General features: G+C 39.7%; 1 protein-coding gene across 1 annotated transcript; it reads left to right on the forward strand.

Annotated features, from left to right (window-relative positions):
* Positions 1 to 1676: 1676 nt before the first annotated feature.
* LOC100340206 (vomeronasal type-2 receptor 116-like) lies at positions 1677 to 42851 on the forward strand. The gene is made up of 9 exons (XM_070067596.1): positions 1677 to 1962; positions 2776 to 2839; positions 30208 to 30289; positions 30455 to 30618; positions 33717 to 34002; positions 34370 to 35176; positions 36245 to 36472; positions 36818 to 36941; positions 41234 to 42851. The coding sequence occupies exons 1-9, from the start codon at positions 1677 to 1679 to the stop codon at positions 42166 to 42168; spliced, it is 2976 nt and encodes a 991-aa protein (XP_069923697.1). The 3' UTR covers positions 42169 to 42851.
* The last annotated feature ends 29238 nt before the right edge of the window (positions 42852 to 72089 follow it).

The raw sequence follows: 72089 nt of genomic DNA on the forward strand, positions 1-72089 counted from the left end.
CTGCATCTCCCTCACCTCAACATGCAGAGCTAGCTGTAGTGGCTAAGTTATTAAATATGGTTGAGGGTCCTCTTAATATCATTTCTGATAGCTTATATGTTGTTAATGCTGTTAAGAGGCTAGGCTCCCCTTCGTTAATATCCAAAAGATCTACAGTGTTTCCTTAATTTGAGCTTGTTCAGCACGCTTTATTTAGGAGATCAGATCCCATTTTTATCACCCATATTAGAGCACATACCTCCCTGCCAGGTCCTCTCACCACGGGAAACACCCTTGCCGATCAACATTCCCGCTTCCTTTTAGCTTGCACTGCCATGGAACAGGAAACAGAATATCACAAACTTTGGCATGTTAATAGTAAGACCTTAAGTATGAGGTTTAATATCCCTATTCATAAAGCTAAATCTATTGTCCAAAATTGCAAAAAATGTGTTATTCATCAGCCTGTTACTATGCCCACTGGAGCTAATCCCTGGGGCCTTTATCCATGTCACATTTGGCAAATGGATGTAACGCATATCCCTGCCTTTGGCAAGCTATCCTGTGTCTGTGTTACGGTGGATACTTACTCAGGAGTAGTTATGGCTACCACCGCCGCCAAAGAGTCCACCTCCCCTGTAATGCAACATATGTTACAATGTTTTGCTTCTTGGGGAATTCCTAATATAATAAAAACTGATAATGGACCTGCTTATACTTCTAAGGCTTTTGCTGAGTTTTTAGCAACTTTTCATATCTCTCATTTAACCGGCATCCCATATAACCCTACTGGACAAGCTGTTGTGGAACGCACTAATCTGTATCTGAAAAACTTTGTATTAAAACAAAAAGGGGGAATAGGGGCACTATCCCATTCCCCTAAAGACATTCTCAACCTCGCCTTACTTACCATAAATTTTTTAAATAAAAAAGCTGATGGTCTCACCCCGGCAGAACGTCATGTAATCTTGGAACAGACCCCCAATAGTAATAAACCCCGTGAACTGACAGAAGCTCAGCCACACGTTAGAAAAATGATTATGTGGAAAGACCCACAAGATAACAAATGGAAAGGCCCATACCCATTAATAAGAAGGGTACGAGGCGCTGTTTGTTTTCTCCCACAGGAAGAAAAAAATCCAATCTGGATTCCAGAAAGACGGACAAGAACAATAGAGTGGCAAGATGATCGTGATCCTACTCCTACTAATAATGATACCACTGTCACCGACAATGGCCAAACTGGATGAGTATTGGGGTCTCTTGAGAGCCCTACCTCTCCCTCTCCCTGTTTCTAACTCTTCTAACCTTCATAACTCTACCATAGGTGAAAGATTCGGAGTGCCTTACAACAGTCTTGTCAATTCTTCCCATCAGGGCCAGGTTAACTTATCCACCCACCTTTCGGGAGCGCTATGCTTCCATAAGCCTAAGTTTGGTGCAGATCTTTGTGGTTATAATTATACCGGCTTTCCTACGCCATGTATTAATTTGGCCACTTATTCCATGGGAGATGTTATCAACTGGAATGACTCAGGTAGTTCTTACACAGCCAATATTACAGGGAAACTTATAGCCTTTCGATCTGAGTCGCTACCTCTCAGGTGCCAGGAGTGTCACAGACCACTTGTTCCTTACCCTCCTACCAATCCACTTCCTTCTTGCACTCCCCAGGCACCCCCAATTCTCCAGCAGTCATGATTTGCCTTTTCGTCACCCAACGATCATCCCCTGTTTTTCTTCAGCCTCCCTTCTTTTGGTATCGCTGTAATGCTACTAATAATACTTGCACTACAGGAGTTATTTCCTCATGTGTTAAAGGAAAATTAAGTGAAGCAGAAACACTGGTGGTTGTGCGGATTCCTATTTGGGTTCCTGTACCAGTTGTGGTGTCTGAGAAGGACTTCTCTATGGCTGTTCGACACAGGAGAGACTTTGGAGTCACCGTGGTCGTCGTTGCAGTAATTGCGGCATTATCAGCTGGTTAGGCCGCTATTGGCTTGGCCATGAGCCAAACCTCCACACTGTCCACACTTGATAGCATCACAAGATCTACCGCCCAGGCACTTGATGATATACTGCTATTCAGCTGTTAATGAACGGATTTATTGTAAGATTAGGCCTGGTTGGCATACCCTGTGTTATTCAATCTACTGCAGTTTGTGTTACCACCTACCCCTACAACCACTTTTCATTTGCCGCTAATCAGTCCCGTCTTTTGGGTAGCATGTTAAATGGTAGTTGGAATCCAATTAAACAATGGGCCGCTATTATAGGGTTGGCTCTTATTGTGCTTACAACAGGATCAATTATTGTTCGGATCTTGCAAGGGCTGTTAATACGCAAATGGTGGTTAAACAAGCCAGCTAGCATTCAATAACCAGTACCCCATGCAAAATGGACAGATTTAGGTGTGGCTGAATCTGCTGGAATGGTAGTCAAAGATGGGTAAGTTCTGAGAGGTCTTCAAGGCAACCTAAGACAGGGCATGAACGCTCCCTCCACACCTCATGTTCATGTGCCAATGATGGGTAAACCCGATAGATGCTTTTGGTCACCTAAGACAGGCACAGTACCACTCCATTTTGCAAAGAAATAAGGGGGAGATGTCGGGTAACGGGACAGCCTGGCCAGCTGTGCCCCTCCTGACAAGAAGTTTAGTGCTGGGCTTTTTCCACCCTGCCCGTAGCTAATTGCAAGATCCTGTTTTGACTTTAAGCATCCTGTTACTGCATGTTTCCCACACTTACTCCTGCTGAGTTGGTAACATGTTTTCCGTGAATCATATATAAACAGGTGGACGGTGGGCAGGAGATATAAGAGGGTTGGAGGAGGCGAAGACGGCGGGCTTTCGCGACATGTAACACGAGTCTGCTGAAAAATAAAGTGGAAGCTGAAAAGCCGATAAACGCGTCTGGTGTCTCCGAGGTCTTGCCGGCGTTAACCTATCCGGAAGGTGTACGCCTGCATTGTGCAACAAAAACAAAGCTGGAGACGAGTACTCAAACAATATATTTCACTTTGTGTTTCTATGGGGGTGAAAACTTGAAATCTTTACTTAATGCATACTAAACTGATCTTCTGTAAAAAAAAAAAAAAGAAAGAAAGAAATTATCAATACCCAACTTGACTCTCACTGGGATTAAACATGACAATAGGTCTGATCTGATTTCATCATCATTTAAAAAAAATCATCTATTATTTTTCACTTTATGTTTCTGTGTGGGAGCAAACTGTTGAAATCCTTACTTAATGTATAGTAAGCTGATCTTCTGTATATTAAGATAATCGAAAATGAATCTTCGTGTGAATGGAAGGGGAGAGGGAGTGGGAAAGGGGAGGGTTGTGGGTGGGAGGGACGGTATGGGGGGGGAAGCCATTGTAATTCATAAGTCATACTTTGGAAATTTATATTCATTAAATAAAAGTTAAAAAAAAAGAAAAAAAGAAAAAAAAGAAAAGAAAGAAAGAAAAAAAATAAAAAATAAAAAACAAAGCTGGAGGCATCACAATACCAGACTTCAGGACATACTACAGGGCAGTTGTAATCAAAACAGCAAGGTACTAGTACAGAAACAGATGGATAGACCAATGGAACAGAATTGAAACACCAGAAATCAATCCAAACATCTACAGCCAACTCATATTTGATCAAGGATCCAAAACCAATCCCTGGAATAAGGACAGTCTATTCAATAAATGGTGCTGGGAAAATTGGATTTCCACGTGCAGAATCATGAATCAAGACCCCTACCTTTCACCATACACAAAAGTTCAACCAAAATATTAAAGATCTAAATCTATGACCCGACACCACCAAATTATTAGAGAGCATTGGAAAAACCCTGCAAGATATAGGTACCGGCAAAGACTTCTTGGAAAATACCCCAGAAGCACAGGCAGTCAAAGCCAAAATTGAAATTTGGGATCGCATCAAATTGAGAAGTTTCTGTACTTCAAAAGAAACAGTCAGGAAAGTGAAGAGGCAACCAACAGAATGGGAAAAAAATATTTGCAAACTATGCAACAGATAAAGGGTTGATAACCAGAATCTACAAAGAAATCAAGAAACTCCATAACACCAAAACAAACAACCACTTAAGAGATGGGCCAAGGACCTCAATAGACATTTTTCAAAAGAGGAAATCCAAATGGCCAACAGACACATGAAAAAATGTTCAAGATCACTAGAAATCAGGGAAATGCAAATCAAAAGCACAATGAGGTTTCACCTCACCCCAGTTAGAATGGCTCACATGCAGAAATCTACCAACAACAGATGCTGGAGAGGATATGGGGAAAAAGGGACACTAACCCACTGTTGGTGGGAATGCAAACTGGTTAAGCCACTATGGAAGTCAGTCTGGAGATTCCTCAGAAACCTGAATATAACTACCATTCAACCCAGCCATCCCACTCCTTGGAATTTACCCAAAGGAAATGAAATTGGCAAAGAAACAAGCTGTCTGCACATTAATGTTTATTGCAGCTCAATTCACAATAGCTAAGACCTGGAACCAACCCAAATGCACATCAACAGTAGACTGGATAAAGAATTTATGGGACATGTACTCTATAGAATAGTATACAGCCATCAAAAACACTGAAACTCGGTCATTTGCAACAAGATGGAGTAATCTGGAAAACATCATGCTGAGTTAACTAAGCCAGTCCCAAAGGACAAATATCATATGTTCTCCCTGATCGGCCACTACTGAGCACCAAAGGGGAAACTTGTTGAAGTGAAAAGGACACTATGAGAAACAGTGACTTGATCAGCTCTTGTCCTGATGGTTGATGTACAATGTAATACTTTATACCTTTTAGTAATTTTTTTGTTCTAGTACTATTGGTTGAACTCTGTAATTAACACACAATTATTCTTAGGTGCTTAAATTTTAACTGAAAAGTGATCCCTATTAGGAATTGGAAAATATTATGCTGAGTGAAATAAGCAAGTCCAAAAGGGACAAATATCATATGTTCTCCCTGATCGGTGACAACTAACTGAGCACCAAAAAGAAAACCTGTTAAAGTGAAATGAACACTATGAGAAATGGTGGCTTGACCAGCCCTTGCCCTAACTATTGATGAACAACTTAATATGTTATCCTTCTTAGTATTTTGTTTGTTTGTTCTACTTAATACTTTTGGTTGAATACTGTAATCAATACACAGTTATTCTTAAGTGTTGAAACGTAACGGAAAAGCGATCACTGTTAAATATAAGAGTGGGAATAAGAGAGGGAAGAGATGTGCAATTTGGGACATGCTCAAGCTGACTTGCCCCAAATGGTAGAGTTAGAAACATACCAGGGGATTCCAATTCAATCCTATCAAGGTGGCATGTACCAATGCCATCTCACTAGTCCCAGTGATCAATTTCTATTCACAATTGATCATAATGAAAGGACTAAGAGCCAAAGGGAGCACATAAACAAGACTAGTGTCTGCAAATACTAGCTGATAGAATAAAAAAGGGAGAGAACGATCCAACATGGGAAGTGGGTTACACAGCAGACCCATAGAATGGCAGATGTCCTAAACAGCACTCTGGCCTCAGAATCAGCCCTTAAGTCACGCGGATCTGGCTGAAAAGCCCATGAGAGTATTTCAGGCATGAAAAGCCAAAACACTCTGGCAAAACAAAACCAAAAAGAACTAAATGAAAGATCTCCGCGAGTGAGATCCCAGTGGAAAGAACAGGTCATCAAAGACGGAGTTACCTTTCTCTGAAGGGAGGAGAGAACCTCCACTCTGACTACAACCTTGCCTAAATATGATCAGAGTCAGTGAACTCAAAAGGCTTCCATAGCCTTGGCAACTCATGACAAGAACCTTGGGTGATTACTGAGGTCATAAACAAGAGTGTCAATTTGTAAAGACAACAACAGGAGTCACTTACTCCTCATGTAGGATCTCTGTCTTTAATGTGCTATACATTGTGATTTAATGCTATAACTAGTACTCAAATAGTATTTTTCACTTTATGTTTCTGTGTGGGAGCAAACTGTTGAAATCTTTACTTAATGTATTCTAAAGTGATCTTCTGTATGTAAAGAGAATTGAAAATGAATCTTGATGTGAATGGAAGGGGAGAGGGAGCGTGAAAGGGGAGGGTTGCAGATGGGAGGGAAGTTATGGGGGGGGAAGCCATTATAATCCATAAGCTGTACTTTGGAAATTTATATTCATTAAATAAAAGTTAAAGAAAAAGAAATTTGTGCAAAACCCTAGAACTCAGTTGTTGTGGAACCTTCACTGTCAGGCAGCTACATACTCATACTGTGTTTCTCTTCATGTGTGTATGCAAATCTGTGTGAGTTTCTGCTGGACTGGAGTGGATATTCTACTGGTCTTCCTTCTGACTCCTTTCTGTCAAGCCTCCTATCCTTTCCTGGAGTTTGGAAGCTTTTCTTCCCTAGGGCTCTGCAGCTGAGGTCTTATGTCCAGGTGAAAAATACAAGATGGAGAACATTTTTATCCCTTCCTTTCCATAGCCAGGTGCCTTGATGTCATCAAAGTTTATGGTTAGCTAGAACCCTGAGGAACTTCTGTTAGATTTGATCCAAAAACTTTGCCATTTGGGATGATGCAATTGGATTGCATCACAGTGTGCAATGGGTGAGAATCTGGAAGGGCCATTCTCAGTCAGGAGTTAGCCAAGAGCCTTCAAGCATCAGACTCCCCAAAGGACAAAAGAGGAAGGGGTAGCCCCACACACCCAGTATCCAGGGCAGCCATCGGACTTTTCCTTGTTTCCCACAAAGATCTCATAGCAATCCTGTGCACACAGACACCCACAGATACATGTTCCCCAAGTACTGTGGAACCAGTCATCACTTTCAATTCAGAGATTACTAATCAATACATGAACTTCAATGTATCTTGATGTACATGTATCTATGTGACACCTTTCCCCAATGTTCTAATATCCACACTAATTCCATGAAGATTTACACCTACAACCATGGGTATTTCTCATTTATGCCCTTATGAGGACATGGGACCTAAGTGAGCAAGTCCCCATTTTCACCTGAAAGCAGAGAAATCAGCTGGAAATCATCTCTATTCTCACCACTACAACTACCAAGGGCAGGAGAACACCCTACAGATATCCATGTTTCTGGAGTGCAAGTGACTTTCAGGACTCCTCTGTAGGATACCATCATGGAGAATACGTATCATTACTTCACTGTCAAAACCTGTGGATTGTGCAACAAAAAAAGCAACCCCAAGGTGAACTCGGAACTTTAGGCAAAGTGATGCGTCCCAAGTGGCTCATCAACTCTTCATTTTATCCTACTATCCTATTATCATGAGTTGTTATCAATGGAGGGTAGCTAAAGGAGTTGGAAACATATAAGACAGTTCTAGTATTCTGCTCATATATTTTGTAAATTTCACCTGTTGTAAAACAGAAAGTCTAATAATTTGAGATTTTTCATCCAGTCACCACTGGTGCTTTGTCTTTATTAAGCATCTGAATTGAGACAGTTCAATTGCCTTTATTAAGCATCTGAATTAAAACAGTTCAATTGTCTAAGTTCCTTCAATTTTCTATGAATGTACTCTGGATATGTTGCATACATAGACTAAAATATCACAGTACTAGTAAGTGTTAGTCATAACTATAAAATAACTTAAGAACCTGGAAACATGTGAATTGATTATCATCTACCGATATCATGGAGGAAATGATTATTCTGTATCTCCATAATGTAATCAAAATGATAATATACATTTACACACACACATACACACATGCACACAATTTTAAAATGCAAGCAATCTTAGACATCAACTGACTTGTATATTAGAAGATGCACACCTGCTAATGGCTACTCATACACAATTGAGTGTGACTCAGCAAGTGTTCCTATGTTCTGAGACAACCACATAAAGTTATGATATCTCCCACCCAAATGCCTCTTAGGCTATAGGAGATGAAGACTCTGTTGGAGGCTTTGGGGAGAAAGAAATAATTCTGTTAGGAACTGTCTACTGTATTGGAGTCAATGGGGACTCGCAAGGCCAAGGCAACTTCAGCTGGCTAAAGAGGTCACAGCAGAAGGTCTGTCTCAGCAAGGCATGAGAATGACAGCTGTGGTCCTCTTGATAGTTTTAGGTTTGTTGGGAATTACACTCTGCATGAGAAAGCTGGAGCTTCCTGGTGTTCCTGCTAATCATTACTGTATTCCTAATTTTAGGGAATAATGCTTAGTCTCATAATCCCCAAAATGTCCTTTGCTTTGTAGAATTTTAATCAAGCAGAATTAGTTAGTGTAGGAGAAGGGGTTAATGCTTTATGCAAAGTTGGTGTGTTTGTGGAAAAGAATTAAAAGGCAATAGGCTCCCCGGCATATACATCCCACTAAATAAAGATAAATGTTATTAAAGCTTTAATTCAATATGTTCTACAAATACAACAATGGTTAGGATGTCAAAACTGTGGAATAGGTCTAAGTGAACCTTTAGGTAAGTACAGTAAAGAATTAAAGTGTTATAGAAAGAACTGCAAAAGAGGGGATACATTTTAAAAAAGGGCCTGCTTTGAACATTTGGAATTCTAGTAAAGATTAGATTAGGAAGGTAATACTCTAGCTTCTGTAATTAATTTCTGCATAGCTTGAAGCACTCAGGCCTTGGCTTCTGTGGGCAGCCCATTTTCTCACATCTGTTTGTAACCTGTGCTCTGAATATGCCCCAGAAAGTCAAAGAAATTGTAACTAGATGTAGACATAGAATCTAGAGGCAGCACAATATGAAAGGTCAATGAACATCAGACTTTTTATTGTAAAAGAAAGAATCATTATGTGACATGATATGAAAATGAAGTCTGGTGCTTGAGAACAAGAGCCATACCATCAGCCTTGCTGTGAGTGTGTCTCTCATTTCTCCCTAGGCTGACACCTTCCACTCCTTCAGGAACCCCTGGACCTTCTAGACCTAGAGTCAGGCAGGGAACATTGGCAATTTGTGGGTGGGAGGGAAGTTATGTGGGGGGGGGGAGACATTGTAATCCATAAGCTGTACTTTGGAAATTTATATTCATTAAATACAAGTTAAAAAAAGATGCTTCAATTGGGGAAATGGCTTTCAAAAAGTGGTTGAAATTAGCCTAATCTTGTGCTTCTCCACTTATCTTTTAAGAATAACAGAAACTGGGGACCAGCACTGTGGCACATTGGATTAAAGCTGTGGCCTGAAGTGCCGGCATCCCATATGGGCACCGGTTCTAGCCCTGGCTGCTCCTCTTCCATTCTAGCTCTTTGCTGTGGCCTGAGATAGCAGTGGAAGATGGCTCAAGTCCTAGGGCCCCTGCACCCATGTGGGAGACCCTGGAGAAGCTCCTGGCTCCTGGATTTGGATTGGCACAGCTCTAGCCATTGCAGCCATCTGGGGAGTGAACCAATGGATGGAAGAGCTCTCTCTCTGGCTCTACCTCTCTCTGTAACTCTGTCTTTCAAATAAATAAAATAAATCTTTAAAAAAAAGAATAATGGAAACTGGAGCTGTGTTGTGGTGTAGTATGTTAAGTTTCCACCTTGAGTGCTGGCAACCCATATATCAATGGATCTAGTCCAGGCTGCTTCACATCTGATCCAGTTCCCTGTAAGAGTGAAAGGAACTCAACAACAAAAATCCAAACATCCAGTTAATTAATGGGAAAGGACTTTGACATGCATTTATTAAAAAGAAACTGAAGTGGCCAAAGACACTTGAAAAAATGCTCAGGACCACTAGCCATCAGGGAAATGAAACCATAATCAGGTCCACCTCATCCGTCAGAATGGCTCTCATACAGAAATCTGCAAACAACCTATGTTGTAGAGGATTTGGGGAAGAAGGTACCCTAATCCACAGATGCTGAGAATGTAAACTGATGCAGCACTGTGGAAGACAGTATAGAAATCTCCAAGAGCTGCAAGTAGATCTGCCATAAGACCCATTCAACTGACTCCTAGGAATTTACCCAAAAAATGAAGTCAGCATGAAAAAGGGTCACCTTTTTCATGTTCATTGAAGCTCAATTCAAAATAGCTACGATATGAAATCAACCCAGACATCCATCTACTGATGACTGGATAAAGAAACCATGCTATATACACTCTAAAAATATTAAGCAGAGGTTTAAAAACAAGAAATCCTTTCTTTAGCAACAACATTGATGCAACTAGAAATCATGATACTTAAAGAAATAAGCCAGTATCAGAAAAGACATGTACCATATGTGTCCCCTTACCTAGCAAGTGCTTACAATGTAATGTATTGGAGTGAAATTGACACTTTGAGAATCCATGTTTTAGTCTTTGTCTCTATTTCTGAGGAATAGTGTTGGTTTCTTCCTACAGTTTGTCGAACACTTTACATACGGTAGGGTTAATCTCATGAGCATAAAGTAAACTAGAAAAGAGTTCTTTAAAAAATTAAGCATGGGAATAGGAGAGGGAGGACGAAAATGCCTGACAGTGTGGACAGGAGGGAGGGTTAGGAGGGGAGTATCACTATCTTCCTAAATCTGTATATATGAAATTTATGAGACTTGTATACCTCAACTAAAATTGGAAATATAAACACATTGACCAACTTACAAACAACAAAATATATGTTTTAAAAAGCAGATTTAACAGCAAAATATAAATAATTCATGAAAAACGGGAATAGGATATGATGAACATTTCTTCACAGGTAAATATATGACTAAGGGCATTACAAAGGATCCTAATCAGCAATAAGTATGGAGAAAACATTCCACACCAGAAGGAGACTCCACATCACATCCACTCCATGGCTACAATAAATTATGAAATTTTTCAAGTGATGGAGATGCCATAGGTAACTTGGAACATTAAAACCATGATAGTGAGAAAGCTACAACACATAATGTATGGAAGACAGTTGTCACCTCCTTAACTAATTCAACATAAAATTCACTTATGACCAAAACATTCCACACCTAATAGTACACACAAAAATCAGAAAATATCAAAAATCTCTTGTACATCAGTGTTTGTCTCCAAACAGCCAAAGATGGAAACAACACACAAGTCAGTATATGGTTAACTGGAGACACAATTATCAGTTTGTCATGAAAAATGTAGACCCTTGCAATAATGTAGATGACCCGTGAAAATGCCATTTAAAATGACAGGTCACCTAAATCCATGAGTCCAATATTTGATTTATATAAACATTCAGGACCGTTAAATCCATGGAAACAGAAACAGATTGGTGCTTGTGTGACCAGCAAGAGAAGGGACTAAGAGTGACCATTAATGGATAAGGAACTTGATTTCAAGTGATTAAAATATTTTAAAATACATAGAGATAATTGTTGCACAATGGTGTGAATGGCCCAAATGCCATTACTGCACTTTAAAATTGTTAATTTTGTTGAATTGTTTTCTGCTCAAGATATAAAAGTCACTTTCTAATGTCTGGAACAAGCAAAAGAAAATCTAAAGTCATATTGATAATAAAGAGAAATGAACAGACGGAAAAGAAGTTTGCAGAATCACTTCTATGTATAATGAAAGCTTGGATATGATTATACCTTTATGAAATGATATATAATTAAGGAGCTTCTGAAAATTGCATTATACAGGTTAAGATGATTTAACATGTCTAATGAGTGCACTGAAAATATTCCTACTATATTATAAAGCTGAAATTAATATAGACTTAATGATGTCCTAAACAGCGCTCTGGCCTCAGAATCAATCCTTAAGGCATTCGGATCTGCCTAAAAAGCTCATGAGAGTATTTCAGGCATGGAAAGCCAAGACACTGTGCTAAAAAATGACCTAAATGAAAGATCTCTGTGAGTGAGATCCCAGTGGAAAGAACAAGCCATCCAAAAGGAGGTACCTTTCTCTGAAGGGAGGAGAGAGCTTCCACATTGACTATGGCCTTGTCTAAATAAAATCGGAGTTGGCGAATGCAAAAGGCTTCCATAGCTTTAGCAACTCATGACAAGAGCCTAGGGTGATTACTGATGCCATAAACAAGAGTGTCAAATTGTTAAGTCAACAACAGGAGTCACTTACTCCTCATGTAGGATCTCTGTCTTTAATGTGCTGTACATTGTGATTTAATGCTATAAGTAGTACTCAAATAGTATTTTTCACTTTATGTTTCTGTGTGGGAGCAAACTGTTGAAATCTTTACTTAATGTATTCTAAAGTGATCTTCTGTATGTAAAGAGAATTGAAAATGAATCTTGATGTGAATGGAAGGGGAGAGGGAGCGGGAGATGGGAGGGTTGCGAGTTGGAGGGAAGTTATGGGGGGGAAGCCATTGTAATCCAAAAGCTGTACTTTGGAAATTTATATTTATTAAATAAAAGTTAAAAAATGAATGAAAAAAGTCAACAAATGTGTAACTCTTTTATTAAAATATGAATATTACAAGGTTGATGAGTTGAAAATGAAAATACAGAAATGAAAAATTTAAGGAGAGCATTTATCTTAGATGGATTTCTGTTTGTGAGCATAAAACCCAGGCTAAGCAATTTGTACACAGTATTATTTTGAAAAGAGGACTCTTGGGGCCAGTGTGGGGGTACAGTGGATATAACCACCACCTGAAACCCCAACATCCCATGTGGGTGCCATTTCCTGTTATGGTTTCTCTATTTGCAGATCACCTCCAGGTTACTGACCCAGAAAAAGCAGGGGAAGATGGCCTATTCTTTCCATCCCTGACACTGACATGGACACTTGAGTTAAGCTCCTTGCATTGGCATGAAACAGTGCTGGAACACTGCAGATATCCTCAGAGTCTCTCACCAGATGGAAGGTTTCTCTGATTATCCCTTCCTTTTCTGTGAATTGGTTCTCCAGAAAAACAACATTTTAAGAGAAGTATAAATTGTTCATGAGGAGGTTACATTGTGCAAGTTGTTTTATAACATCAGAATGCAAAATCGGTTTCATAAATCTTACTCTCCATTGAAAACTGTGAGAGCCTTAAGAGCTACTCTTTAGAACGTCTGTTTCCTTGGAAACTATTCTATCCCTTAATCATCTCAAAGCATTCTTCTCAGGTCTGAAGAGAATAATGTAGCACTTGGGGACAAAGATGCAGCCCAGGAGCCCCACGCTGGAGGCCAAGATGGAGAAGACCTCCACAGCCACCATGACCTTCCCCTTGGTGCTGTGGTAGACAGGCAGGAAGGTCACCCAGACACTGCAAAACATCAGCTTGCTGAACATCAGGAACTTGGCTTCATTGAACGTGTCAGGCAGATTCCTGGCTGGGAAAGCCACAGTGAAGCTCAGCAGGCCAAGGAGCCCAGGAAGCCCAGGACACAGTAGAAGGCAGTGCTCCACTTCTTATCCAGCTCTCTGCTATGCCTGGGAAAGCAGTAGAAGATGCCCCTGCAACCACGTGGGAGACTGGCAAGAAGCTCCTGGCTTCTGGCTTCAGATCAGTGCAGATCCTGGGCATTGCAGCCAATTGGGGAGTGAACTATTGGATGAAAGAACTCTTCCACTCTCATTGCATCTCCAGTCTATGTGTAACTCTGATTTGAAATAAACAAATAAACCTTTTTTAAGAATCTTCATTATCCAGAATTCATAAGCAAAACAACTGTTCTGTGTGTTTAATTTTTTTTTAATTTTTATCACACATTTTCTGCAGAACCTTTAATGTCTCACCAGTCTAGTGAAAATCAACAATAGCAGAAGTTATATCTTTGTTTTTCATTTTTGATTCACTTTATATACAGAAGATCAGTTTAGCAAACATTAAGTAAAGATTTCAACAGTTTGCTCCCACACAAATATAAAGTTAAAAATAATAGATGATTTTTTAAATGATGATGAAATTAGATCAGACCTATTGTCATGTTTAATCCCAGTGAGAGTCAAGTTGGGAATTCATAATTTCTTCTTCTTCTTCTTCTTCTTCTTCTTCTTCTTCTTCTTCTTCTTCTTTTTTTTTTTTTACAGAAGATCAGTTTAGTATACATTAAGTAAAGATTTCAACAGTTTGCACCCCCATAGAAACACAAAGTGAAATATACTGTTTGAGTACTCATTATAGCATTAAGTTTCAATGTACAGCACATTAAGGACAGAGATCCTACATGAGGAGTAAGTGCACAGTGACTCCTGTTGTTGACTTTACAAATTGACACTCCTGTTTATGGCATCAGTAATCTCCCTATGCACCAGTCATGAGTTTCCAAGGCTATGGAAGCCTTTTGAGTTCACCAACTCTTATCTTGTTTAGACAAGGTCATATTCAAAGTGGAAGTTCTCTCCTCCCTTCAGAGAAAGTACCTCCTTCTTTGAAGACCTGTTCTTTCCACTGGGATCTCACTCGTGGAGATCTTTCATTTAGGTTTTTTTTTTTTTTTTTTTTTTTCCAGAGTGTCTTGGCTTTCCATGCCTGAAATACTCTCATAGGCTTTTCAGCCAGATCGGAATGCCTTTAGGGCTGATTCTGAGGCCAGAGTGCTGTTTAGGACATCTGCCATTCTATGGGTCTCCTGAGTATCTCGCTTCCCATGTTGGATCATTCTCCCCTTTATTTATTCTATCAGTTAGTATTAGCAGGTACTAGACTTGTTTATGTGCTCCCTTTCACTCTTAGTCCTTTCATTATGATCAATTGTGAACAGAAATTGATCACTGGGACTAGTGAGATGGCATTGGTACATGCCACCTTGATGGGATTGAATTGGAATCCCCTGGTATGTTTCTAACTCTACCATTTGGGGCAAGGCAGCTTGAGCATGTCCCAAATTGCACATCTCTTCCCTCTCTTATTCACACTCTTATATTTAACAGTGATCACTTTTCAGTTAAGTTTCAACACTTAAGAATAACTGTGTATTGATTACAGTATTCAACCAAAAGTATTAAGTAGAACAAACAAAAATTACTATGAGGGATAACATATTAAGTTGTTCATCAACAGTAAGGGCAAGGGCTGATCAAGCCACTGTTTCTCATAGTGTTCATTTCACTTTAACAAGTTTCCTTTTTGGTGCTCAGTTAGTTGTCACCGATCAGGGAGAACATATAATATTTGTCCCTTTTGGACTTGCTTATTTCACTCAGCATAATGTTTTCCAAATTCCTAACAGGGATCACTTTTCAGTTAAAATTTAAACACCTAAGAATAATTGTGTGTTTATTACAGAGTTCAACAAGTAGTACTAGAACAAAAAAATACTTAAAGGTATAAAGTATTACATTGTACATCAACCGTCAGGACAAGAGCTGATCAAGTCACTGTTTCTCACAGTGTCCATTTCACTTCAACAAGTTTCCCCTTTGGTGCTCAGTTAGTTGTCACTGATCAGGGAGAACATATGATATTTGTCCCTTTGGCACTGGCTTAGTTCACTCAGCATGATGTTTTCCAGATTCCTCCATCCGTTGAAAATGACAGGGTTTCATTGTTTTTGACTGCTCTATAGTATTCTATAGAGTACATGTCCTATAATTTCTTTATCCAGTCTACTGTTGATGGGCATTTGGGTTGGTTCCAGGTCTTAGCTATTGTGAATTGAGCTGCAGTAAACATTAATGTGCAGACAGCTTTTTTGTTTGCCAATTTCATTTCCTTTGGGTAAATTCCAAGGAGTGTGGTGGCTGGGTTGTATGGTAGGGTTATCTTCAGGTTTCTGAGGAATCTCCAGACTGACTTAGACAGTGGCTTAACCAGTTTGCATTACAACTTATATTTTAAAAATATGATGCCATACATGGAAAGACAAGACACTCTGGCAAAATAAAAACCTAAATGAAAGATCTCTGTGAGTGAGATCCCAGTGGAAAGAACAGGTCTTCAAAGAAGGAGGTACATTTCTCTGAAGGGAGGAGAGAACTTCCACTTTGACTATGACCTTGTCTAAATAAGAAAAGAGTCAGTGAACTCAAAAGGCTTCCATAGCCTTGGAAATTCATGACGGGAGCATAGGGAGATTACTGATGTCATAAACAAGAGTGTTAATTTGTAAAGTCAACAACAGGGGTCACTGTGCACTTACTCCACATGTAGGACCTCTGTCCTTAATGTGCTGTACATTGTGATTTAATGCTATAACTAGTACTCAAATAGTATTTTTCACTTTGTTTCTATGTGGGTGCAAACTGTTGAAATCTTTACTTAATATATACTAATCAGATTTTCTGTATATAAAGAGAATAGAAAATGAATCCTGATGTGAATGGAAGGGGAGAGGGAGTGGGAAAAGGGGAGGGTTGTGGGTGGGAGGGAAGTTATGGGGAGGGCCATTGTAATCTATAAGCTGTACTTTGGAAATTTATATTCATTAAATAAAAGTTAAAAATTTACTGATGGAACACTGAAAGCAAATCAGGGACAATCTTCTGGATGTAAAGGTATAGTATAAAAATAATCTTTTAAATCTATCATTGCAGTATAAGAGTCCTTTGGAATTGCAGTAGGCAATGGTAAACCTGGTTGTTAAGCCCCCATAATTTCCACAGTAGCATTAACAGCCCTAAGGTCTTGAAGCAATTGCTATCTCCCAGATTTCTTTCTGATAACAAAAATAGGACTATTCCAATGAGAATCAGAAGGAACTATATGTTCTGTTGTTAATTGTTCTTCCACCAATATCTGTGCAGCATTTATCTTTTCCTGCAGTAAAGGCCACCGATCCAACCCACACGCGATTTTCTGATTTTTATTTTATTTTATTTTATTTTGCATGGGGCACAGGCTGACCAGTAGCCATCAGGGGAAACCCAAGCCTCTCTGGTCATGATTGACAGTTAAAGTAACTGGAGATGTGATGCTTTGTTGTTGTTTGCCTAAACCCTTACCTGGCAAATGACCTTATTGAAGCATGTTAATGGTAACAATCTTTTTTGGACTATGCATTAAGGCCCCCATTTGAGTTAGAATATTATGTCTCCATAGATTAACAAGTAATGCAGCCAAAATATAGGAGCGAGAGGCTCCAGTATTACCTGCTTCATCCTCCCATTGCAGCAATTTGGAACTTTGTGCTAATCTGACTCTGACCAATACTTCGCAATTGAGTCATGGTAATTTCCTTTCTCCAATTTGTGGGCCAGCTTGCTACTGAAATAACAGAGACATCAGCTCCAGTATCTAAAAGACCACTGAATAACTTTTTATTTAATTTTAAGAAAAATTTGGGTCAGTCCTTAGTTATGGGTTGTATGCAATAAGCATCAGAAGATCCAAAACCTTTATTTCCTCTTTTATTTAAAAAAGACTTACCAATTGAAGAGAAGGGGAGCAGAATCAGTTGAGCAATGCATTGTGCTGTAGTTAAAGTTACATTATTGGCTTGAGCCATAATTTTTATTTCACCAGTAAAGTCAGTGTCTATAACTCCAGGAAAACCCTGTAACCCTTTCATAGTTGTACTACTTCTGCCCAGTAGGAGACCAAAAAACCCAGTTGGCAAAGGACCAAAAATCCCAGTAGGGAGGGCTTGTGGGCCCATCTCAGGGGTCAATACCATATAGGACCTGGCACTGAGGTCCAGTCCTGCACTACCCTCTGTGGCTCTGTGGAGGGAATTGATGGATTTAGGGTGTTCTGTTGAGGAACAAATGTCATGGCCCCAAAAGTTTGTTGGTTTTCTTGGAATGGGGCCAAGAGCCAGCCCCGCTTCTAGTTTTTTGAACTTTATTCTTTTAATGAATTATCTTTCTTTTAATCAGTTTTGGAGTGACATTCATTGGCCCAATGCCTTCCTCTTTTGCACTGGGGGCAAATTCCAGGAGGAGTCTTATTTTGATCTTTAACTTTTGGACAATTTTTTCGCAAAGGTACATGCTGCCCACATTTATAGCACCCTCATTTATCGGGCATAGCCCTCCTTGTTGATTTTTGTAATGACATACCAAGCAGAGTGGCAGGTCCTGAATATCTTGTTTTTAAATTAATCCATTTTGTTAATCGCTCATCAAAGGGACTGTCACAGAACACCTCAGCCACAATAGCCAATAGATCCATATCTGCGTTGTACTTATGTTTTGTAGAATTTACAGTACTGTGGGCATTACTAGGCAGTCATCACACAGCACCAGAAATGGATCCATACTGAGAATCAAACATCATCAGTAATCATTACGGGCACATTTAAAGTTCAGCTTGACTGTGTGTTCTCCTGGGATGAAATAGCAGCAGCAGAGGCTTGCTCCAGCTCCCTCTTAAAGCCCCCAAAGACAAGGGTGGCTCATTGCCACGATTTTAGGTGAGCAGTGCGTCCCATCCTGGATCTTGGCCAGAGAGCTGAGACACGAAGCATGCCTACCTGTTTATCAGAAACATTCTTTTATCCTCCTCCCTGGGAACTGGCCAGGCTCCCAAGGAGCAGGAGAAGGTCATCTGGCAGACAAGTTACTTGTTTATCAGAGCCAAGCCTAGATAAAAGCCTCTCCATCCCAAAAATCTGTCCTTACATTTGGCCCTAGAGTTGCACCAAGGTATAGGAATAATTAACACATTGTAAGAATACAATAAAAATTTCTCATATAAGTATACATTCAGCAATCAAACACAATAATATTCAATGTGTTTTAAGGATAAATTGAAACATATCTGAGGGGGAATTAGCCTCTTATTATCTGTAATTGTTATATTTTTGCAGGTTTGTGGAATCTTAACTATTTGTGGCATATTTTGATTTACATTTTTTGTGAAGCAAACCAAGCCTAATCTGTCCAAGCATTCCTATCGATAATAGGGGTAGAGTTAATACATAATACAAAAACAGAATAGGTAGTGCGGACACTTTGTCACCACAATTCCTCATTTCACATAGTAATATTAACTTCACAACAGGTAACGTTTACTTCAAATGAAATATTTAAATGCAGGGTGAGGGCTGTCCAGTGTACACTGATCTATATTTTTTACTCCCAGTGTTTCTTATCCTCAACACCCTCTTCTGCAAACCAGGGACTAATTTTTTCAACAGCACTGATAAATCGCTCTACGGTTTGTTTCTTTAACCCTATTCTCTGCATCTGCAATAAAGCTTTCACAGCCTTTGTCACAGCTTGCTTTGCTTCTTTAAATGCACATTTAAATATTTTCCAAGCAAATCCCAATGTTGTTCATTCACGACTCCTTTTGCAAACCAAGGACTGACTATTCCTATAGCATTAATGAACTGTTCTATGGCTCACCTTTTTAAACCCTTGCTCCTCGTGCCGTGAGTGAGGCTTTTAGCCCTTCTACAAACATTTCTTGCTTAGTAAGTGTTTGTCCCATAATTGTGTTGCTCTTCTTACCTTTGTGGCCTGTGTCGTGGATGGGTCAGGACACGGTGGCCACTATGCAAGTCTTCACTTGCCTTCTTCGGGCCCGTATCACAGACGAATTGTCCATGGTGGCTGCTATGAGACAAGGCTGTGACCTAAATGAAATGGCCATCTCTTCCAGCAACCTTCAGCTCAATTCCTGTTCCTTGAGCCCCACATTGTGTGCCACTTGCCCCGGCCCGCAGGGTAATCAACTAGGACACGAGGAGGGCAGACCTGAATGGAGAGACAAACCAGACACAAGAAGGGAGACCAAGACAATATTCTGATCAAGGTCTCACTTTATTGGAGAAAGAGGTAGCTTATATAGTACAAGGCAAGGATTGTAACAGTCAAGGGTAAGCAGGGGCCATCTTACAACATAGTTCAAAGGAATAATTTCACAGGAATCAGTATCAATTTGACAAAGGGAGTTACAGCAAGGTTTTACAGCTACCAGATGTGCTTATCAAGGTACAAGAAAGAGCACTGAAGCCAGGTGGCCAAGCACTAACCATATCAGCGAGCTGTACAAATGGAATTTTCTAGTGAATCCTTATGGGAATACAGTTGAAGGTTAATCTAAACAAAGGCCTATACAGGGAAACCAGCACAGTGGCTCCCAAGAGTTTACCATGGCTGTTTCCACTGTCCTGGCCAAAACTATCACTGTGCTTCTGGCCTTCAAGGTCACTGCCCCAGGGAGAAGTATGAGACAGTGGCTGCTATCAGGGGTACTTAACTCCATTATTCCCATCTGCTCCCTGATCCAACTGGCTCTCTGTTCTATCTGGGTTGGGTCTTCTCCTCCCTTTATTGACACAGATGCACACTCTGAGCATAGCCACATCATCCTGGTATGCAACAAGGGCTCAGTGACTGCTTTCTACTGTGTCCTGGGCTACCTGGTCTCTTTGGCCCTGCTGAGCTTCACTGTGGCTTTCCTAGCCAGGAATCTGCCTGACACCTTCAGTGAAGCCAAGTTCCTGATGTTCAGCATGCTGGTGTTCTGCAGTGTCTGGGTGACCTTCCTGCCTGTCTACCACAGCACCAAAGGGAAGGTCATGGTGGCTGTGGAGGTCTTCTCCATCTTGGCCTCCAGCATGGGGCTCCTGGGCTGCATCTTTGTTCCAAAGTGCTACATTATACTTTTCAGACCTGAGAAGAATGCTTTGAAAGGATTAAGGGATAGGATAGTTTCCAAGGAAACAGATGTTCTCAGTTGTAAGTCTTAAGGCAATCTCAGTTTTCAATGGTTAAAAACTAAGATTGAAAAACTGAATTTGCACAACCATCAATATGTTTATGTTTCTGTGGATTTCATGGTACTCAGTGTTTTGCATAAATTAAATATTGGACTCTGTGGATTTAGTTGACCTTTCATTTTTCATGGTGCTTTCAAGGGGCATCCACATTATTGCAAGTGTCTACATTTTAGATGACAAACTGATAAATCCTTGCTGTAATTTTTTGAGTTTTGTGTCTCCAATTAACTATAGACTGATTTGTGTGCTATTTTCAACTTTGGCTGTTTGGATACAAACACGGATTAGAAGAGATTTTTGCATATTTTCTAATTTTTGAGTGTACTCTCAGGTGTGGAATGTTTTGGTTATAAATTAATTTTGTGTTGAATTTGCTAAGGAGATGACAACTGCCTTCCATACCATATATGCTGTTACTTTCTATCACATTCGAAGATTCCAAATTCCCTATGTTATCTACATCACTTGAAAAAATTCTCAATTTATTGTACCCATGTAGTGGATGTGAGGTGGAGGCTCCTTCTGGTATAGAATGGTTTCTCCATACTTATTGCTGATTAGGATCCTTTGTAATGACCTCTGGTCATATATTTAACTGTGCAGAAATGTCCATCGTATCCTATTCCCATTGTTCATGAATTACTTGTATTTTGTTGTTACTTCTGCCTTTTTTAATTTTTTTTATTGTTTGTAAGTTACTCAATGGGCTTATATTTCAAATTTTAGTTCAGGTATACAAATTTCATGAATTTCATATATACAGATTAGGAATGTGGTGATACTTCCCACCTAATCCTCCCTCCTGTCAACATTGTTATGCTTCTTCCCCTCCCTCTCCTATTTCCATTCTTTATTTTTTTTTTTTGACAGGCAGCGTGGACAGTGAGAGAGAGAGACAGAGAGAGAAAGGTCTTCCTTTGCCGTTGGTTCACCCTCCAATGGCCGCCGCTGCAGCCGGCGTACCACGCTGATCCGATGGCAGGAGCCAGGATCCAGGTGCTTTTCCTGGTCTCCCATGGGGTGCAGGGCCCAAGCACCTGGGCCATCCTCCACTGCACTCCCTGGCCATAGCAGAGAGCTGGCCCAGAAGGGGGGCAACCAGGACAGAATCTGGCACCCTGACCGGGACTAGAACCCGGTGTGCCAGCGCCGCAAGGTGGAGGATTAGCCTATTGAGCCACGGCGCCGGCCCCCATTCTTTATTTTTGCAAAGAACTATTTTCTAGTTTACTTTGTACCCATGAGATTAACCCTACCATATGTAAAGTGTTCTACAATGGTAGGAAGAAACCAATAGTATTCCTCAAAAATAGAGACAAAGGCTATAAACAAACATGGAATCTCCAATTGTCAATTTCACTCCAAATACATTACTTTTTAGGCACTTGTTATGACAGATAGGAGAACACATACAGTACATGTCTTTTCTGATACTGGCTTATTTCTCTAAGTATCATGGTTTCCAGTTGTATCAATGTTATTGCAAAAGACAGTATTCCTTTTTTTTTTTTTTTTTTTTTTTTTTTTTTTTTTTTTTTTACTGCTGATCAATATTCTTAGAGTATAAACCATGGTTTCTTTATCCAGTCATCAGTTGATGGGTATCTGGGTTGATTGCATACTTAGCTATTTTGAATTGATCTTCAATGAACATGGGGGTACAGATGACCCCTTTTCATGCTGATTTCATTTTGTTCGGGTAAATTCCTAGGAGTCAGCTGACTGGGTCATATGGCAAATCTGTTTTCTTTCACAGACATTTCCATACTGTATTCCACAGTGCTGCATCATTTGACATCCCCACCAACTGTGGATTAGGGTACCTTTCTCCCTAGTGCTCTCCAGCAGAGGTTATAAAGTGTGTGCACTCAAGGTGGAAACTTAACATACTGCACCACTGCCCAGCTCCAGTTTCCATTATTCTCAAAGATAAGTGGTGAAGCACCAGATCATGCAGATTCCAACTACCTTTTGAGAGCCTTTTCCCTAACTGAGGCATCTTAAATTAAATGTCCCCATCATCTCCAGCAGAGTCATCAGTTCCTCATAGAATTACTTCTTTCTCCCCAAACCCTCCAACAGTGTCTTCAGCAGCTATAGCCTGAGAAGCACTTGGGTGGGAGGTATCATAACTTTATGTGGCTGTCTCAGAACATAGCAATACTTCCTGATTCATACTCAATTGTGTATGAATAGCCATTAGCATGTGTGTCTTCTAATACCCAAGTCAATTGGTATCTGAGTCCTTGAGTTTCAAAACAATTTTGTTGTGTATGTATGTGTGTTTGTAAAGGCAAGATCACTGGAACTGAAATTCTACATTTTTGCATGCAAAAACTAAGTCCTGAGTTAATGTGCCAATAATATATCTGATTATAATTTCTATCAATCATAGTTAGATCATATGTTTATGTATTATCTGAATAGTATATTCTATGATGACTTACTTTTCATGACTTGTCTGTTTTATTATAGGCTTGTTTATTTCATTAAAAAGGAAACACATTGGCATTCATTTTTAAATTCAATGTGAAATTGGCCGGTTATCATTTATTGTTCAATAGTATCCTTATGCAAATGAATCTAAGTATTTATAAAGAGAAAAGGAAACCAACTACAATCCCATTGCTCACAGGCAGCTCCTATCTAAATAGTCTTTCAGACTTCCTGTACACATACATGTTTATTTCTGCACAGCCATCTGATGTTCCCATGGAGATCCTTTCCATTATACTTGGATGTTTCAGTTGACCCAGTCTTGATTTGGAGCTGTCTACTGCTCTTATGCCCATGTCTCCCTTCCTTTCAGTCAGGGTCAATACCGCCCTCAGGCACTAGAGGGTGCCTGAGGCAGAGTATGGATTTGACCTTGCCTGCAAGACTGCAGTAAATGCACCTGAAGGGGTAGGGGATGGTTTTATGGGCTCCTTCTTGTGGAATCTCTCAGGTCAGCTCCTCAAGAGCGACACCTGAAGTTTGCAGAGATCCACACATCTGCCACAATGAATGCCCCCAAATTGATCTTCAGCCAAAGTCTGGAGCCTCAGCTATGTGCACACAGTTTTCTCATCAGAAGACAGAGGCAGGAATCCTGTGGTAAGTAGGAGACTCTGCCCAATTCTACTTCCTTGTGTTTTTAGATTTCCCTTCTTCATTTAACACAAATCAAGGTCTTTCAAAGAGTATGATTTGGATTATTTCCCTAAATTTGCTAGATGAGAAAACCCCAGGAAGAAAGAAATGGATTGCAAACAGTTGAATGTTTTTGCAGACAAAACAACAGACAAAGGCTAAGAGCCATCCTAAAAGGAAAAGATTTATGTGTATTTCACTATGCATCTGGGGCAAATTAATGTGGGAATCCCAGATAAACTCTGAGACAAGAGAGGAAAATGAATTCACTCAACATGGGATTATCCCATGACCAGGAGAAACTCTCATGGTTCTTTTTTTTAAATTTTTTCATGGGCAGAGTGGACAGTGAGAGAGAGATAAACAGAGAGAAAGATCTTCCTTTTGCCATTGTTTTAGCTTCCAATGGTCTCCACGGCCAGCATGCTGCAGCCAGTGCATCGAGCTGATCCAAAGCCAGGAGCCAGGTGCTTCTCCTGGTCTCCCATGGGGGTGCAGGGCCCAAGCACTTGGGCCATCCTCCACTGCACTCCTGGGCAAAGCAGAGAGTAGGATTGGAAGAGTGGCAACCAGGACATAATCCGGCACCCAGACCAGGACTAGAACCTGGTGTGCCGGCACTGCAAGGCAGAAGATTAGCCTATCGAGCCACAGTACCAGCCTCTCATGGTTCCTAAGTGGAGGAAAAGATTGTCATAAGGACACAGGTATCTCACAAGTGAAAAGTCATGCAAGAAGCACCTTATAAAGTAACCTCATTAAACACGTGAAGGAAAAATAGATGTTTGTTGATGACAGCAGAATAAAAGAATATTAAATTTACAATAAATGCTTTAGCCACTAAATCCCCAACTGTTAGATTTCCCAGTGTCAGAATCTCTTCTTACCACTGATGACCTGTTTGAAGAGATAAAGGATGGAATGATATAGCGTATCCACTTGCAAACTCCCATAAAGCCTCTTTGGCAGTCATCATATACAGCTTTATAGAGAAGAGGAGGAGGAGGAAATGAAAGGGACAGAGCAATTACAGGTAACCTGGAAGAATGACAAAGAAGAGAAGAGAAAGACTAAATACAGATCAGAAAATATATTTTTGCTTAGAATGGCAATTTTCCACTTATCTCACCCAGAAAGCAACATAGATAATAAAGAGATACTTGAAAAGTCAAGTTTACAATTTGTCATGTTGGAAACATATAAAATCCTATGCCCAACAATTGAAAGATACCTCTTCTGGTCAGAACATACGAGCATGTATAAGCCGTCAACATGAAATACACTGTTCATCATGACTGAATACTCAGGACACTTGAAACACAAAGGGCACCTGTGTTCTAACCTTGGGGAAGTTTTGTGTCAGTGCCTGTAGAAACGCACGATGTGTTTCTTTACCTGCAAGTCAAACTGCATGCATGTCTGGAGTTAAGATTCAGAGAATAAGACCTATTTGCAGTTAGAACTGCTACCAATAGTCATTATTTATATGAACATACTTTTCAGATTTCCATAGAAAACTAGATGGAAGCCATTCAGCTTCACTAGGTGCAGTGCCTTTTGATCTACAGTACTTGAAGTCCCCCCAGTGATTCTGACATCTTCTAAATGTTCTGCATTTAAGATTCTCCTTCATTCAGGCTTTGAATCTGAATTAGTTTCCTGATTTGGGGTGGGAGCTGATGCCCAGTTTTGAAAAGGAGGAGGCTTAACAGTTATAAATGCCAAGCCTTGTACTCCACCATTCTCCACACTTAGATATCCTGCCTCTGCTAGCCACATAGCCCTCAGATGAATTATTCTTTCCCAAGACCTTGCAAAAAGTCATGTTCATGATGATGCTGTTCAAGGAGTCATTTAATGATGTGCTAATATAAATAACCATTTTTGTTCCATGATGGCACATGTGCAAAATTCAGCAAGACTGATTTGTATTTAATTCATTTTGCTTTCCTTTGAAAATCAGTTTCTCTTCCTTGTGGAACATGTAATTTAGATAGAACATTCCAGAGCCTGTTCTGGCATTTGCTACAAATACAAAATCCAAGGACTTGGGAGAGCTGTCTGTTGACACAAATGAGAGTAACTAGTGTTCATCCCAATTTACTTGTTTTGTTAGTCATAACATACCATGACTTTTTGACCTAAGAACAGAAATTTATTTTTCAGAATTGCTGAGGCTGGTAAGACTAGGATCAATATACATGAGGTTGGTGTTTGTCCAGGACACGTTTCCTGCCTCCACTAAAGATAGTTTTCCTTTCCTCTTCTTACAGTCTTCACCTGTTAGAGAGATGTAACAAACTCTCCGTGCAGTCTCATATTGAAAATTGCAAGAAAGCAACTAGGTAAGCCATAAAAATTTGCTATTACCACCCAAAGACCTCACCAACTATAATCATGCTACAGAGCAGTATTTCAACCTCCCCATATTTGCACAAAACATTCCTTCTCTAGTAGTTCTAAGTTTGGAGTTGATAATAATCATGGTTGGAGACATTTACCAAAGATCCCTAAGGATCCAAGTCCCTTTCATGGCCAGGGAAAGCAGTGGAAGATGGCCCAAGTCTTTGGTCCTTTGCAGCTATTTGGAAGACCTGAAGAAGCCCCTGGCTCCTATCTTTGGATCAGCTCAGCTCCAGCTGTTGTGATCATTTGGAGAGTGAACCATGGGATGGAAGATATTTTCTCTCTCTCTCTTTCTGACTGTATCACTCACATTCACTCTCTCAATCTTCCATTCAAACAAAATCTTTAAAACAAAAGTTATTGTAGCCAATCGAGCAGATGTGAGGTGATATCTCAGTGTGATTTTGAATAGTATTACAAGTTTACTAATGTTTAGCACCCTTGGTAAGGCCTTTGGCTCTTCTATTTGTGCAGCAATGTATGTTCAATTCCTCTATGCAGTTTCGATGATATTTGTACTGTCCCTTCTGTTTTTTTAATTTGTATGTTGGAAACATGTATCTGGAAGGATATGTAGCCATATTCTCCAATTTTCTCTCAGGTGGTTGACTCTTGAAATCTCTCCCTCCAATTACATAACCAGTGGCTCAGGCACTGCAGTCTGATCTCCCCTCCCTCTCCAACACTGTTGCTTTCTCTGGCTCTTGGCTGCTGGGATTGTCTGTTGTGTCCTTGAACATATTCCATGTCTGTACCTTCCACACTGATCCACAGCATTCTTCTTCCTTCCATAGAATTCCCACTGTGGTTTTCTCTCTAACTATCCCAGGAGAATGTATTTCTTCCACTTTTACTTTTATATCTCCTCCTAGATTATAACAGTATGTCCTTCTCATTCAGCCATCTTGGTCTCTCTTCAGTAATCAGCAGTATTATTCCTAGGTTAGATGGATGATGGTAGAAACAGATTCCTGATGGATTACCAGAAATGGCAACACTAGCAAAGTGTCATGTTCTGTTATATGCAGAGGAGCTGCATCAGATTAAGTATGGCTGGAAGTTGGAGGAATTGGGGATTTTTGTCTGGGACATAATTCAGAATGGTTAAAAATGCCATGTTGTAGACTTTGCATACCAGCATAGCTAATTTGGAGTTACTGAGAATTGATACAGTGAGTTCTTACATGCCAGCTCACCTCTGCATTCCTAATTTTCTTAGTTTCCTTTACTGCTTGCTATGACATTAATGTTACCATGTACTTATAGCAATTTCTACTTTTTTTTCAACACTTAAGAATAACTGTGTATTAATTACAGAATTAAACCAGTCATATTAAGTAGAACAGACCAAAAAAAAACTACTAAGAGGCATAATGTATTAAGTTGTTCATTAACAGTCAGGGCTATGCTGATCAAGTCACCGTTTCTCATAGTGTCCACTTCACTTCAACAGGTTTCCTTTTTGGTGTTCAGTCAGTTGTCACCGATCAGGGTGAACATATGGTATTTGTCCCTTTGGGGACAAATGACTGGATTTCGTTGTTTCTTACTGCGGTATAGTATTCTAAAGAGTACATATCCCATAATTTCTTTATCCAGTCTACCGTTGATGGGCATGTAGGTTGGTTCCAGGTCTTGGCTATTGTGAATTGTGCTGCGATAAACATTTAGGGTGCCAATTTAAATTCCTTTGGATAAATTCCAAGGAGTGGATGGCTGGGTCGAATGGTGGGGTTATCTTCAGGTTTCTGAGGAATCTCCAGACTGACTTCCATAGTGGCTTGACCAGTTTGCATTCCCACCAACAGAAACCCTTCAAGATATTGGCACAGGCAAATAATTTCTGGAAAAGACCCGGGAGGCACAGGCAGTCAAAGCCAAAATCAACTATTGGGATTGCATCAAATTGAGAAGTTTCTGTACTGCAAAAGAAACAGTCAGGAGAGTGAAGAGACAACCGACAGAATGGGAAAAAATATTTGCAAAGTATGTAACAGATAAAGGGTTAATAACCAGAATCTACAAAGAGATCAAGAAACTCCACAAAAACAAAACCAACAACCCACTTAAGAGATGGGCCAAGGACCTCAATAGATATTTTTCAAAAGAGGAAATTCAAATGGCCAACAGGCACATGAAAAAATGTTCAAGGTCACTATCAATCAGGGAAATGCAAATCAAAACCACAATGAGGTTTCACCTCACCCCGGTTAGAATGGCTCACATACAGAAATCTACCAACAACAGATGCTGGCGAGGATGTGGGGAAAAAGGGACAATTTCTACTTTTGATTTGAAGTGTATTGAGCCTGAGAAGATAGTCCAGGATAGTCCATTGGAGACAGTGTTCTCGATGTAGAATGAGTGTAAGTTCATGTGTGTGTTCCCTGTACACACAGAGAACTCTGTACCTACCCATTCAAATGTCCACGTATTTTTATTTTTGGAAATTGCTTTGCAATAACCTACATGATATTGGACTTCAATATAAATTATAAGTCTCAAATAGAAAAAATATTATCAACTTTTATGATGTTGTTGCTAAAGTTCAACTTGACATAAATGTATGATTTCAGATTCCATATAAGTTTATGTAATTAGAATATATATTTCCCTGAATTAAGTCTGAAGTTCTATAATTGAAGCATTCATCACATACTATAAAAAATGTCAAATGCAGCATTAAGGATATAGAAGATGAAAATGTTAAATATAAAAGAAACACTTAAGCAAAAATATTGAATAAATCTGGGTGCTAATTTTTAAAAAAATTCGTCCATAACTGTTTCATAACACATATTTTCCATGAATTTTCTGAAGCCTCCTCATTGCATGGAATTCATCCTCTCCATTCCCAATTTATTTTCAGTGAATGGAGTGCATTAAGATTGACTCTATTTTTATTTCCTACACATTAGAGAGAACAGTGGATGCTTGCTCTCTGATTTAGATTTATGTTTCTTGTTTAACTGAATAGACAACAAGCTTCATCAATGTACCAGTAATAAGTTTAACTCATCAAGAAATTATATTTTCAATTTTAGGCAAGTCACTGAATTCTGTTGTGTATTTTGTTCCTATACTGCATCTCACTTTGCGTGTACCCCTAATCAAAATCTCCCTAATGGCATCAGAGAAGTGGCTAAGCAATGAAAAATGTGTTTTACTTAACATATTAGCCACCACATTTACAGTAATTTCAGTTTAAAAAACTTTTGAGTGGAAAAATAGAGTTCACATATATGCCCTTCTTACCCCCCTTATTAGATTTATTCTATTGGCAATACCTCACACAGGTATACAAGCACAAATGATTAGTCAGTGTTGATCCTCATTATTGCCTATAGGACATGATATCCATTTTGTTCACTCTCGTCTTGTACAGTCTGTGGTTTGGCAAAGGTTTAATGGTACCTAGCTGCCCTGATGGTGTCCTACATAAGCATCCTGAAAGTCACTTGCATTCAAGAAGTATAGGTGTCTGCAGGCATGATCCTGACCTTGGTGTTTGTGGTGGTGGGAATAAAGAGGTGACTTCCAGCTGGTATTGTCTGCTTAGAGTAAAAAAGGTATAAGTACTCAAATAGTCCCAGGTTCTCATGTGAGCACCAACCAAGGTTGTAGGTGCAAAAGCAGATCATCATGGGATTACCATGGTTAACAGCAACATGGAAGTTTTTTATGTTTTACAACTAAAGATGAAGTGATTAGAAATGCAGAATGGACATATCTGAATTCAGGCTGATTACTGGTTTCACAGTGATTGAAAACCACATGTCCTAGTGGGTATCTTTGTAAACAGGATTGGTTTGGGGTCTATGTGCTATCAAAGTGATCTGTGGCTGCCCAGAACACTGGTTGAGGGAGGCTGCCCTGTTGCACTTTGAGTCATTGTAGTGTGTGATACTGGAGATTTCTGGTCTGAAAGCTTACTGAAAGCCTCACCTGATGCCTCCCTTCATGCCCTCTGATGCAATCCTGGTACATAATTTTCAAAAGTTCATGGAGTGGTTTATTTACAAACCCTTGCAACAAATGTAACTATCAGGGGTTTCTTCCTTGAATCTTTGTCTCCATGGACTTGGAGGAAATCCTGGCACCTAGGTGAAGAGGATGATTCACAAACATGTTTTTCTACTCGTGTTTTTCACCAGGACAGAAGACCTGAACTACAGAGCCTCGGGGCAGAAAAGTATCAGATTCCCCCATGGACGAGTGGACAGCTGGTGGAAAGAGGTCAGATGGAGCAGTATTAAAGTGACTTGTTTCAAGCAGTCACACACACACACACACACACACACACTATGTATCCACCTGCATGACCCTGCATGTTCCACTGCTCTTGTCTCATAGGGTTTTTCACAGATGTTTTCTTTGATTTTTCTCTTGCTCTTTCTGCAGCTGTATCTCCTTGTGACATGTCAGGATGGTCACGACTGCTATTCCCAGATGGAACAGAGTTTTTACAAGGATGGAGATATTGAGATCACTGCTTTTTTGCACATTTACACATATGATGTTCCCAGAATCGAGAGAAGTTTCATCAAATATCGCAGATTCAGATGGTAAGTTCTCCTTGCCATAACCATTTTCCATTTATTTACATATTAGCTACTTGTTATTGGGTCTGCAAATGGATAGGCAAATATGTTCTGTATCCCTGCCATGTCCATCTTCTGTCCCTCCTAAAAACTGCTGGTAATTGATTTGGGGCATGAGGAAGACATTTCTTTCTGCCTGGCACCGTGGATGGCTCAGGGAAATGTTGTCTCATCAGAGGGGGAACCAGAGTCTGGTCAGTATCCTCCTATCCTTCCCTGTCCACTTTCATCAGCTCAGGGGACTATTGTGCCTCAGTAGTAGATTCTTACAGAACCCATGCACTGAAATGAATGAACTGAATTACATGAGCTCTTCCACATGTGCTCACACTCTTTTCTGCTACGTACTAGATTTGGGGCCATGAGAACACTTCATTTCTTCTACAGTTGTAAAGGAGAAAAGATTCAAAATTTTTTTCTATGTAAAAGTAATCTCAGGGCAACAGCTTTGCACAAATATAATAATTATATTTTACTGATGAATATACCCATAAGAATTTCAATGGTTGTAATTTACTACATTTATAGTGTTTCCCTGATTCTGCCTTTTCTCGGCAAAATAGATTTCTTAAGGGGGATTATTCTGTTTTTGCCCCTCTTGAAGATCCTTTATTTATAACTAAATATAAATATTTCATATACATATATAGAATATATAAATTTCATGCATGCAGAATATAGTATCTTGTAGGACAGCGGAATTGTTTTCTTCAAACCTGTTTATGAGGGTGCCAATTTTCTAATTGTTTTCTACTGTAAGGCTACAGGAAGTAGGTTGCCTCTGCATAGAACTTTGGTAGAAGGTAGCTATTAGGACATAGATCATTTCAGTATCATTAAAGCAAATGGATTTGAGAAGTATAGTTGTTGCCACCAAGGTGATGAAACTGATTCAGTATTTTAGGCATTTGTCCAAATATCTCTGCAGAAAAAAATCTAATGGATACTAGCTTGGTGTAGCAATATTACTCACTTCACATTGATTTTTATAAATTTACCTAACTTAATATGTGTCCATGGGGTCCAATTCATGAAATATTTATTCATTAGTAGTAGTATTCCCCATGGTTATGCATGCAGCACATCATTTAAGTGTACCCTTAATGATGGAGATGAGGAAATAGTGACTTTCCAGTAGTAGGAAAAGAGGCTATGAATAGAGCCCAAGTTTCTCCAAGATGTATGCCATGCAAACTGGTGATCGTAATCAAATCTTAATAAACCCAGGAAAAATATCTGTGTTGATGATACTTGGAAAAACAAGAAATACTTAACTGTAGGTGTTATACCTTCCAATGTTAGCTTCACTAACTTTAGAATATACAACAGTTACTGATAAACTGTTTTTAGAGATAAAGAGCACAGCATAAAAGAGATAAACTCTTACAAATTCCAGTGTGTCAAAGGGCCATCTAGACATTTTGGTACAAGGCAGCAGCTGGAGAAAGAAATGAGAGGATGCGGAACAATGGAAGTGTCATAGTAATGAGGAGAGAAACAGATATATGAAATACAAAACTGAATTTTATTTGATTCATAATAATGATTTTCAAATTTCCTCATTCTACAAAGTATGAATGACATATTTGGATAGCAAATATGTATGCAAATTATATATACATAAAAAACTATATATATAGCTACTGTGTGCATGGTTATAGTATACCTATGTATAGATATATAGAGAGAATACATATATAATATGCGTACATATATCCATATTATGTTACAGCAAGGACCAAGAACTGAAAAACGGTCACTTCCTCTGGAGCACACAGTGACCCTTAACAAGCAGTGTTTGTGGCCTGGTCTATTCATAAGGAATTAACACACAGGACATCAGAAATAAATACAAGGGGCTCCTCATTTGCATTTTTTGTGAAATGTCAGATCCTAGAAAGTAGAAATGCATCATTTTCTTTGCATGGAAGGCTATTTATATTCAATATTGTAGGAAAAGTTGAGTGAAGAAGGCCTGTTTGCAGTAAATACTGATATCACTCATAATGAAAAGTAGAAATGCATCATTTCCTTCACATGTAAGGCTATTTATATTCAATATTGTAGGAAAACGTGAGTGAAGAAGGCCGGTTTGGAGTAAATACTGATACTACTCATAATGATTTACTTTCACATATGTTTAGTGTTCTAAATGCATGACTGGCTTAATTGTAAAGCATCAGGTGCCTCATAGCCCAGTGATTCATGTTCAGCCAGGGAGTGTTTCCAGCTTCTCTAAAGTACTCCTCCCTTTTCACTATTTCCCTTCTTTCAATCTCTGAATTCGATTTTATTTTCTTGACTTGTGATGCTGGTTGATGGGTAAGTATGATGGGGAAGAGATTTTTCAGGATCAATTACAGACTCCTATCTACCATTCTCAGTACTGTGACATCATCCCTCTTTTTGAACACATAGCCTTCAATTGAGTTACTCTCTTTTCCCTTTACAACCTGCAACCTTATGATCGTATGACTGCTATTTCAAGAAGCACTTAATGATGTGGTAAGATGAAGAATCATTGTAGTTTGTGGATGTAGGAAACATTTAGAGGCAGTGCTAAAGATGATACGCGTTTCCTTGTCATGCTTTCTTTGACAACTGGAGTGTACTCCTAGGTGTGCATGAACTTTAGAGAGGGCATTCCAGAGCCTGTTGTAGTATTTACTTTAGATATCAAATATAAAAACTTAGAAGAGGTAGCTGTTGCCAGCGATGATTAAAATTGATGAGGTTTGCATCCAAAAATAAGATCATGCTCTTTGGCTACATGGACAACCATGTGATAACATGCCCAAGACATTATGATGTAAAAGCAGATCTAATTTTTCAGAATCATTTAGGCTTGGAAACCAGTAAAAGTTGGTAGCAGCTTTGGTTCTGGTGAGGACATGTGTCCTGCAAATACAACAGTTCACACTCTGTACTCAGCAAATCTGCACATACGGATTAGAACATATGAATTTTGGCCATGACCAGTCCATCTCTCACAGTAATCACAGAATTGAAGATAATCTGGATTGGAGGCTTTTCCCTTAAAGATCCTTGTGCATTTCATGCAGGTTTCAGTCCAAAAACTACCAGTATGTTCTGGCCTTGGTTTTCGCTATTGAGGAGATCAACAAAAACCCCTATCTTTTACCCAACATGACCTTGGGATTTGGTCTCTACAATGTCATGCACAGTCATATGACTGTGATGGAGAACCCCTTCATTTGGCTTGCGGGACTGGAAAAGCACATTCCTAATTACACATGTAGGAAACAGAGCAAGTCTGTTGCTGTAATATCAGAAAGCAGCATTGCTGTCCAAATGGGGACACTGCTGGAACTCTACAAAATTCCACAGGTGAGTGTGTAGTGAAAAAGTGGGATAAAGTACATCATCTTAGGTGCCTTACTTAGAACCAAAAATTAAAGTGACAGAGACCTTATACATTTGACACAGTATGTGATCTAAAGAGAATGCGCACAGAGCTTTTGTGGATTAGCTACATTTCTTCTGAAGCAGCGGTGTGGGTGAGTGAAAAGGAGAAATGTTTTTCTCAACCTGTGAGTCTAATGATTCATGAACTAGGAAGATCTCATGTAGTGGGAGATGAGAAAAATGAAATATTCTAAAATCTGACATTTCCATTATCTGCTTAAATTTTTTCAGGAATAATATTTTACACTACAACAATAACCTTACACAGATTTCTTGCCTTTTCCCTTAGCTGACTCTTGGGCCTTTTGAACCTCTTCTGAGTGACAGTGGTCAGTTCCCTTCCCTCTATCAGATGGCACCCAAAGACACTTCTCTGGCCCATGGCATGGTCTCCTTGATGCTCCACTTTGGGTGGACCTGGGTGGGTTTGGCCATCTCAGACCTCCCAAAAGGTATTAAGTTTATGACTGATTTGAAAGTAGAGTTGCAGAAGAATGGCATCTGTGTAGACTTTGTGGAATTGATCCCAGCCACTGTAGAGGCACTTTCTTCATTCCAAAGTATGTTTCATATACAGATCCTAAAATCATCAGCAAATGTGGTGATTCTTTTCTGTGTCACTGAGTCACTCATAGGCACCAGCTTTCATTCATGGAGGGAGTTAATGATGTGGAAAGTCTGGGTCACCACCTCACAATGGGATTTTGCCAGTTCTGAGGTACCTTTCCTGTTCCACTCATTCCATGGGACCCTCATTTTTTCAGACCACCATAGTGAGATCTCTGGTTTCAAAAACTTTCTTCGGACAGCTAACCCTTCCAAGTACCCAGAAGACTCTTACCTCTCCAGATTCTGGTCGCTGGCTTTTAATTGCTCAGTTACTGGGACATCCTGTAAAACTTTGCAGAACTGTCCACTGAATGCCTCCTTGGAATCATTGCCTCCGCATCATTTTGATATGACCATGAGTGATGGGAGTTACAACATATACAATGCTGTATATGCTGTGGCCCATAGTATACATGAGATGCTTCTACAAGAGGTAGAAATGCAGCCAGTGAACAATGGGGCAAAGGTGGCATTTTCTCCCTGGCAGGTAACTTGGTTTCCATTGTTGACAGGTACTCCTGAAGTGATCCCCTTAAGAGCTTCTGCAGGTGTTCAATCCAAGTAGCTTGGGAACCTTTCTGCAAAACAGAAGATAAAAATGAGCCTCTGCCTGTAATTTGTCATTAGCAAAAGGGCTCCAAGGAAAAGTGGGAAGGTAATTTGGATAAGCATCAATGCTGTGACTTAAAATACTCTCCAATTTTGTCAATTTAATTTTGACATGTGAAATACCTAGACTGTGTTATTCCATTTTCAACTTCAGCAGTACAGTAATTATTTTCAGGTTCAAATGTCACTGAGGATGTTCATCTACAATGAACATAAGGAATCTCATATAATTTGCACAGTTCTTTATTCTAGTAACTTTATCACAGCTAGTTCTCCTAGGTACACTGAGAAAATGAGTATTGGCAGCTTGGAATGTACTATTGGAAATGGTCTGAATCTGGCCAGTGCTGCAGCTCAGTAGGCTAATCTTCCACCTTGTGGTGCCAGCACACCAGGTTCTAGTCCCGGTCAGGGCACCGGATTCTGTCCCGATTGCCCTTCTTCCAGGCCAGCTCTCTGCTGTGGCCAGGGAGTGCAGTGGAGGATGGCCCAAGTGCTTGGGCCCTGCACCCCATGGGAGACCAGGACAAGTACCTGGCTCCTGCCTTCAGATCAGCGCAGTGCACCAGCAGCAGCGTGCCAGCCACGGTGGCCATTGGATGGTGAACCATCGGCAAAGGAAGACCTTTCTCTCTGTCCCTCTCTCTCTCACTGTCCACTCTGCCTGTCAAAAAAAAAAAAAAGGAAATAGTCTGAAACTCACAGCTAGATATTTTTGATTCCCCTTGTTTTTGTAGAAAAATGAGTGAAATCATACTTACCTTGATGTAGTTCTCATCAGGTTTTTTTTTTTTTTTTTTTTTTTTTTTTACTTCAATTCATTGGGTGGCCCTAAACAGGTTCAATTGTTTATTTGTGATTACAGACAAAGAGAGGTTTTCTCTAACCTGGGTTTCATGTGTTATTACTTGGGCAGTCTTCATGAGAATATGATGCATTTTTTCAGTTGCACCCATTTCTGAAGAATATCCAATTTACCAATCCAGCTGGTGACCTAGTAAATTTGAATCAGAAGAGAAATTTGGAAGCTGAATATGACATTCTCAACTTTTGGAATTTTCCATATGGTTTTGGACGTAAGGTTAAAGTAGGACGGTTTTCCCCATACGTTTCACAGAGTGAACAGTTGTCTCTCTCTGAGAATTTGATAGAGTGGGCCACAGGAATTACAGAGGTAAGTAGGACTGATCATAAGTTTCACATGACACATTGTTACCCCCCAACTGCTAAGGGAGTATGTGCAGTATGGCTTATTAGAAAGACACTTAGAGACATTAAACCACTCCACTTCCAATCCAAATACTTTCTTATGTTTTTAGTGTCTGAGGAAGGACAGTACACACATTTGTTCGTGCAAATCTTTTGAATCTATTTAAGAAAATCAAATAGAATGTTGTCATTGTGTCAGAAACAGATGTTTACAGTTTCAGTGAACAGGTTTGCAGGACTTGAAAACCCTCTACTTGGAACTTATGTAATAGTCTGAATTACGACCAACACTCATCTGATTTTCGCTCAGATTCCACACTCAGTATGCAGTGTGAGTTGCAGCCCTGGATTCAGGAAAACCCCTCTGGAGGGAAAGCCTGCCTGTTGTTTTGATTGCACACCTTGTCCTGGGAATGAGATTTCCAATCAGACAGGTAAGTCGGTGCCTGCCTCTTGGAGAAGTTGCCACCTGTTTCTTAAATTATCAACTGATCCATGGAAAGAAAATCTGTGGAATATGACTGCTGAGAACAGTCTTTCCCCCCTCAGGTAGCAATTAACCCTTACAATCAATAATAATCCACACAAGAATAAAACTTTCCGCAATACATTCTGTATTATTTAGGAAAGCATACAAAAGACTGAATGTCTCTGGAATGCTGACCATGTTGGAGTTCAGGCTGATATACCTATGGTAAAAAATGAATAGAAACCAAGATTGGAGAATATTCACCCCATAAAACAGTGTGGCATTTCTAAGATTTATTGCATGAATCAGAACTATGCTATCACATGTATCATAAAGATTTTCCAGTTTTTGCTTCTGTTGTATGAATAGTTATTTGTACCATATATTTAGTATCATTCTAATTTTTTGAAACCTATTGTTGATAATGTAAGGTTCTGGCACCAGAGTACAGTCCATGGGAGTAGTGTGGTGTATGTGCTAATTCAGTATAGGAAAACTCATATCTGAGTTCCTTGTGCATGTATAGGTAAAAATACTTTCACCAAATTCAAGTGCACCATGCTTGGAGTGAGAAAGCACAACTCTAAACAAACTGTGTGTTATATGAAAAACTGTCTTAGAAATCATAGAGTATCTCATCCTGGGGATAATACTCAGCAAATATCATAAATGGGGCTAATCTTAGCCTTTGACAAAAGTCATTGCTGCTCAAAATATAAATCTTTAAGAACCTTCTTATGCTTACATATGTACACACATTTATAAAATTCATATCAAAAGAACTCAAGCTGACATACACGGTAATAAGTATGCATAGTGGACCTGGCACTGTGGCACAGTGGGTTTAAGCCCTGGCCTGAAGCACCAGCACCCCATATGGGCGCCGGTTCTAGTCCCAACTGCTCATCTTCTGATCCAGTTCTCTGCTGTGGCTGGGATAGCAGTAGAAGATGGCCCAAGTCCTTGGGCCAATACACACACATGAGAGACTCTGAAGCTGTCTTCAGATCAGCACAGCTCTGGCTGCTGCAGCCATCTGAGGAGTGAACCAGTAGATGGAAGACCTCACTCTGTCTCTACCTCCCTCTGTAACTCTGTCTTTAAAAAAATAAGTATGCATACCAAGGTAGGTCAATGACTGCAAGTTCAGCACAAGCCCTTAAAGGTAAAATGTGGACATTATAAGGAAATTGAAGTAAGTAAAAATTGGAAGAATTTAAAGTTGGTGATCATAAACAAGATTTATGAACCTCAGCAAGATGGAACAGTGTGAACAGTAAGATTACTCTATCTGTGTGTGTGTGTGTGTGTGTATACACAGAGAGCACTGAAGGGGTCTATTTAGATGTAAAAATACTAATATTAGAGCTTATTAATCATTTAATTCTGATACATTGAAAAATATAAAATAAATTCAGATATTCTCAGATAGAAATATTATGAAATATGTTGAGCAATATTTGAAAAATCCAAATATCCTCACAGTTATTAAAATAATTCCCAATACTTGAGTTATGATAAACAATTTTCAGATGAACTCCTTTCTCAACTCCTATGGAGAACAGGAAAAATGGAAAAATTCTGTTTCTTCTATGGGAACATCTCAAGTTGATGATCAAATACTGCCAGATATTTCAGCAAAATGAAATTGTAAGACACTGTTGTTGAAATAAATTCATACATTTGAAATCTCAAACAATGTAAAACTAACAGTATTTTTTAAATAGGCTACATCATGCCCAAAGAGTTTCATAAAATCTAATTCAGTTTATAGTACATGAAAATTGTAATATTAATTAGCATAACTGAAGAAAAATAGGTAATAAAATCTAAGTGATCTATGAATTGTAAACAAAGAACAAAACCACTGAAACATGACAAAAAGAAGGATTAGCTTTCAATACTAAAGAGTATTTTAGAATGCTACAAAACATGGAAATTATGGCTGAAGATTGGATACAAAGTTGACGAAAGAACGCAACTTCTACAGAAAATTACACAGGAGGTTTGGCTCCATGCATATTTTCAAAAAAGAATGACATTCAACTTACTAAAAAGGAAGATATAAAAGTGGCATCATTTAAAGTGATATTGGGATGGTGTAATGAAATCAGTGAATTGATAATTGAATTAAGTAGTGCTGGTGTACAAAATTGTACAAAGGAGTTACTTTTCCTTACCAATTCTGGAAACCAAAGCTCCAAAAGATGGCACTTGTAATGTCTCAAAAGTATGAAATATACAAAGGTAAGACTAACTAAATATTGGAAGAAATCTGCAAGTTGAGACATCAGTCATCAATGGAGCAATATTTTGAAAATAGGAGGGTACAGATAGAGCTGCAGAGAAAATTCATGTTCAAAGATAAAAAGACAGGAAAGTGGAAATATGGAGTAAGTTTCAAGCTGGTCTACAGACTGACTCTGATTACAGGCAGCATCCTAGTGTGTTCTTTGATGAAAACAGTCAAGGGTGAAAGCTAATCCAGCTGGTATCAAGTGTACAGCTGTTCTGTGTCTCTCTAGAACCTGACCATTTGCCTTCTAATGGTGGTTTGTCAATCAGTGCTTTCCCCTATCATGACATAATCCAGATTCTACCTTAAAGAGATATGTTTTAGTGAGATCACTAGGTGATTTCTGTGCAACCCAAATTCACAAAGTATATCTTCCAGTCCATGATTTTAAGAGTGGGAACCTGGGGCCGGTGCTGTGGTATAGTAGGTTAAGCCTCTGGCTGGGATTCTAGCATCCCAGTTGGTCAGCAGTTTCAGTCCCAGCTGCTTCACTTCTAATGCAGCTCTCTCCTGATGCTTGGGAAAGCAGCAGAAGATGGCCCAAGTTTCAGAGCTCACACCAATACAGGAAGCCCAGAAGAAGCTCCCAGTTACTGGCTTCAAAACAGATGAGGTCCAGCTATTAATGTCTTTTGGGGTGTGAATCACTGGGGGAAGATCATTCCCGTCCTCTTTTTACCTCTTTCCCTTTCTCCCTGTCTCTTTCTCCCTGTCCTCCTCTCCTTCTTTCCCTCTCTCTCCATTCTGCTTCTCCTCCTCCTTCTGAAACTCTGACTTTCATGTAAATTATGAATAAATGAATACTCACTAAAACAAAGACTGCAACCATTGGGTGGTTGAATAGGCCATGAGAGTACAGAGGGAATAACACCATTAAAAGAAGGGCTCATTTCAGGCATGGAAAGCCATGACTCTGCAGTAAAAAATAGACTACATGGAGGATCTCTGTGAGACCTCTGTTGAAAGAAAAGGTCATCAAAAAGGGATGTACTCTTCTCTGAAGTGAGGAGAGAGCAACCACTTTGCGTATGGCCCTGTCCAAATACTGACGGAGTCTCTGGTCACAAAAGGCTCCCATAGCCTTGGCAGATCATGGCAAGAGCCTCAGGTGATCACTGACATCATACATACATAAACATGTTAATCATTAAAGTAACAACAGAGGTCACTGTGTACTTAGTCCCCATGTAGGACCTCTGTCCCTAATGAGTTGTACTATGAGAATCGACTGCAAATTTTGTTCCTAAACTGTGCTGTATATGTGGTCTGTGTGTGTGGATACCAACTGTTGAAATCTATGCTTAACATGGAGTTGGTCCTCTGTATTTGAAATCAAACTAAAAATGAACCATAATGAAGAAGTAGATGGTAGAGGAAGAGGAAGAAGGAGGTGTGATGGGTGTGGGAGTGGGAGGGTGGGTATAGTGAAAAGAACCCCTATATTCCTAAAGGTGAATGTATGAAAAATGCAATCATTAAATAAAAACTTAACAATCAAAGGCTGCTGCTTGCTCTTGTTCCAAGTGAGCATGCAGCAGAATATGCCCTGTATAAGGGCAGAGTAGCCCTCACCACACATGGAACCCCCTGGCATCTTGATCATCAGTTCCCTATCTGAAGAAACAATGAAGAAGGAATTTGTGGTGTTAAAATAACACAGGTTAAGGTATGTTTTAAAGCACCATGAATAGTTTCAGAGAATAGCCCTTATGGCTTCGTTAGCAGAAAAAGAGAATGTACTCATCATTATGTAAGGTACTGAGGAAGATGAAGTATTAACTGGCTAACATGAGGAAGATGGACATAAATAATTGCCAATAATTTTATATGTCATCTTATATGCTGTCTTTCACATCAAATAAGGACTATTTGCCTAAACTAGCTACAATGGGTATTCTTGAAGGTACTTGTGAATCAAGAATAACTGAACTTGGGATGATGTTTATTACATTTCTCACCAGATATGGACCAATGTGTGAACTGTCCAGATCTTCAGTATGCCAACACAGAGCGAGACCAGTGCTTCCACAAAAAAGTGACCTTTCTGTCGTTTGAAGATCCCCTGGGGATGACCCTGGTCTGCACAGCTCTGTGCTTTTCTATCCTCGCAGTTGTTTTTCTTGGTATCTTTGTGAAGCACCGAGACACTCCCATAGTCAAGGCCAACAATCGTTGTCTCAGCTATATCCTGCTCATTGCCCTCACCTTCTGCTTCCTCTGCTCCTTATTGTTCATTGGTCATCCCAACACAACCACCTGTGTCCTCCAGCAGACCATGTTTGGAGTGGCATTCACCGCAGCTGTTTCCACCATCCTGGCCAAAACTATCACTGTGCTTCTGGCCTTCAAGGTCACTGCCCCAGGGAAAAGAATGAGACACTGGCTGCTATCAGGGGTACCTAACTCCATTATTCCCATCTGCTCCCTGATCCAACTGGCTCTCTGTGCCATCTGGATTGGGACTTCTCCTCCCTTTATTGACACAGATGCACACTCTGAGCATGGCCACATCATCCTGGTGTGCAACAAGGGCTCAGTCACTGCCTTCTACTGTGTCCTGGGCTACCTGGGTTCCTTGGCCCTGGTGAGCTTCACTGTGGCTTTCCTAGCCAGGAATCTGCCTGACACCTTCAATGAAGCCAAATTCCTGACGTTCAGCATGCTGGTGTTTTGCAGTGTCTGGGTGACCTTCCTGCCTGTCTACCACAGCACCAAAGGGAAGGTCATGGTGGCTGTGGAGGTCTTCTCCATCTTGTGCTCCAGTGCAGGGCTCCTGGGCTGCATCTTTGTTCCAAAGTGCTACATTATTCTCTTCAGACCTGAGAAGAATGCTTTGAAAGGATTAAGGGATAGAATAGTTTCCAAGGAAACAGATGTTCTGAAGAATAGCTCTTAAGTCTCTCGCAGTTTTCAATGGTTAGAAACTAAGATTTATAAAACCAATTTTGCATTGTGATGTTATAAAAAAATTACACAATGTAACCATATTATGAATGTTTTATGCTTCTCTTAAAATGTATTTGTTCTGAAGCACCAACTCATAGAAAAGAAAGGGAGAGTAGGAAAAACCTTCCATCTGGTGATAGACGCTGAAGATATCTGCTGTGGCCCAGTGCTGGTTCTTGCCAAACGAAGATTATTTCAGTTGTCCATTTGAGTGTCAGCATCTTATGCCATCTTCTACTGCTTTTTCTGGATCATTAACAGGGAGCTGCATTCCAAGTGGAACAGCCAGGATAGGAACTGGCACCCACATTGGATGTCATAGTTACAAGTGGTGGTTATATCCACTACACCCTCATGCTGGTCCCAATCCTCCTTTCTTCAAAAATAATACTGTGTATAAATTTCTTAGTCTGAGTTTCATGTTCACAAACACAAACTGATCTCAGATAAAGTCTCTCCTTGAAACTTTTCATTGCTTTTCATTTCTGTGTTTTCATTGTCACCTGGTGGACATGGTAATATACTTATTTTAATAAAATGAGTTACACGTTTGCTGTTTTCTAAGATTTATTCATTTATTTGAAAGAGTTTACACAGAGAGAGGAGAGGCAGAGGAAGAGAGGTCTTCCATCTGTTCAGTTCACTTCCTATTAGCCGCATTGGATAGAGCTGCACTGACCTGAAGAAAGGAGCCAGGGTTTCCTGGTGCAGGGTCCCAGAGACTTGGGCCATTTTCTGCTGCTTTCCCAGGCCATAGCAGAGAGCTGGATGAGAAATGGAGCACCAGTTCTCAAACTGGCCCCCATATGGAATGGCGGGGCTTCAGGCCAGGGCGCTAACCTGCTGTACCACAGCGTCTGCCCCTGTTTGCTGCTTTTATTCATTCATTAGTGTATTTATTCATTCATTATTCATTTACTATTAATGTCAGCTTTATAATAGAGTTGCAATATTTCAGTGTAAATATTAGACATGTTAAATCATTTTAATGTGTATAATGCATTGTCCTGAAACTCTTGTAGTACAACACATTAAGGACAGAGGTCCAGCATGGGGAGCAAGTGCACAGTGACTCCTGTTGTTGATTTAACAACTGACACTCTTAGCTATGATGTCAGTGATCACCTGAGGCTCTTGACATGAGCTGCTAAGGTTATGGAAGCCTTTTGAATTCACAAACTCTGTCAGTTTTTTATTCAGGGGCATATGTGAAGTGGAAGTTCTATGCTCCCTTCAGCATAAAGTACATCCTTCTTTGATGGCTTTTTCTTTCCACTGGGGTCTCACTCACAGAGATACTTCATGCAGAACCATTTTTGCCACTATGTCTTGTCTTTCCATGCCTGAAATTCTCTCATCATGTTTTCAGTCAGGCCTCAGGGGCTGATTCTGAGGTCAGAGTGCTGTTTAGGGTGTTTGTCATTCTATGAGTCTGTTGTGTTGACTGCTTCCCATGTTGGAACTTTCCCTTCTTTGTAATTCTGTCTATTGTTATTATCAGGCACTTGGTCTTATTTATGTGATCCCTTTGCCTGATGTTCCTATGTATATGATCAAGTCCATACTTAATATGATCAATTTTACACATAAGATGGGAACAGAGCCACCCAGCTAAATGGGATTTGGAGTCCATGGAACATTTTTAGCTTCACCATTAGGGGTAGGTTTGTGTGAATGTGTGCTGATCTGTACAGCTCCTCCCTCTTCCATTCCCATTCTTATTTTGAACTGGAATCTATTTTCAATTGATAATACATTTATGATTAATTCTAGGTTAAGTAAGGAGTTTAGCTAATGGTATTAAGTAGAGAAGAAAAAAAGAATGAAGAACTAGATAAAGTGAAATAATAAAGTGCTCCTCGACAGTCAAACCAAGGCCACGGGCTGTTCAAGTAATTGCTTCTCATAGTGTTTATTTCGCTTCTACAGGTTTCCTTTTAGGTGCTCTGTTGGTTGTCACAAATCAGAGAGAAGATATGACATTTGTCCCTTTGGGACTGGCTTCTTTCACTAAGTATGATATTTTCCAGATTCATCCATTTGTTGTAAATGACCAAATTTCATTCTTTTAAACAGCTGATAGTTTTCCATATAGTACATATCCCATAGTTTCTTTCTTTCTTTTTTTGACAGGCAGAATGTACAGTGAGTGACACAGAGAGAAAGGTCTTCCTTTTCCATTGGTTCACCCCCCCCAATGTCCGATGCACCTGGAGCAGTGTGGCTGGTGCTCCAGGCTGTTCTGAAGCTAGGAGCCAGGTGCTTCTCCTGGTCTCCCATGTGGTTGCAGGGCCCAAGCACTTAGGCCATCCTCCACTGTACTCCTGGGCCACAGCAGAGAACTGGACTGGAAGAGGAGCAACCAGGACAGAATCCAGTGCCCTGAGTGGGACTAGAACCCAGGGTGTTGGCACCGCAGGTGGAGGATTAGCCTAGTGAGCTGTGGCACCGGCTCCATAGTTTATCTAGTCTTTGGTTAATGGGCATTTAGGTTGATTCCATATCTTGGCTATTGTGAATTGAGCTACAATAAACATACAGGTGCAGATATCTCTTTTATTTGCTGACTTCATTTCCTTTGGGTACATTCCAAGGAGTGGGATGGATGGATCCTAGGGTAGGGCTATATTCAGATTTCTGAGGTATCTCAAAACTGTTTTCCATGGTGGCTTTACCAGTTTGCATTCCCAGCAGCAGTGAATTAGGGTACCTTATTCCCCACATCCTCATTGGCATTTTTGTTTGTTGATTTCAGTATGAGAGCCATTCTAACTGGAGTGTGGTGAAACCTCATTGTGGTTTTCATTTGCATCTCCCTAATGGCTAGTGATCCTGAGCATTTTTTCATGTGTCTGTAGGCCACTTGCATTTTGTTTTTTGAGAAATGCCTACATGCTTTGCCCACTTCTTGACTAGGTTGTTTCCTTGGCTATTGTTGAGTTGTTTGATCGCTTTATATATTCTGGTTATTAATCCTTTATCACTTGTGTGGTTTGCAAATAATTTATCCCATTCTACTTGTTGCTTCTTTACTTTACTGTTTGTTTTCCATACAGAAGCTTTGCAATTTGATGTAATCCCACTTGTTAATCTTGGTTTTTATTGCCTGTGCCTCTGGGGTCTTTTCAAGGAACACTGTGCCTAGGCTGATGTCTTGCAGGGTTTCCCCAATGCTCTCTAGTACTTTGATGGTATTGGGTCATAGATTTAGGTCTTTAATCCATTTTGAATGGATTTTTTGTGTAAGGTGTAAGGAAGGGGCCTTGCTTCATATTTCTGCATGTGGAAATCCCTGTCCTTGCTCTAGGGAGTGGTTTTATCTACTTGAATGAATATAAGTTGGCTGTTATAGATTTTTGGATTGATTTCTGCATTTCTATTCTGTTCCATTGGTCTATGCATCTGTTTTTGTACCAATACCATGCTGTTTTGATATTAACTGCTTTGTAGTATGTCTTTAAATCTGGTATTGTGATGCCTCTGGTTGTATTTGTGTTGTCTAAGATTGTTTACTTATCCTAGACCTCTTGGGTTTCCAAACGAATTTCAACATCATCTATTCTACATCTGAGAAGAATGTATTTGCTATTTTGAATGGTATTGCATTGAATCTGTAATTATTTTCAGAAGAATGGACATTTTGGTGATGATGATTTTTCTGATCTGTGAACATGGAAATTTTTTCCATTTTTAAATGCCATCTTTTATTTCTCTTTTTAGAGTTTTGTAATTCTCATCATAGAGATCTTTTTTCCCTTGGTTAAATTTTTTCCAAGGTATTTACTTTTTTGTAGCTATTGTGAATGGCATTGATCTTAGATATTCTTTTTTTAAAAAAAAAACTTTTATTTAATGAATATAAATTTCCAAAATACAGAATATGGATTACAATGGCTTCCCCTCATAACGTCCCTCCCACCCGCAACCCTCCTATTTCCTACTCCCTCTCCCCTTCCATTCACATCAAGATTCATTTTTGTTTCTCTTTATATATAGAAGATCAGTTTAGCATACATTAAGTAAAGATTTCAAAAGTTTGTTCCCACACAGAAACATAAAGTGAAAAATACTCTTTGAGTACTAGTTACAGCATTAAATTTCAATGTACAGCACATTAAGGACAAAGATCCTACATGAGGAGTAAGTGCACAGTGACTCCTGTTCTTGACTTAACAAATTGACACTCTTGTTTATGGCATCAGTAATCAACCTAGGCTCTTGTCATGAGCTGCCAAGGCTATGGAACACCCCTGAGTTCACTGACTCTGATAATTTTTAGACAAGGTCATGGTCAAGTGGAAGTTCTTTCCTCCCTTCAGAGAAAGGTACTTCCTTCTTTGATGACCCATTCTTTCCACTGGGATCTCACTCACGGAGAAATTTCATGTAGGTTTTTTTTTTTTTTTTTTCAGAGTGTCTTGGCTTTCCATGCCTGAAATACTCTCATGGGCTTTTCAGCCGGATCCGCATGCCTTAAGGGCTGATTCTGAGGCCAGAGTGCTGTTTAGGATATCTGCCATTCTATGGATCTGCTGTGTATCTCACTTCCCATGTTGGATCATTCTCTCCCTTTTTGATTCTATCAGCTAGTATTTGCAAACACTAGTCTTGCTTATGTGATCCCTTTGGTTCATAGTCCTATCATTATGATCAATTGTGAACAGAAATTGATCCCTGGGACTAGTGAGATGGCATTGGTACTTGCCACCTTGATGGGATTGAATTTCAATGCCCTGGTATGTTTCTAACTCTACCAGTTGAGGTAAGTCAGCTTGAGCATGTCCCGAATTGCACATCTCTTCCCTCTCTTATTCCCACTCTTATATTTAACAGTGATCACTTTTCATTTAAGTTTCAGCACTTAAGAAGAATTGTGTATTGATTGCAGTATTCAACCAAAAGTATTAAGTAGAACAAACAAAAAAATACTAAGTGGGATCACATATCCAGTGCTCATCAACAGTCAGGATGAGCGCTGATCAAGTCACCGTTTCTCATAGTGTTCATTTCACTTTAACAGGTTTCCTTTTTGGTGCTCAGTTAGTTGTCACCTATCAAGGAGAACAAGTGGTATTTGTCCCTTTGTGATTGGCTTATTTCACTCAGCATAATGTTTTCCAAATTCCTAAGCATGATCACTTCTCAGTTAAAATTTAAACACCTAAGAATAATTGTGTGTTAATTACAGAATTCAACCAACGGTACTAGAACAACAACAACAACAAAAAACACTAAAATGGATACAGTATTACATTGTACCTCAACCGTCAGGACAAGAGCTGATCAAGTCACTGTTTCTCATAGTGTCCATTTCATTTAAACAATTTTCCCTCTTGGTGGTCAGTTAGTTGTCATTGATCAGGGCGAACATATGATATTTGTCCCTTTGGGACTGGCTCAATTTACTCAGCATGATGTTTTCCAAATTCCTCCATCTTGCTGCAAATGACCGGGTTTCTTTGTTTTTGACTGCTGTATAGTATTCTATAGAGTACATGTCCCATAAATTCTTTATCCAGTCTACCATTGATGGGCATTTGGGTTGGTTCCAGGTCTTAGCTATTGTGAATTGAGCTGCAATAAACATTAATGTGCAGACAGCTTGTTTGTTTGCCAATTTCATTTCCTTTGGGTAAATTCCAAGGAGTGAGATGGCTGGGTTGAATGGTAGGGTTATATTGAGGTTTCTGAGAACTCTCCAGACTGACTTCCATAGTGGCTTAACCAATTTGCATTCCCACCAACAGTGGGTTAGTGTCCCTTTTTCCCCACATCCTCACAAGCATCTATTGTTGGTAGATTTCTGAATGTGAGCCATTCTAACCAGGGTGAGGTGAAACATTGTGGTTTTGATTTGCATTTCCCTGATTTCTAGTGATCTTGAAAATTTTTTCATGTGTCTGTTGGCCCTTCTCTTAAGTGGGTTGTTTGTTTTGAACTTGTGGAATTTCTTGATTTCTTTGTAGATTCTGGTGATCAACCCTTTATCTGTTGCACAGTTTGCAAATGTGTTTCCCATTCAGTCGGTTGTCTCTTCACTTTCCTGACTGTTTCTTTTGCAGCACAGAAACTTCTCAATTTGATGCAATCCTAATAGTTGATTTTGGCTTTGACTGCCTGTGCTTCTGGGGTGTTTACAAAGAAGTCATTTCCGATACCTATATCTTGCAGGGTTTTTCCAATGCTCTCTAATAATTTGATGGTGTCAGGTCATAGATTTAAGTCTTTAATCCATGTTGAGTGGATTTTTGTGTAAGGTGAAAGGTAGGGGTCTAGCTTCATGATTCTGCATGTGGAAATCCAATTTCCCCAGCAGCATTTATTGAATAGGCTGTCCTTACTCCAGGGATTGGTTTTGGATCCTTGATCAAATATGAGTTGGCTGTAGATGTTTGAATTGATTTCTGGTGTTTCAATTCTGTTCCAGTGGTCTATCCATCTGTTTCTTTACCAGTACCATGCCGTTTTGATTACAACTGCCCTGTCGTATGTCCTGAAGTCTGGTATTGTGATGCCTCCGGCTTTGTTTTTGTTGTACAAGATTGCTTTAGCTATTCGAGGTCTCCTGTGTCTCCATATAAATTTCAGCACCATTTTTTCCAGATCTGAGAAGAAGGTCTTCGGTATCTTGATTGGTATTGGATTGAATCTATAAATTGCTTTTGGGAGAATGGACATTTTGATGATATTGATTCTTCCAATCCATGAGCATGGAAGATTTTTCCATTTCTTGGTATCCTCTTCTATTTCTTTCTTTAAGGTTTTGTAATTTTCATCGTAGAGATCTTTAACGTCCTTGGTTAAGTTTATTCCAAGGTATTTGATTGTATTTGTAGCTATTGTGAATGGGATTGATCTTAGAAGTTCTTCCCCAGCAATGGCATTGCATGTGTATACAAAGGCTGTTGAATTTTGTGCATTGATTTTATACCCTGCTACTTTGCCAAAATCTTCTATGAGTTCCAATAGTCTCTTAGTAGAGTTCTTTGGGTCCCCTAAATTCTTTATTCTAAATTCTTTAGAATCATATTATCTGCAAAGAGGGATAGTTTGAGTTCTTCCTTCCCAATTTGTATCCCTTTAATTTCTTTTTCTTGCCTAATAGTTCTGGCTAGAACTTGCAGAACTATATTGAATAGCAGTGGTGAGAATGGGCATCCCTGTCAGGTACCAGATCTCAGTGGAAATGCTTCCAACTTTTCCCCATTCAATAGGATATTGGCTGTGGGTTTTCCATAGATTGCTTTGATTGTATTGAGGAATGTTCCTTCCAAACCCAGTTTGCTTAGAGTTTTCATCATGAAAGGGTGGTGTATTTTATCAAATGATTTTTCGGCATCTATTGAGATAATCATATGGTTTTTCTTCTGCAGTCTGTTAATGTGGTGTATCACATTGATTGATTTGCGCACATTAAACCATCCCTGCATACCAGGGATAAATCCCACTTGGTCTGGGTGGATGATCTTTCTGATGTGTTGTTGCATTCTATTGGTGAGAATTTTATTGAGGATTTTTGCATCTATGTTCATCAGGGATATTGGTCTGTAATTCTCTTTCAATGCTGCATCTTTTTCCGGCTTAGGAATTTAGGTGATGCTGGCTTCATGGAAAGAATTTGGGAGGACTCCCTCTTTTTTGATTGTTCTGAATAGTTTGAGAAGAATTGGAGTCAGTTCTTCTTTAAATGTCTGGTGAATTCAGCAGTGAATTTATCTGGTCCTGGGCTTTTCTTTGTTGGGAGGGCCTTTATTACTGTTTCAATTTCTGTCTCAGTTATGGGTCTGTTTAGGTTTTCTATGTCTTCATGGTTTAATTTAGCTAGGTTGCATGTGTGCAAGAATCTATCCATTTCTGATAGGTTTCCCTGTTTGCTGGCATACAAGTCCTTGTAGTAATTTCTGATGATTCTTTTTATTTCTGTGGTGTCTGTTGTTACATTTGCTTTTTCATCTCTGATTTTATTGATTTGGGTCTTTTCTCTTCTTTTTTTAGTTAGTTGGGCCAATGGGGTGTCAATTTTGTTTATTTTTTCAAAAAACCAGCTCCTCGTTTGGCTGATTTTTTGTAATTTTTTTTGGATTCAATCCTGTTGATTTCTTTGATTTTAATTATTTCTCTTCTCCTACTAGATTTGGGTCTTGTTTGCTGTAGGTTTCCTAGATCCTTGAGATGCAGTGAAAGCTCCTCTATTTGGTGCCTTTCCAATTTCTTGATGTAGGTACCTATTGATATAAACTTTCCTCTTAACACTGCTTTTCCTGTATCACATAAGTTTTGGTATGTTGTGCTGTTATCCCCATTTACTTGCAGAAAATTTTTGATTTCTCTTTTAATTTCTTCTATGACCCATTGTGCATTCAGGAGCATGTTGTTCAATCTCCATGCATTTGCTTATCTCTAGGGATTCCTGAGTTGCTAATTTCCAACTTCATTCCTTTATGGTCTGAGAAGCTGCATGGTATGATTCTAATTCTTTTGAATTTGCTGAGACTTGCTTTATGGCCTAGTATGTGGTCAATCCTAGAGAAGGTTCCATGTACTGCTGAGAAGAATGTAAAATCTTTAGCTGTAGGATGAAAAGTTCTGTAGATATCTGTTAGATCCATTTGGGCTATAGTGTCATTTAAATCTACTGTTTCCTTGTTGATCTTCTGTCCTGTTGATCTGTCTATTTCTGAGAGTGGGGTATTGAAGTCCCCCAGTACTATTGTATTGGGGTCTAAGTCTCCCTTTAAGTCCCTTAATAAATCTTTTAGATAAACCGGTGCCATGTAATTAGGTGCATATACATTGATAATTGTTATATCTTCCTGTTGAATTGATCCATTAATCATTATATAGTGCCCCTCTTTGTCTCTCTTAACAGTTTTTGTGGTAAAGTTTATGTTGTCTGATATTAAGATGGCTGCACCTGCTCTTTTTTCATTTCTGTTGGCATGGTATAACTTTTTCCAGCCTTTCACTTTCAGTCTGTATGGATCTTTACTGGAAAGATGTGTTTCTTGTAAGTAACAAATAGATGGGTTTTGTTCCTTAACCCAATCAGCCAATCTGTGTCTTTTACCGGGACAGTTCAGGCCATTAACGTTCAATGTGACTATTGATAAGTAGTAGCTTTACCCTGCCATTTGCCAAAGATATTTTCTGATATATGTTTTGAACTTCCTGTGATCTTTTGGTGTGATGTTTCCTTCCTTTATCTTCTTTCATATTGATGACCGTGTTTCTGTGTTTCTGTGTGTAACACATCTTTAAACATCTTTCGCAGGGCTGGACGTGTGGCAACAAATTCTTTCAATTTCTGTTTGTTGTGAAAGGTCTTTATCTCACCTTCATTCACAAATGAGAGCTTAGCAGGATATAATATTCTGGGCTGGCAATTTTTCTCTCTTAGTACCTGGGCTATATCTCGCCATTCCCTCCTAGCTTGTAGAGTTTCTGATGAGAAGTCAGCTGTGAGTCTGATTGGAGATCCTCTGAGAGTAATCTGACATTTCTCTCTTACACATTTTAGGATCTTTTCTTTATCTTCACTGTGGAGAGTTTAATTACAACGTGTCGTGGTGAGGATCTCTTTTGGTCATGTTTATTAGGGGTTCTATGAGCTTCCTGTACTAGTATGTCTCTGTCCTCCAAACCTGGGAAATTTTCTGCTAGTATCTCCCTTAAAAGGCCTTCTAATCCTTTCTCTCTCTCCATGCCTTCAGGAACTGCTAGAACCCAAATTTTGGTTTTTTTAATAGTATCCTGAAGATTCCAGACAATATGTTTTAGATTTCTAATTTCCTCTTCTTTTCTTTTGTCTAACTGTATATTTTCCTGTGTTCTGTCTTCTAAGTCCGATATTCTCTCTTCTGCTTCACCCATTCTCTTTTTAAGGCTCTCTAATGTGTTTGTCATTTGATCTATTGAATTCTTCACTTCATTATGATTTCTCATCACTATCACAGTTTCCTGTTCTACTAGTTGTTTCATTTCATTTTGATTCCTCCTTAATATTTCATTTTCATGAGAGAGATTTTCTATCTTGTCCATTAAGGATTTCTGTAGTTCAAGAATTTGTTTTTGAGAACTTCTTAATGTTCTTATCAATTTTTTGAGATCTGCTTCTTGCATTTCTTCTATGTCATCATCTTCATAATCTTGAATTGGGGTGTCTTTTTCATTTGGGGACATCATAGTGACTTCCTTGTTTTTATTACCTCGGTTTTTGCATTTGTTATTTGGCATATTGGAGATATTCTTTGGTTTCTTCAGTGTGGTGTTTTTTCTCATTATACTGTGACTCTAGGTTAAGTGGACTGTCTGCTTTTGATGGATCCTTAGAGCTGTGATATGTGTGGCCAGAGAGCTCTGTTTGGTTCTTCAGGGTTAAGGGTGTGCCAAAGGTGACTCACCCAGATTGTTCTCTCACTTGCACGCTCTCTCTCTCTCTCTGTCTCTCTCTCTCTCTTTGACTCAGTTGGGAAGTAATTGCACACAGCTGAGTGGAATTGAGGGTAGTTGATGTATGAAACTGGCTCCTGTGGGTATTCATCTGCTTACCCCTGGGACCACACAAAGAGTTTATGCAGCCCTCAGTGTGGTCAAATTTCTCTGCAGTCTCTCACCAGGTTGCCCATGTAACCAAGTTTGTGTACTCAATGAGTTCTCTCACCCCCATCAGATTTTCAGTCTCAGTTCATTAGCTCCACACTTTCACTAGGTCTTATCCTCCTGTTATTTCTCCCTACCAGCATCAGGTTTTTCTGCTTGGCTATGGTGGGCGCTGCTTTACATATGTAAAATGGTGCCTGCTCTTTGTCTTGCTTGGCTTTGTAAGGTGAGTGCAGAGAGAGGCTAATGTCCATGCCAGTTCCCCTTATTTATTCATTTTTTTCTCTCCTCCAGTCAGCCTGGTGATCTTTCCCCCTGTGGGGCTTCAGGCCTCATTCCCTGTAGGCTCTTTCTGCCTTTCCCTGCCAATGTCTTGGGCTACCGGGGTTTTTGTCTCACCTCCCCTTCCAGCGCTGGTGCGCAGACTCTGCAGCTCGGTTTCTGCGGCAGCTCGGCGTCCGTGGCTCGGCTTCCATATGGTGGGCGACTTTGCTCTCCCCGTATGTCCTCCGTGTCACATCTACTAGATCCAGAAGAGTTTCCTCTGCAATTATTTCCTGAGCCTTTTACTGAGGCTACAGTAACTCCACTTTTATTAAACTATCTTTTCCCGGACTATCAGTGTGCGCCCTCACTATTCCACCATCTTGGCTCTGCCCCCCAGAAAACCTATTTTTGGCACATCTTTTCTACACCCAGGTGCTTTGATGATATCAAAGTCTATGGTTAGCAAGATCCTAGAGACAAACTGCTCTTAGATTTAATCCAAAAACTTTGCTGTTTAATATGACACAAATAGACTGCCTCACAGGGTGCAATGGGAGCTGTCAGGTGAGAACATGGAAGGGACAGTCTCAGTCAGCACTTAGCCAAGAGCATTCCAGCATCAGACTCCACAGAGGACAAAAGAGGAGGGGGTCACCTCACACACCCAGTATCCTCATCTCTGGCCTCAAGAATTCTGAAAAATAAATTCCTGATGTTAAGTAAGAAAGTCATGGTATGTTGTTATATTGAAAATCTAGGTGACTAACACAACAATCAAATTAATATGAACACTAATTAATTTTATTTGAGTCAACAGCTGACTCTCTCAGGTCCTTGGATTTTGTATTTGAGCAAATATCAGAACAGGCTCTGAATATTCTGTCTAAATTGCCTGCACCATGAAGAAGAGAAACTGATTTTCAAAGGAAACCATAATAAATTAAATGCAAATCACTCTTGTTAAGTTTTTGCACATGTTCCATTCATGGGCCAAAATGGTTATTTAAAATAGCACATCATTAAATGATTCCCTGAACAGTGTCAACATGAATACAACTTCGTGCAAGGTCATAGGATTGAAGAATAACTCACCTGAAGGCTCTGTAGCCAGCAGAGACAGGATATCCAATTCAGGAGAATGGTGGAGCACAAGGCTTGGGATCTATAACTGTTAAGCCTGTTTCTTATCAAACCTGAGCATCAGCTCCCATCCTAAATCAGGAAACTAACTCAGATTCAGAACCTGTAAGAAGGAGAATCATGAAATGCAGAACATTTAGAAGATGTCAGAATCACTTTCTGGGGTACTTCAAGTACTGTAGATCAAAAGGCATGGCACCTAGTGAAGCTGAATGGCTGCTATCTAGTTTTCTATGGAAATTTAAAAAGTATCTTAAAATAACTAATTACTACTGGTAGAAGTTCTAACTCCAAATAGGTCTTATTCTCTGAATCTTTCCTCCAGACTTGCATGCAGATAGACTTGCAGGTGAAGAAAAAACATCATGCATTTCTACAGGCACTTTCACAAAACTTCCTCAAGGAGAGAACAGGTGCCCCTTGTATTTCAATAGCCCCATGAATTCAGTCATGTTGTACTGGCTACTTCATGTTGATGGCTTATTCATGCTTGCTGTGTGCCTAAGAGGAAGAGGAATCTTTCAATTTTGGGACACAGGATTTTATGTTTCCAACATATCACTCTTTTCAAGTATCTTTATATTATGTATGTTGCTTTTTGAGGAGATAAGTTGAAAATCCTCCTTCTAAGCAAAAATGTATTTTCTGATCTATATTGTTCCTATTCCTTTATTTATCATTCTTCCAGTTTTTCTCTAATTGCTCTGTCCTCTTCATCTCCTCCTCCTCCTCTTCTCCATAAAGCTGTGTATGATCTCTACCAAACAGGCTTTGTCTGACAGTTTGCAAAATAATATGATATATAATTCCAGCCTTTATCTCTTCAAACAGATATAAGTAGTAAGAAGATATTTTGACACTGGGAAAGCTAACAGTTGGGGGTTTAGTGTCTGAAGCACTTATTGTAAATTTAATATTGTTTTATTCTGCTGTCATAAAAATAGTCTATTTTTGTTTCACATGTCTAATGAGGCAACTTTATAAGGTCCTTCTTAGTGATTTTTCACCTGTTAAGTACCTGTATTCTTATGAGGATCTTTTCCTCTACTTAAGAATCATGTTGGTTTCTTCTGGACATAGGATGATCCCATGTGGAGTGCTTTCATTTTCTTGACCATACTCATTGATTATCTGGTATTCCCACATTTACGTGCCTCAGTTTGATATAGACCTACACACAAATCTTTTCCTATTAGGATGAATCTTGGCCTTTGTCTGTTTTTGGTTTATACGAAGATGTTCAAGTGTTTGCAATCCACTTCCTTTATTCCTGGGGTTTTCTCCTCAAGCAAATTCAACAAAGTAATCAGAATTATACTGTTTGAAAGAGCTTGATGCTTTGTGTTAGAAACTCTCATGATTTCTTTGAGAAGAAAGAGAGGGGACTTTCAAATCAGTAATTTTGCAGAATTGGGCAGAGGCTCCTACTCACCTCATGTGGGGCTGAACCCCACTGGCCACACCCAGATCTACCAGATAAGACATCACAGAGTGTATCTCAGCAGTCCCCCTGTTTAAGAATGTTCTCAAGGTGATTTTGAGGTTTGCAGAAACAAGGAAAGAAAAAAAATAACTTTCTCTTCATACACTAGAGTCTCAGTGAGGTAAGACTTCCTATTCCAGAATAAAAACAATCCATAATATACTGTTCAAGTAAGATGTAAATTTCCAGCCCAAGAGAGACAAGGTGCATTAGAATTATTTTCCATTACAGGATTACTAGGTTTCACCAAAGTGGTGGGGAAGAAGCCATAAGGACTCTCCTTCCTCACAATTCCCCAGGAGAACCCTCACATTGACCTATCCTGGCTCCTCTCCAGGTCACACAACCTGGTACAGAGCCTGGGAGGCTCATCAAATTGCAGAGCAATGAGGAGCAGATGGGGCAGTGACAGGAACACATTTTTCTCCTCTGCAGCTCAGCTTTTGGAGGCCACACTCATAAAGCCTCTTATCTTCAGAGTCTGCACAAAAGAGCCAAGGCAAGGTGGGACCTCTTCTCATTCCCCATGCCTCATGACCCATATTCCTGTACAGGACATGCTTCCTGCCTCTGTCCTGTCATGAGAAACCTGTACTCAACATGCTGAGGTTCCTGCCTTTGGCTGAAGATCAATGAAGGCGCATTCATGATGGCTGATGTGTGGATCTCTGCAAACTTCAGGTGTTGCTCTGGAGGAGCCGACCTGAGAGATTCCACAAGAAAGAGCCCTTGGAACCATCCCCTACCCACTCAGGTGCATTCACTGCAGTCTTGCAGGAAAGTTCAAAACCATCCTCTGCCTCAGGCACCCTCTAGTGCCTGAGGGAGGTATTGACCCTGACAAAAAGGAAAAAGACCTAGGAATAAGAGCAATAGACAGCTCCAAGTCAAGACTGGGTGAACTGAAAAGTCCAAGCATAATGGAAGCAATCTCCATGGGAACACCAGATGGTCCTTCAGAAATAAACGTGTGTGTGTACAGGAAGTCTGAAAGACTATTTAGATAGGAGCTGCCTCCGAGCAACGGGATTGAAGTTGGCTTTCCTTTCTCCTTTATAAATACTTGGCTTTATTTGCCTTATGATACTATTAAACAACAACTGAGAACAGGTCAATTTCACATTGAATGTAAAAATCAATGCCAATGTGTTTCTTTTTAATCAAATAAGCAAGCCTATCTTAAAACAGACAATTCATGAAAGGCAAGTCAGCAAAGAATATACTATCCACTATACACTAATTTAATAGCTATGACCTAGCTATTAATGATAAAAGTTATAATCAGAGGTATCATTGCCACATTAACTCAGGACATAGTTGTTGCATGCAAAGAATATGGAATTTCAGTTCCAGTGATCTTGCCTTTGTAATAAAAAATGACTAATGAGAAGAAACTTCACATGGTGCTACATGCCTTACATCTTGGAACTGCAGAGCCAAGAAGAAGCAGGATTGGGCAGAGGCACCATATCACTGCCAAGGGCAGGTGCTCATCCTCTGACCTCCACAAAGAGTTATTGAATGTGAAGTCAGAGAGTGCATCCACCAGCACTCCTACTGTATCAATACACCTGCCTGGCTAATTCTGATACCAGGTAAGATTTGAAAGTCCTGAGGGCTCCCATGCAGGGTGAAGCTCCTGCCTCTGCTGTTGCCTGAGATGCCTCACCTGAGCCTGTGTGGCCTAGGCTCCTGACTTGACTGAAGGTCCAAGTTAGGGGCTAGTGGTAGTCCACATGAGGGTCTCTGCAAACTTCTAGTGACGCTGGGGATGTGGCAACCCCAGAGGTCACGATGAAGAGCCCCAAGTAGGGCATTGTGGTATAGTAACATAAGCCTGCACCTGCAGCACCGGCATCCTATGTGAGTGCCTTTGCTAGAATGAGAAGGCTGTGCCTAGATGGCACTGGTGAGCAAGCAAGACATGCATTCAGCTAAGCTGCTGCACCAACTGAAATTAATGAGTCTGTGTGTTGCTCCCCACAGGCCCACTATCACCTGACTCTCAGGGTCTTTGCTATGACTCCATGCTCTCTTGCCCCCAATGCACTTCTCCTCTTAGAATGAATCCACAGAAACAAGCACCAATGCATGTCCAGCTGCTCCTCTTCTGATTCAGCTCCATGCTATATCACCTGGGAAAGCAGTGCAGGATGGCCAAGTGCTTGGACCCCTACAATCCTTGCTCCTGGCTTTGCTTCAGGCCAGCTCCAGACTTATTGGCCATTTAGGGAGTGAACCAGTGGATGCAAGATCTCTCTCTTTCTCTCTGCCTCTCAAATAAGTAAATAAATGTTATCTAAAAAATTTAATGAAGAGGCCCAGAGGTATCCCTAGGTGGAATTTAGAGAATTCTTGAGGAAAAATTCAAATCCATCATCAGCCATGGGTGCACTCTTAGGGTCCAAAGCCAACCCTGATCCCCTGAAAAAACCCAGACTTGTGCAGAATAACAGGAATAGACTCCCTAACCCCAACCATCATTTAACAGCACAGACAATGTCAATGTGGTTCTGTGCCACCAATGTTTGCCTGGTTTCTATTTTTTTTGAACTTTTATTTAATAAATATGAAATACAACTTTTGGATTTTTCAGGTTTCCCCCCCATAACCACCTCCCACCTAAAAACCATCCCATCTCCTACTCCCTCTCCCATCTCATTCTTCATTAAGATTCATTTTTAATTATCTTTACAGAAGATCATCTTAGTATATACTAAGTAAAGGTTTCAACAGTTTGCACCAGCACAGACACACATAGCATAAAGTACTGTTTGAATACTAGTTTTATCATTAATTTGCATAGTAAAACACACTAAGGACACAATGTAAGAGATACTACAGGACCCCAGAAGATCCAGGAAAAACATATTTGTATACAGCATACTCTGAAATAACATTTTCATAATGATTGCCTCTGAGTAATATGACTGTTTATGGTTTATCTATTTTTCTTTATATCTAATTTTTGATTTAATTTCTCATGTCTACATCTTGTACAATAAAGGAGTAAATCATGCTTCCACATGGAAAATAAATGCTTATGTGTTTCTACGTAAAATATGAACACTCTTATTTTAAAACAGGAAAGTAAAGAAGCCAAGTCAGAATTGAATAGATCTTAACATAATGAAAACACATATATGCGACACAATTATCACTTGTAGGCAGTTTGGACAAGTCAAGGTCAATCTTGGCTTGTGGAATTCCTGGGATAAGAAAGTCACATACTCCCATCCTGAAGGAGGTTGATGATCAAGAACACTGTGTTAAAATTATCTGTGTTAGCAGAGGCCCAATAAGTTGCTTGCATATGTTGTTAGCTTTTGTGCTTCTTTGAGCTGTGGCTGGTTATGTATAAATATTGCTGACACTGGAATAAATGAGCCTTGATCAGCCTTTTTGTCTTGGCTCCATTCTCTGGCCCATGTCCCTCTTTTCATTCCCATTCCCTCCTTTAGGTTCTGTTTGACTGGTGCAGCAGGCCCACACAAGTGGCGCCTGAACAGGGACCTGAATACGAGGGACAATGTGAGGAACCATACTCTATAAGGTTGCACCTCAACATGTCTGTTTAACAAGTAACAATGCCTCAGATCTCCATGCCATGAGATTGTCTAGCCAGTTCTGAGGCTGTAGGCAGCAGCTTGAGTTGTTGTATTGAAACGGTGATGATTTTATGTCCCTCACATGGGTGCCCAAGAGGCTAATTCCCCCTCAGATATGTTTCAATTTATCCTTAAAACACATTGAATATTATTGTGTTTGATTACTGGATGTATACTTGTACAAAAATTTGTATTCTTATGATGCAATGAGCCCATGTTAATTATGCCTACACCTTGATGCAACCCTAGGACCAAATGTAAGGACAGATTTTTGGGATGTAGAGGCTTGTATCTAGGTTTGGCTCTGGTAGACAAGTAACTTGTCTGCCAGATGACCTTCTCCTGCTCCTTGGGAGCCTGGCCAGTTCACAGGGAGGAGGATAAAGGAGTGTTTCTGATAAACAGGTAGGCATGCTTCGTGTCTTGTCTCTCTGGCTAAGATCCAAGATGGGACACACTGCTTGCCTAAAATCGTGGCAATGAGCCACCCTTGTCCTTGGGGGCTTTAAGAGGGAGCTGGAGCAAGCCCCTGCTGCTGCTGATTCATCCCGGTGCAACACACAGTCAAGCTGAACGTTAAATGTGCCCGGGTTGTTTACTGATGATGTTTGATTCTCAGTATGGATCCCTTTCCAGTGCTGTGTGAAGATTGCCAAATGATGCCCACAGTACTGTAAATTTTACAAAACATAAGTACAGAGCAGACATGGATCAATTGGCTACTGTGGCTAAGGTGTTCTGTGACAGTCCCTTTGATGATGGATCAACAAAATGGATTCACTTAAAAACAGGACATTCAGGACCTGCCACTCTGCATGATATGTCATTACAAGAATCAGCAAGGAGGGTTATGCCCAATAAATGAGGGTGCTATGAATGAGGGCAGAAGGGACATGTGTGAAAAAAATTGTCCAAAAGCTAAAAATCAAAATAAACTCCTCCTGAGATTTGCTCCTGGTGCAAAAGTGGAAGGCATTGGGCCAATAAATGTCCCTCCAAAACTAATAAAGAAGGTAATTCATTAAAAGAACAGAGTTTGGGAAACTGGAAGTGCAGCCAGCCCCAGGACCCGGCCCAAGAGGACTGACAAATCTTTGGGGCCATGACGTTTCTTCTTCAACAAAACACCTTAAATCAGTCAGTACCTTGCAGCAAGCCACTAGGGGCAGTGCAGGACTGGACCTCAGTATCCCCATCTACACAGTCCTACCACCCAAAATGGGACCTCAGGCACTCCCTACGGAGATCAGTGTACCACTACCTAAGGGATTTTTTGGGCTTTTGTAAGGAAGAAGTAGTACTACTATGGCCAGATTGCAAGTTTTCCCTGGAGTTATAGATGAAGAGTTCATGGGAGAAATTAAAATTATAGCACAAACTAAAGATACTATTGTCACACTTTCTCCAGGACAGCACATTGCTCAGCTGGTCCTTCTTCCTCTTGTCTTATTTGGAGCCATATTGGCAAATTCCCATGGGGAAGGGGGTTTTTGGTTCTCAGATGCTTATTGGGTCCAGCCTACAGCAAAGGACAGACTGGAATTTCAATTGAAATTAAATGAAAAATTGTTCATGGGGTTACTAGATATGGGAGCTGATATTTCTGTCATTTCTGCAAAAAATTGGCCTAAAGATGGAAAAACGTGTTAACTATGACTCAGTTACAAGCTGTTGGTCAGAGTCAGATATTAGAACAAAGTTCCAAATTGATGCAATGGGAGGATAAAGCAGGTAATGCTGGAACCTGTTGCCCCTGTATTTTAGCTGGGTTACCTGTTAATCTATGGGGACATGATATTCTAACTCAAATGGGGACCTTAATGTGTAGTCTAAATGAGATTGTTACCATTAACGTGCTTCGACAAGGTCATTTGCCAGGCAAAGGCTTAGGCAAGCAACAACAAGGCATAACATCTCCAGTTACTTTAACTGTAAGTCATGACCAGAGAGGCTAGGGTTTCCCTTGATGGCAACTGGTCAGCCTGTGTCCCATGCAGAAAAAATAAAATGGAAATCGGATAATCCCATATGGGTGGATCAGTGGCCTTTACCACAGAAAAACATAGCTGCTACACAGATATTGGTGAAAAAACAATTGATAATAGGGCATATAGTTCCTTCTAAATCTCCTTGAAGTAGTCCTATTTTTGTTATCAAAAAGAAATCTGGGAGATGGTGGTTGCTTCAGGACCTTAGGGCAGTTAATGCTACTATGGAACTTATGGGGCCTTGCAACTGTGTCTACCACTGCCTACTGCTATTAGAAGAGACTCCTATATTATGGTAATGGATCTAAAAGGTTGCTTTTATACAATACCTTTACATCCAGAAAATTGTCCCTGATTTGCCTTTAGTGTTCCATCAGTAAAATTTTAAAAATCTATGAAAAGTTAACAATAGAGGGTTTTACTTAAGGAAATGGCCAATAGTCCTAATTTGTGCCAACAATTTGATGTCGCTCTTCAAAAAATTAGTGAGATATATAGCAATTTATATATTACACACTATATGGATGATATTTTGATAGCTGATCCTGAGGAACCTCTGGTTATACAATGTTTGACGGAAATGAGAGAACAGTTATCTGCCTTTGGTCTTATTATAGCCCCTGAAAAAATGCAACTTCAATATCCTTATCAATATCTTGGCTTCCGCCAGTGCCATGGCTCAATAGGCTAATCCTCTGCCTGCAGCGCTGGCACACCTGGTTCTAGTCCCAGTCGGGGTGCCAGATTCTGTCCTAGTTGCCCCCCTTACAGGCCAGCTCTCTGCTGTGGCCCAGGAGTGCAGTGGAGAATGGCTCAAGTGCTTGGGCCCTGCACCCCATGGGAGACCAGGAGAAGCACCTGGCTCCTGCCTTCAGATCAGCACGGTGCGCCAGCCGCCAGCTGCGCGGTGGCCATTGGAGGGTGAACCAATGGCAAAGGAAGACCTTTCTCTGTGTGTCTCTCTCTCACTGCCCACTCTGCCTATCAAAAAAAAAAATATCTTGACTTCCAATTTTACCCACGAGAAATACTTCCACAGAAAGTCACCTTACAATTGGATTATTTACAGACTTTAAATGGTTTTCAAAAACTTCTAGGGGATATGAATTGGCTTTGTCCCCATCTCTGCCTCACAACAGGAGACCTTAAACCTTTATTCGATATCCTGAAAGGAGATAGTTCTCCTACTTCCCAACAAGTGCTTACTCCTGCAGCATGATTGGCCTTGGAAAAGGTACAACAAGCCTTATCTCAGAGCTTTGTTTCTTATATTGACTATAATCAGCCTTTAATTATTATTTTGGTTAAAGATTATTTACCCTCTGCTCTGCTGTGGCAAGAGGCTCCTTTACTTTGGATATATTTACAGGCTACCCCTAAAAAGAATGTCATACCATATTATAATGCAATAGCTGAGATTATAGCTAAAGGGAGATTAGAATGCAGAAAGGTATTTGGGATAGAGCCGGCATGTATATATCAACCATATGCTGACAAACAGCTGATTTGGCTCCTGTCTTTCCCCGAAGATTGGCCTCTTGCATTATCTTCTTTTTCAGGACAAGTTCATAATAACTCTCCAGCAGATAAAGTATTGCAGTTTTTGTGACAACATCCCTGTGTATTCCCACAAAATACAAGCTTTCAACCTTTAGAGAATGCTGCCTTGATATTTACTGACAGTTTCAACACTGGTCAAGCTTCTGTAATTCATGATGGTCACCGTACAGTTATTAACACCCCTTTTTCATCTCTATACCTAGTTACATTTAAAACATAAGGAAAAAGCTCAACAAGTTGTAAAATCCTGTTCAACCTGCTCTATCCTGTTAAGGTACCTTATTATGGAATTAACCCTCGCAGTTTGTTCCCCAATCAACTATGGCAAATGGATATCATCCACTTCATGGAATTTGGTAAACAGAAGTATATACATGTGTCTATCAATACTTGTTCTGGATTTATTTTTGCTTCCTTACATACAGGTAAATTACAAAACATGTTATTGCCCATTGCTTGTAAGCTTTTGCTTCCTTGGGAACCCCAAAACAAATCAAGATGGATAATGGACTACCTATACTTCTACTTCTTTTAAAATTTTTGCACAACATTTTTTATATCTCATGTTACTGGTATTCCTTATAATCCTCAGGGTCAATGCTATGTTGAACACACACATAATATTTTAAAGCAATATTTAAATCAAATAAAAAAGGGAGAGTTTGGGCTTTCTGTCCATTCTCCTAACAAATGGCTCTCACATGTTTTATTCATTTTAAATTTTCTCACATTGGATAAAGATGGTCATTCTGCAGCTGATAGACACTGGCATACACAAACAGCTGCAAAAAGAGCAATGGTGAAATGGAGGGATCCTATCACCAATCAATAGAATGGACCTGATACAGTATTGGTATGGAATGCGGGCTCCTAATGGATGGGTATTTTTCATGCAGCTAATATGCTTTTACATCATTAGCCCTTGATAATTTCTGAAACTGCTCATTGGGCCATGTGTCCCCGATGCTGACATCCGTATTTCCAAAGAGACGGTGGCAATGTTCATTACCTGAGAACTGCAATGACAATGTCATCCTAATCAGAGAAGACACTGCCTTTACCATGGCTATATCGGTAGTAGGAGTTCCTGGATTGGCTTATGGAAATAATCATGGACTATGAAGGCTTGCATGTTTGGTTACCAAAATAATATCTTACTGCTACTGCACTATCCAATATAGCTGAAGAATTGTATAGAGTTCACTCAGGAGTACTTTTAAACCATGCAGCTATCAATTACTTGCTGTTGAAAGATCATATAAGCTGTGAATCTGTGCCTGGGGGATGTTGTTTTAACATTACTAATAAAGTGCCATATATAGAGTCTGTTATTGATAAGCTTAAGAGTAAAATACAACATATGTTCATTAACAAGCCCCTATCATTTGGAGGATTTCAGAGGATTCATTGGTTATTAATGTTGGCTGGACCCCTACTGCTTTTCCTACTTTGTACTGTAAGTTTTCCGTGTGTTTTACAACTTATGTTAACTTCACTACAGTCTATATGAGCTGAGATCCATCATTTAAAACTTCTTACTAAACCTCCTTTGTAATGAAAATAATTTATATTTGGCCAAATATCTTATCAATCCTTGGCTCTCACCTAATGCCTAGCTGGAATGATTCTCAGAGTTGGGTAAGACACTCAGAATCCTGTACCAACCTAAGACAGGGCTCTATGCCAAGCCGCCAGAGTTACCAATGATGGGTATGTACAGAGATGACTGAGGACAACCTAAGACAGAGGCCATTCTCAATAAAATAAAAAAGGAGGAGATGTAGGCAGCCTTTGGACAAGTCAAGGCCAATCTTGGCTTGTGGAATTCCTGGGATAAGAAAGTCACATACTCCCATCCTGAAGGAGGATGATGATCAAGAACACTGTGTTAAAATTATCTGTGTTACTGGAGGCCTGATAAGCTGCTTGCATATGTTGTTATCTTTTGTTCTTCTTTGAGCTGCAGCTGGTTATGTATAAATATCACTGACACACTGGAATTAATGAGCCTTGATCAGCCTTGTTGTCTTGACTCCATTCTCTGCACCTTTGTCCCTCTTTTCATTACCACTCCCTCCTTCAGGTCCTGTTCCACTGGTGCGGCAGGCCAGCACAACTACTAATAAATAAAAGTATCAATGAGACATTATTTGCACATACCAACTCAGGCCACCTGTTAAGATCATCAACGTGAAGGGAATAATATTGTTATAACTGGCTACTATCCATAATCATAAAATTGGAGTGCTCTGCGGACATATGCCTACAATACTGTATCACACGAAATGCTTGTTTGCACAAATCATATGGTACTTTATCATGGATTCTCGGAATCCATTGGCTTACATCATAATGCAAAGATCGATGCCCTAACATCTATCTTCTATCAAAGATCTATGTACTCCCTTTCTACTGACTGCATTATTAATGTAGAAGTCAGTTAGAAAGTGAGGAACATTCAAAAATTGGTTTCAAATAAAATTATGCTAGACCTAAAAATATATTTAGGCCTGAATAATCATAAAGGAAAAAATATTTATCGTATTTTACTATGAAAGGAAAACCTAAGGTAGGAGTCAGAATAACCTATATTTTGAAATATCTATATTTAAGTAGTTGTCTAAACACAAAAATGTTAATCATCTGTAATGAAATATATTCTATCTTGGTCTATCTTTTATTTTCCATTGGGATATTTTTTAAAAATGCATTTCTATAGACCCAAAAACAAGTGCCTTGCAGAAAAGATCAGAGCAAGAAGAAGAGCTCAAGTAAACACAAGGATGTTCATTTCATGGCATCAGTTGGGAGACAGTGTTTGCCGAGGCTTATAGAATTTCTGAGCTGATCAGAGTGGAGAAGAAGAGAAGACAATACCCTCTCTTTTCTTCTATGAGGAGAAGCAGTCTCTCATCCCACAATTCAGAGATAGGTGAAAAAGAAATGTGATCATGAGACCACAAATAATTTATCAACAATTTCTATGTGAGGTAAGGGATGGACAGGCCAGGGACGCAGAATTATATCTTACCAATTATCTAAGCATTTATCTAACAATTTTAAGAATCCTCAAGAAGTAACTAACAGGACAACCACAGAAAACATAAAGAAAGCAAAGGACACTTAAACTTGGCATATGAATAAGGGATTATTGATGCTTCTGTTAGTGATATATCTATACATGGGGAAAAGCAGCAAGCAGCATATCTCCATCCTAATGAAGGCTGTTTTGCATCTCAAGAAAGTACAAACTATCAACCAGCCAACACACAAGGATGGGAACCTGCAGTGGGGGAATGAGAAAAAGCAAAGGAAGCATTTAGGAAATCTGTACAGAACCCTAGAACTCAATTGTGGAGGAACCTTCAGTGCTAGGCAGGTACACACACATACTGTATTTTTCTGCATTCATGTATGCTCATCTGTGTGTGTTTCTACTAGACTGGAGAGGCTGTTCCAATGATCTTCAATCTAACTCCTTTCTGCCAAGCCACCTCCTCTTCCATGGAGTATAGAATCATTCTTCCCTGGGGCTCTGCAGCTGAGGTCTTGTGTCTGGGTGAAAAATACAAGATGGAAATCCTATTTTTGGCCCATCTTTTCTACCCCCAGGTGCTTTGATGATATCAAAGTCTATGGATAGCAAGATCCTAGAGACAAACTGCTATTAGATTTGATCCAAAAACTTTGCTGTTTAATATGACACAAATAGACTGCCTCACAGGGTGCAATGGGAGCTGTCAGGTGAGAACCTAGAAAGGCCAGTCTCAATCAGCACTTAGCCAAGAGCATTCCAGCATCAGACTCCCCAGAGGACAAAAGAGGAAGGGGCAGCCCCACACACCCAGTATCCAGGGCAGCCACAGAACATTTCCTTGTTTCCATACAGATCTCATAGAAATCCTGTGCACAAAGAAACCCACAAGTACAGGTTTCCCAAGTACTGTGGCCCCACTCATTACTCTCAATTCAGAGATTCCTAATCAGTACATCGACATCAATGTATCTTTATGTTCACATATCCATGTATGACACCTATCCCGAATGTTCTAACATTCGCACTAATTCCATGAAGATTTACACCTAAAACCATGGGTATTTCTCATTTAAGCCCTTATGAGGCCATGGGAGCTAAGTGCCAAAGTCTCCATTTTCACCCTAAAGCAGAGAAATCAGCTGGAAATCATCTCTATTCTTACCATGATAACCACCAAGGGCAGAATCATACCCTACAGATATCTATGTATCTGGAGTGCAAGTGGTTTTCAGGACTACTCTCTAGAATACCATCATGGAGAATACATATCATTATTCCACTGCCAAAACTTGTGGATTGTGCAACAAAAAAGCAACCCCAAAGTAACCTAGAAACTTTAGGCAACGTGATGCATCAACAGTGGCTCATCAATTGTCCATTTTATCCTACTATTCTACTGTCATGAGAAGCGTGGGAGTTCAGCAGAGATGGAACAGGACCACACAGAGGGAGCAAAGAGCCACTGAGCGACAGAAGAGGTGTGAAGAAGAACCCAAATGGGGTAACTGATGTAACACCATCCCCCCCACCAGGTGTACCAGGTGTGATGTAATTTTACGAGACCCCAGAGCTGTGGTTAGCAGTGGGCAACTGTTTGAAATTCCCAGAGGGAAGTTATGGGAAAGGTCAGAGAACTAGGGCATACTCCTTCCCACCTATGTCTCCCCCTCCAATCAGCTGGGAGAAGCCATATTATCTGTTTACATCTCCGAAAATAAACACAGTGCTACCATATTTGCCTTCTGTGTGCATATCCATTGACTGTGGGGCTACTTCACTGCACACCTGCCTCCCAGAACAAGGATCACAACATTTCAGAGTACTTTCGCCCACTACCACCACATGAGCTATATGACAGTGAGAAGTTCTAAAGACTGAAATCCCTAGCTCATTTCACACAACAGAGCCTGGCCCAAGTACGCAGGGCTTAGTACACCAGAGCCCTTCTATCGGCCCCCATCACCATCCAGAAGCAAGCAGGACTTCCCGAGGTGTAACTACATATTTCCACTGGCAACGTAGTCACATAGCAGAGGGAAATCTTGCCACAAGCACCAAGACACATATTAAAGAGGAAAGAAATTGGAAGTGTCAAAAAACAAGGGGAAAAATTTTAATAAAACTAAGGATGATAGTATTAGCCCCAGAATGGAAGATTACATCAGCTCTTCAGTAATAGAAGCAGAAGAGCAAGGGATTGAAGATATTCCAGAAACAGATTTCAGAAAACTAATCATCAGAATACTTAGAAGCAATCAGAAACACATTCACAACCTAAATGAAATGTGCTCCCAGGAAATTGAGATATTGAAGAGAAATCAGAATGAAATTGAGATATGAAGAATTCAGTAAAGTAAATAACAATACAGTGGTCTAGTGTCAGAAAAATCCTCAAAGAGAAAGAACATCAGAACTAGAAGAAGCTCTCCTCAGTAGCACATTTTTTTTGTAGGTACTTCAGAATTTTCATGAAAATAGAATGAAAAGCTAATTTTAATTTGCTACAAAAATGTACAACCCACAAATAGTTTTTTCATAATATGAATTTTCCATAGTGTTTCTATAGATCCTTGTATGGATACATTTCAAGAATTTTTGCACCAAAGTAAACTTATCGTTTCATTCCATTTTCTTTTTTTGTAACTTTTATTTAATGAATATAAGTTTCCAACGTACAGAATATGGATTACAATGGCTTCCCCCCCATAACGTCCCTCCAACCCGCAACCCTCCCCTTATCCACTCCCTCTCCCGTTCCATTCACATCAAGATTCATTTTTGATTCTCTTTATATACAGAAGATCAGTTTAGCATACATTAAGTAAAGATTTCAACAGTTTGCTCCCACACAGAAACATAAAGTGAAAAATACTGTTTAAGTACTAGTTATAGCATTAAATCTCAGATCTTAAAATGTGCCCGAGAGAAATGCCAAATTACATTCAGAGGGAACCCAAATAAACTCATCCCAGTCTTCTCTTCACAAACCCTACAGGAAAGGAGAGAATGGCAAGATATATTCCAAGTCTTAAGAGAAAAATCACGGTCGACCCAGATTACTATACCCTGAAAAACTCTCATTTATGAATACATGAGAAAAAGGATCTTTCACAGCAAATAGAAATTGAAACAAACTTTTTTAGTACATGCCCAGCCCTAGGAAACATGCTCAAACATGTGCTGCACACAAACACAGAAACAGGAACATCACTGGAAAAGGACATAATTACCCAGCAAAAGAACAAATGAAATCCAAAGTGAATAAACAGAACAATTTACAGAAAAATGGAAGGGCAAAGTCGGTACATAACAATAATACTACTGACTGTAAATGGTCTCAACTCCTCAGTTAAAAGACACAGACTGGGTGAATGGATTTAGAAGAAAACTCATCTATTTGCTGCCTACAAGAAACACATCTGACCAAAAAACATGCTTGCAGACTGAAAGTGAAAGGATTGAAAAAGATATTCCATGCCGACAGAAACCAGAAAGAGTTGAAGTGGCCATCCTAATATAAGACAAGATAGGCTTTAACACAAAGACCACCAAGAGAGACAAAGAAGGACACTATATAATGATCAAAGGATCAATTCAACAGGAAGGTGTGAACATTATAAATGTATATGCACCCAACTACAGGGAACCTGACTACTAAAAAGAAATGTTAAAAGATTTAAAGGGATATATAAATTCAAATACCATAGGAATGGGGGACTTCAATACCCTACTCCAGAATGGACAGATCAACAAAACAGAAAATCAGTTACGAAACTTCAAATTTAATCAACACCATAGACCAAATAGACCTAGCAGATATCTACAGAACTTTTCATCCTACAGTTGCAGAATACACATTCTTCTCAGCAGTGCATTGAACTGCATACTACGCCATAAAGCTAGTCTCAGCAAATTAAAAAGAATTGAAATCATACCATGCATCTTCTCGAACCACAATGGAATGAAGCTGGAATTTGGCAACTCAAGGATCTCTAGAACATATGCAAACTCATGGAGACTGAACAACATGCTCCTTAATGAACAGTGGATCATAGAAGAAATCCAAAGAGAAATCAAAAAAATTCTGGAAGCAAATGAAGATGGCAATACAACATATCAAAACTTATGGGATACAGCAAAAGCAGTGTTAAGAGGAAAGTATATAGCAATTGGTGACTACATGAAGAAACAACAAAGGTACCCTACAAATGAACTATCTATTGGGACATGCTCAACCTGACATGCCTCAAATGGTAGAGTTAGAAACCTGCCAGGGGATTCCAATTCAATCCCATCTAGGTGGCATGTACCATTGAAATCTCACTAGTCCAAGTGATGAATTTCAGTTCACAATTGAACATAATGATAGGTCTAAGAGTCAGAGACCATATAAAAAAGACTAGTGTCTGCTAATACTATCTGATAGAATAGAAAAGGAGAGAAGGATACAACATGGGAAGCAGGATGCACAGCAGACTCATAGAATGGCAGACGCCCAAAACAGCACTCTGGCCTCAGAATTAGCCCTTAAGGCATTCGGATCTGGCCGAAGAGCCCATGAAAGTATTTTAGGCATGGAAAGCCAAGACACTCTTGCAAATAAAAAAAATGACCTAAATGAAAGATCTCGGTGAGTGAGATCCCAGTGGAAAGAATGGGCCATCAAAGAAGGAGGTACATTTCTCTGAAGGGTGGAGAGAATTTCCACATTTACTATGACCTCATTTAAATAAGATCAGAGTCGGCAAACTCAAAAGGCTTCCATAGCCTTCACAACTCATGACAAGAGCCTAGGGTTATTACTGACACCATAAACAAGAGTGTAAATTTGTTAAGTCAACAACAGGAGTCACTGTGCACTTAATAGTCATGTGGGATCTGTCCTTAATGTGTTGTAAAATGTGAATTAACACTATAACTAGTACTCAAACTGTATTTTACACTTTGTGTTCTGGTGTGGGTGCAAAATGTTGAAATCTTTACTTAATTTATACTAAATCAATCTTCTATATATAAAGATAATTGAAAATGAAAAAAAATAAACGAACTATCTATACACGTGAAGGACTTTGAAAAAAAGCAAACTAAACCCAAGACCAGTAAAAGGAAAGAAATCATTAAAATTAGACAAGAAATCAACAACACTGAAAGCAAGAAAAAAATACAAAACATCAGCAAAACAAAGAGCTTGTATTTTGTTTTGTTTATTTATTTATTTGTTTATTTATTTATTTATTATTGACAGGCAGAGTTAGACAGAGAGAGAGAAAGACAGAGAGAAAGGTCTTCATTTTCCATTGGTTCACCCCCTAAGCAGCTGCTATACCCAGCGCTGCGCCGATCCAAAGCCAGGAGCCAGGTGTTTCCACCTGGCCTCCCATGTGGGTGCAGGGCCCAAGCACTTGGGCCATCCTCCACTGCCTTCCTGGGCCACAGCAGAGAGCTGGACTGGAAGAGGAGCAACAGGGAACAAATCTGGTGCCCCAACCAGGACTAGAACCCAGGGTGCCAGTGCTGCAGGCAGAGGATTAGCCAAGTGTGCCATGGCGCCGGCTGGTTTTTTTAAAAAAATAAACGAAATTGACACACCATTAGCCCAACTAACCAAGAAAAGGAGAGAGAAGACTCAAATCAACAAAATTAAAAATGAAAAAGGAAATGTAACAACAGACACAAGAGAGATAAAAAGAGCTGTATGTACAAAGAGCTGTATGCCAACAAACTGGGAAAGCTAGAAGAAATGAATAGGTTCCTGGACACATACAACTTACCTAAACTGACCTTTGAAGACAGAAAACCTAAAAAGACCCATAACTGAGATGGAAATTGAGTCAGTAATAAAGACCCTCCAACAAAGTAAAGCCCAGGACCAGATGAATTCACTGCACAATTCTACCAAATATTGAAAGAAGAACTAACGCCAATTCTTCTCAAGCTAGTTAAAACAATTGAAAGGCATGGAATCCTCCCAAATTCCTTCTATGAAGCCAGCAACACCTTAATCCCTGTATATGGAAAAGATGCAATAGAGAAAGAAAATTATAGACCAATTTCCCTGATAAACACTGATGCAAAATCCCTCAACAAAATCCTGGCCAGTCGATTTCAACACCAAATCAGGAAGATCATTCACCCAGACCAAGTGAGATTTGTCCCCGGTATGCAAGGATGGTTCAACATTCACAAATC

Source organism: Oryctolagus cuniculus (genome assembly GCF_964237555.1).
Source record: "Oryctolagus cuniculus chromosome 16 unlocalized genomic scaffold, mOryCun1.1 SUPER_16_unloc_1, whole genome shotgun sequence".
In the NCBI taxonomy this organism is placed as follows: domain Eukaryota; kingdom Metazoa; phylum Chordata; class Mammalia; order Lagomorpha; family Leporidae; genus Oryctolagus; species Oryctolagus cuniculus.

Bases quoted from the DNA above. Each gene is read 5' to 3' on its own strand.
- LOC100340206 (XM_070067596.1), top strand. From the start codon at position 1,677: ATGATTTGCCTTTTCGTCACCCAACGATCATCCCCTGTTTTTCTTCAG. The intron at 2,840-30,207 runs GTAACACGAGTC...GTTTTTCACCAG, and splicing joins ACGGCGGGCTTTCGCGACAT to GACAGAAGACCTGAACTACA. The intron at 36,473-36,817 runs GTAAGTAGGACT...ATTTTCGCTCAG, and splicing joins GGGCCACAGGAATTACAGAG to ATTCCACACTCAGTATGCAG.